This window comes from Lytechinus variegatus, chromosome 1, assembly GCF_018143015.1.
Source record: "Lytechinus variegatus isolate NC3 chromosome 1, Lvar_3.0, whole genome shotgun sequence".
NCBI classification, from domain to species: Eukaryota; Metazoa; Echinodermata; class Echinoidea; order Temnopleuroida; family Toxopneustidae; genus Lytechinus; species Lytechinus variegatus.
Window position 1 is genome coordinate 77,132,915 of NC_054740.1, and position 53,178 is coordinate 77,186,092.

At 37.0% G+C, this 53,178-nt stretch overlaps 1 protein-coding gene across 1 annotated transcript; it reads left to right on the top strand.

The window, feature by feature from the left end:
• Window positions 1-8,364: 8,364 nt before the first annotated feature.
• Window positions 8,365-50,274, top strand: LOC121423683 (ubiquitin-conjugating enzyme E2 E1-like). Its single transcript, XM_041619115.1, has 6 exons — window positions 8,365-8,504; window positions 9,097-9,333; window positions 12,201-12,251; window positions 39,192-39,324; window positions 41,962-42,109; window positions 43,937-50,274. The coding sequence occupies exons 2-6, from the start codon at window positions 9,125-9,127 to the stop codon at window positions 44,032-44,034; spliced, it is 639 nt and encodes a 212-aa protein (XP_041475049.1). The 5' UTR covers window positions 8,365-8,504; window positions 9,097-9,124; the 3' UTR covers window positions 44,035-50,274.
• Window positions 50,275-53,178: the final 2,904 nt, after the last annotated feature.

Sequence of the window (53,178 nt, forward strand, 5' to 3'; positions counted from 1 at the left end):
AAAGATGATTCAAATAAAAAGACACGCTTCATTAATTTTCGAATGATTTAATGGCTGATAATTGTGTTACTTCGACGGATTTAACATGATTATAGGGCATGACCTTGGAAACAAGGATTACTTGTGCTGAATAGTCCCCGGGATATGGTATGCTGTCATGTAGAAATTTGACCGATATCACCTCGTTTTGTAGCGAAAGGCTTTTCCTTTTCTTTTTTTTTTGCTTTTTAAATCATCATCACTTCTTTGTCATGTATGTTGTTTGTTTTTTGATGACCCAAAACATTCTCTTTTGGGAGTGAAACCCCTTTTTTTCTTGTCAAGTTTCTGTTAACAAACCAGCACGCTTATTTTTTTTAAATCGTCCAGGCCCCCTGGATTAGGCCCGTTATGGAATTCCAAAATTGTCCTCTCAGAGTTATTTACCTACCTTACTATAGTATGCCCATGAGAACTTGAAGAGTGGTTTATTGTAATGATCTTCCTTTGACGGTAAAACATGAACTTGGTGCTAGCACATTAGTGATAAGACCTGAGGTCTGCATGAAAAAATTCCAATTGTTTTGGGTTCACTCTTGACCCTTTCCCATGTGTCCTTGGGTGTAAGCGATTGATAAATCTGATAGGATCCAATTCTCAATTATTCTTAAAGGAGAATGAAACCTTTGGACCAAGATAGCTTGTGTGAAAACATAAAAATCAAAGAAACAGATCAACGAAAGTTTGAGAAAAATCGGACAAGTAATGAGAAAGTTATGAGCTTTTGAATATTGCAATGATCCTCACATTGGCAATGCGACAAACATGTGTGATGTCACTCTTGAACAACTCTCCCCATTACTTTAGTATATATTTCACTTAAATTGTCTCTTTTATTACATCTATCAGTAGAACATGTATTCTTTCTATAGGAGGGCATGTAATACAGATTTATAAAGAATACATCATGGATAAAGAGTTTGTATCACCATACAAAAAAACAAAAAGACACATTTTCAGGGTATTTCATAGTCCATCAAAGGGAAAGTTGTTCATCAGTGACATCACACATCCTTGTCGCGTTGCCAATGGGAGGATCTCCATAGCATTAGAGATTGCAATATTCAAATGCTCATAATTTTCTCATTATTTGTCCGATTTTTCTCAAACTTTCTTTGTTCTTATTCTTTGATTTTTCTGTTTCGACACAAGCCTACTTGTTCCAAAGGTTTCATTCCCCTTTAAGTTTTCCGATTTATGCCGCATTAATGTAGACATGGAACCCGGACATGGACCCATAGGCGGCGGGACGACCCCCCCCCCTATATTTTTTTTTGTTGGTAGCCCTTTTTTTTGCTTGTCAATTTTTTTTTATTGTCAATTTTTTTCCTGCGTCCCCCATAATTTGTGGTTGACAATTTTTTTTTTGCTTGTCAAAAAATTGTGTGGTGGTCCCCCTAAATTTTGGCTTCCTCCGCCAATGCATGGACCTACAGGTGGCTGTAGACAACTGAAAGGGAGCTCTTGCTCATTCATGAATTTTCACGTGGATTGCTATTAATCTTTTGATGATAGTTGATATTAAAACAAAGACAATAAAAACGGAGATTATAAATAATTAAACAAGCGTGGTTACCCATTCACAGTGAATACGACTTGCAAAAAAATATAAAGCTCCGCTCTGCTTTGTTATATACAGATGATCACTGTCAAATCTATTTAAATGAATTACTTGGTTGTTTTTATTGATAAGCAATTCTTTTGCTCTCTATTCAATAGTCATCCTCTCAAAGTGACTCAATCGATCTCTCCATTGTATTCCGAAGCGGAGTCCCTCTGAACTGATGAATGGATCGCTCGAAAGAATCCGGATCTCACACCATGCATCTGACCATGTCCAAAAGTGGTGGGGGGTGAAAATTTTTGGTTGGGGGGGGGGGCTGAAAATTGGAAATAGTTTATCACGGTATAAGTATTTTGATTTCCAGATTTAGATAAACAAAACCTGTCTAATAAGCATGTATAATTATCAATTACCCGGCAATTACCTCTTGTGTCTAACTTAATCTATAGATTAAGTTCCCATTTATCTAAGCATAAGAGTTAAACAACGGTTTAAAAGCATCGTTGAAAGCAAATACACTCACTACCTGCAAGGGCCCTGGGAACGATTTTTGGTTGGGGGGTGCCGAATTAAATTTGACAGGCAAAAAAGGGGGGGGTTCACTACAAAATGAAGGTCGTTTGGTGTCCAGAAATTTTACAAGCAATAGAAAAATGGTTACTCTACTCCAATTTGCTACACCTATCAAGATTTCCAGGGGTGCTGCCTTAACCTGCCTATGGAGAAAAATGCACGCAGCAACCCCTGTGAGAATCTTTGGGAGTGCGTCAGCATCCCCAGCACCCCCCCCCCCCCCATCTCATAGGCCCATTAATGTGCAGTAGTGAGAACTACTTTCAACCCACAAACCTGTCAAACCATGATCATTTATTATCATAACTGCATGTACTCTTCAGCATGCCTCAGTGATGCATGATCGCATTGCAAGAATCTGCAATCAACTGCAAATTTCTGCTGTAAAGCTACAACTGATAGATCAACTTCAAATATAGGAAATTATATTTGAACCTATTGTGTCAAATAGAGCAGGCCAGTAATCAATTGCAATTTTCAGCTAGTTGTGATACTTATGCCTCTGATCAATCACTGGCGAATCAAAAATTTTGAATGGGGAGGGGTGGCAAATGTTCGTGATCGAGATTCGACTCATTGGTTTATCTTGCTTGTCTCTTATATTAATTGATATAATTTCAGATTTTTATGAAATTTAATCTGTAGGCTTAGAGACAAGTTACATGTTTATAATATCATTATCTTTTATACCTTCCTTTCTAGATTATCGTTTGTACAAATGTTTACTTCTGTACATTGTTTAAGTTATGAGACTTACATGTATATTACATGTTATTGTATATAGGCCATTTGATTTGAGAGAAGACAATAAAAAACATGTTATAAAACAAAATCCATTCATCCCTAATAAAATTGTTGTGTACCTCCGGATAGCGCCTATACCAAGAACATGCAGTGGAGTAACTACGGGGGGGCATGGGGGGCACGTACCCCCCCCCATCGGCTGGCAAAAAAAAAACCGGGGAAACGGAGGGAGAAACGTTGTGGGAAATGAAGAAATTATTGTTCATTATAATGTTACATTGTACTTGTATTATCATTATGTTAATTCACATAAGAAACATTTTTTCATAACTTTATGAAACTTGCTCAGGGTCTCAGTATTTATTGTTCCTGATACTCGCATTGTCTGTTTAACGCGATATATAATCCTGTTGTACTAAAACCCGGGACTAAAACCTCACGTTTTCAAGTCGATATACACCAAATATCTTTCCTGGCACTTCGGGTTATTATTGTTTTATTTTATGTAGTGACATATGCTTTTTTATGACTACTTAAAGAGAATGTCCTATTTTAAAGTCTTCATATAAAACATTTCCTGTCCGTGTTTACGTTCACAAAAGTTGGTGAGATATGTCGGCTCTTCATGAATTCCTAAAATCAGTCCTTATATGTCCCTTTTCTGACCAGAATATGAAAAAAATCAGCTCCCGCTTCGCGCTCGCATGCATCATTTGGTTAGTGAAATACGTATGGACTTAGTGCATTCCTACAAACAATTAAGCATTAGAATGCCCTCGTCACATCTAAATTTCCTAAATTTTCAGCTCGCGCTTTGCGCTCGCAATATTTGATTAGTGAGATGCGTATATTAATTATGATTACAATGACTACAATTGCTTCCTGTGTTTAGATGTAATTCTAACAAAATCAGCAAGAACTTCTCAGTCGCATTAGATGACTATGGTTATATATGTATACTCTTAATGGATTCCATGTTTTGTTGTCAATATATACAAAAAATTCAGCTCGCGCTTCGCGCTCGCATTGTTTGTTTACCGTCACAGGTACGTATCTTGATTTCAAAAATTTGCTTATTATGTCTGAATATCTAAAATTTTCAGCTCGCGCTCGAATTATTTGATCAGTGAGATATTCGTATAATGGCACTGTCCTTAAACTGTTTCGATTAGGTCAGCATACCTGACAACTGGGTTGACAACTGATTGAGTAAATTAGTTATTTATTGCCGCAAAATATTTCATCATAATGGAGACACATCATTAACACATGTATGAGAAAATGAAAGAATTATGATTGCATGTAATAACATAAGAAAAGGAAAAGTGGGATGTGACATCATCAGTCCAACTAAGAAATATTCATGACGATGTTTACCTGTTTTCACAAAATATTGATAAACTTTAAAATTCAATAACTTCGTTATTTGTTATCCGATTTTGATGAAATTTTAGCATTGTCTTTTATGAATTTTAATCTATTCATTCAGATATAAATATTTCCAGCCCGGACCATCCCTTTAAAACCGAACTTTTTTTAGCACTGTTAATATAAAGAATCTTAGACACATTAATGCGAGCGTGAAGCGGAGATGAAATAGTATTTTCCAAGAAAATGTGGGATTTAGAGAGAAATTCTAGCATGTAAGGATAGATAGAGTAAATATTCCTTTGTCAATTGGTAAAATTAGTTTCAGTGTTGTTGTCATGGTTGAGTGCACAACAGCAATTGTTTGAAAAGTGTCAAAACCCATTTGCGCCAAGTCAGGTGATCACATGTACCTGCTGAAACAGAGACAAAAGCATTCACACAAACAATGTGCGTAAAGTTTATACGCGTATGTTTATTGATCAAGAAAAATAAACAAGAGAACCAGTAAATCAATAAATCATCTTCACTGAAAAGTTCCTTTTCATTGTCATTTTGGCCACAACTTAGACAAAGCTTCCCACCGCCAATCTTCCACATGTTGTCCATTTCTATTGATGCACTTCTGAGCTCGATGTAGCATTGCTGCCATGCATGGCCATGCGAAGTGTCAAAATCAGTCGACAAATAAAGAAGAATTATGTGATTGAAGTCAAAAGTGTACAGCACCACACCTGCAGATCTGGATGACTTGCAGCAGCGCATCATCAGAGCAACATGTGGAAGATTGAACTTGTTGAAGGCGGGAAGCTTTATCCAAGTAAACAAATTTACCAAGTGACAAAGAGATATATACTCTATCCATCCATTCTCTCTGAGTCTCACATTTTCTTGAAAAATACTTAATTTAAAAAGTGTAATATTTTTCTGACTCGCACTGTAAAACGTCATGAAGAAGATAACGATAGTAGGATACCACCATGGGGCCCGTTGCATAAAACTTTTTACCTGAGCAACTCGGGTTGTTTTTACTGGAGTTTTTGCCCTGTGTTAAAGTCAATTGCAGAAATCAGCAAACCTTAGTTTTCAGTGCAGAGTTTTCTCAGGTAAAAAGTGTTATGCAACCGTGATGATGCAAGCGCGAAGCGCGAGCTGATTTTTTTTTCGATTTAGACCTTAAACGGGACATTCTAAGCATCCTTTTGTTACCGAAAGTGTATAACAAAACAATTCGGCCCTTTGCCGAAAAGTCCCTAGCCGGTTTTTTTTTATCATTCTGAGATAAAGGTTTTAAAGTTTGTTCTTTTCTTGTATTGTAGGTCTGTTTGTATCTGATCCTTCGATTGTTCAACAGTCAATCTCGACATATAATTTCAATGAATATGGTTTACACCGGGGTTTTAAACTATACTAAATCGAATATTTTGATTAAAGTACAGAATATTTAGTTTTAGGTAAAGCAAAAACCTTTTGGCACATCATTAAAACGACGTGTTTTTCCGCCAAAAGGGTCGTAACCGAAGCATATTTCTGTCAAAGGGGCAGTAACCTAAGCGGCAGGAATAAAATATGTTACAGGCACGATGAATATTTATTGTTCCAAGTGGTCTGTTGTAATTCATTATGATTATATTATGATTTCGTTAAGACAAACCATTACTTCATTTCGCACTATCGGAAAAAACGGACCTTCCGAATTACAACCCCTGTTTCCTTTTCGGATCAAAGAAACTTAGGAAAAACGCCACAAATTGGCTTGGCCCTATCCTCTCCAACGTATTCGGCCATTCATTTTTGGACTGCAATATCATTTACGTGTTTCGGAATAACAAATAGTCCAGGAAAAACACGGTTTTGCCACAAACAAATTGCAATAGATTTTTTCACCGATATTCAGTCCCAAAAACATGCTGAAAGCATTGGCGGCGGAAGCCACAAATTTTAGGAGGGACAACCCAAAAAAATTTGACAAGCAAAAAAAAAAAAAAAAGGTTTTCAACCCCAAAATTTTAAGGGGGACGTACGAAAATAAATTGACAAGCAAAAAAAAAAAAAAAAAAAAAAAAGGTCATCAACAACAAATTTAGGGGGGGGGACACGTCCCCCCTGTCCCCCCCGCTTCCGCCGCCTATGGCTGAAAGTCCTCCAAAAATCAAAGTGATGGAAAGGCGTCCAATTTGCATAAATCCAAGATAGCTGCCATCGTGAGAATTTTCATGTTTGATCTTAGAAGGAAAAACTTAACTTGCATTCCAATTGACAAGTCGTTACACTGAAGAAATCTCTGAAATTTTAGAATTGTTATGATCAGGCCATCAGTGGCTCAAATTCTACCAATAATCATGTAAAATTTCAAGCCATTTTGGATATATGCAAACTATACATCTTTTCTGTATTAATTGACCTTAAAGCCCTCGGGATCAAAGCTCACAACTTTCAATAGGCCTACTTTTCTCTTGAAATTATAGAGGGACCGTACATGCAAAAATTAAACAACTATTTGCGTGACCTATTATTATCTAACGAAATAATGATGCAATACATCCGATTTTCTAATATTTCGCGGTCAATTATCTTTAAGTTTTCAATGATCATTTAGGTCATTGACCTCAAGAGGTCAGCATGCAGGGGTCAAATCTGACTTCCTTCCTCATTTCAAAACAAAGCTTATGGTAGGATACAGCGGTGGTCATACTGGTGAAAGTTTAATGCGATGATAATTAAGTGTTATATATTCAGACCAGTGTTTGTACTACTATTCATGAAAAACTCACGATGGCAGCCTTTATGCAAATTAAACGTCTTTCCATGCTCCATTAAGATTTTTTTCTGGAATGTTATTATGCGTTTTTAAGGGACTTCGTGGAAATGCATTGTGCTGAAATGAAATATAATGTTTACACTAAAGGCGTGTTTATAATAAACCAGTCATGCTAATATTCTAAGATTTTAAGGTCATTGACATTTGCCAGCTTTCAAGGGTGAAAGGTCAAAATTTATACACTCTAGAATATCAGGATACCTTGAAAGTCAATATTAACTAGTTGACCGTTGACTTTTAAGGTCTTTGAAAGTTATGGTCAGATAAGGGCGTTGTGGCGTGCGCCTGTAATCCAAGCTGTGGGGAAGTTACAAATTGATGCAGAGGTTCGAGGTTCGAGCCCTGGTCACGTCTTTCGGATGGTGACGTTAAAGGTCGGTCCCAGATGTAAATAATCATATCTGATTGATACACGTCTGACAAAACTCAAATACACACACACACACAGGTTTGTTCTTCTAGGCCTACCAATAATCATGAAAATTCTCACGATGGCAGTCATTTTGTATTTAAACGAAATAGACGTCTTTCCACCACTTGGATTTTAGTAGGCCTGTGTCATTTTGTGGTGGAATTGTGGTGGAAAAAAATGTATATTGCGATTACATGTAGTTTGAGGTTCCCTAGATCACTTATTTTTTTTCTGGACTAGACTTCCTCAGTTAGCTAATCGTTTTTTTTTTTATTCATTTAGGACACCCCCCCTCCCCACCGTGGAGAAAATCACAATCACTGCCCAATCGGAATACTATACCCGATCAATAATTGACTACCAGAAACCAATATCCCACCAATAACACATGACCTTTCATTTTAAACAAATTTGCAAGATAAGATTTCAATTCATAATATTGAATTAAAATGAAATATTTAAGTTAATTTTTTTTAACATGCTGAAAAAAAATCTCTCATACTGCAAGCTGTAACATGTATATCATTGACTTTGAAAATCTACCGGGGAAATCCTATCGGGTCTCAATATCACAGCTGAAGATAATTAATTATTGTCTGTAAAGATAACGGAGAAAATAATAGGCCTCGTCTGTTAGAGAAAATAATACCCTAGCCTTATCTTTTGGATAAAATGTCGTATAGGAATGGGGGCTAAAATTACGTTTCCCCCGGGAGGATTGGTTAGGTACTATATACACTGAAGAACCAAGATAATAAACTGACAATCATTCACACAAAATTAACGAATCATTATCCGGAGGGGTGTGTACGGAGGAAATAATGGCACATGGCTCGCCGGATATGCGCTGTGTGTGTATGCACAGCAGTGTTTTTTTCCTGCGTGGGATCGCGATTGCTCTTTCTCCACACGGAATTAGTGTTGCGGATATTTATTTGGAAATATTTTGCGGAATATATCGTCTTCAATCAATCTTTAATCAGGTATTTAATATCTTTTGCCACTGAGCAATTAATTTCCGAATTGATCGACACATTATCCTGTATTTTGTTTCGAAGAAACGCAATCTTTGTTCAGACATCGCGTGATTTTTGTGCAAGAGAGAGGAAGCAACCAAAATGAAACGTTTTTTTCTGATCTGTCTGTGTGTGAGCGAGAGACGAAGCGAAGGAATAGATCTCGATCTCCACTTTTCATTTTACAAATACAATCATGATTTGGGATTTAGATTGATACCAAATTCTTAAGATTATTATGTGATATATGTATTTGTATTGATTGTATACATGCTTGCGGACAGTTCTTTTGATTTTTTTTCTTTGATCGAACTTGTGAGTTTGTTTTAGAGTAGGAAGAATGTGAGCACTTTATTTTGAGTTGGAGCCTCCGATCTGCGGATCTGCCTCTGAAAAATTGGAGAGGGAGAAATCACGAATCCAAAAAGTTGTAAAAAAAAGTGATCATCGCCTTTATTTATCAATCGCCTTGGGGTCTGAGACAACCAAGAACGAGTTTTTTTACAGGGAACATTTAGATCTAGACTGTATTTAATAGTTTTATTCTGTCTTTTTACAGGATTGTTTGCAGGCTATTAAAAGGCAAAATGCCGAATAATCGAGCGACTGAGAGCCAGCCGTCAGGAACAACACCTTCAAATCCAGCTGCTCCAAGCTCATCGACTACGACGAGCAGTCGACCATCTTCGGCTGGCAGTGGTGGTCGACGAGGTGGACCTTCACAGGATAGAGGAAAACCGAACCATTCTTTGGGCAAACCAGGTTCCAAGGGCCCGCTTAGCTCAAGCGCTAAAAGGTTTGCCAATAATTTCTCCCCTCTTTAGTTGATACCGATTTAAAATTGTATTTACAGTCAGCATGCCGTGAACAATCGGAGGCGATTTTAGTGTGCGTACCGTGCCGTAGCACTATGCGATCAATAGCATTAATCAGAAAACAGCCATTGACATGATGTGTATGTAAAGTCCACTTCACCGCTCCACTTACTGGCGAGCTACCTAATTTGCATATAAGCTAAAAACTGTTATCTCTCGAAAATTAGACCCTGAATATCCAATATGTATATGTTTTTGTGTCCCATTCACTAATATAGATCGCAATTTTCCATTTATATCAGGATATATGTTACCATAAGCGAGAAAATCGCAATTTTCCGATCAGAAGCTTATAACTCGCACACGCTGTGTACAGCATGCACGGTGCACGGCACAGCAGATTGAGCCCTCCTTACTCGATGCCGTGAGTCGGGGTTTGCGATTTTTTTGTGTGGATTGAAATCTTGAAAGAGTGACTCACACAGGGCGAGAGTGATGAACTAATCACAAGACGTTTCTTTTGTTCCATAGTTATTTCTATTTCGTATTCAGTTTGAATTCTTTTATGCACTTTTGTATGGATAATATTTACAAAACAGAATTTGTATTAGCCTAAAGCCTTGCCCGGCCCCATGGCCATAGTGAATAGTCTTGTTGAAGATGTATGTCGTATATAGTGGAAGGCGACCCATCCTGACACATTGTAAATTGTTGACAGGAGCGATGGGGGCACCGAGGTGCCCGGTAATGGTCGTAGCCCCCAAATCGATAAAATGGTTCTAACTTTGAACAATTAGTAGGATCAGTGGTTCCCTTCCAGACAATGTTTGCCTCCATTTTCCTAGAATTGCCTGTTAATGAAATAATACAATTTTTTGATGTTATATCAGATTTTTGTTCTAGTTAACCCCATGGGAAGGGCTGGTAAACTTGATTTATGTGATTTTTTATGTGAAAAGGTAATTTTCCATGCACTTTTTCACATTTACATGTACATACCATACTTTCTTACAAATTTTAAGACCTGTGGCTGGCTTACGTGTAGCTGCACTTTCTTTTTGCCTTTGTTTTGATTTTTCTCATATACCGGTAATAAGCAAAGCCATTTAAGATCCATAATGCTTTCTGAGAAATCCTCATGTACATGTAGGATGATTAACAAACAAATATTCATCAGTGTGGAACATTACATTTGAAACCCTGGCCTAATAAGTCCTCTCAAGAAGAAGACCTAGGCCTATTTCCTCATTCTTTAAACCAGTGGTGAAAGAGCCAAAAAACTGAACATGGCGTATTGGGCAAAATTTATTCTAAAAAGTTGTGAGCAAGCAAACATTTAGATATTTGAATATTTAAAAATCAAATTTCGATGTTGAGAAAGTAATATACATGTAGGGCCTACATATTGTACATTTAGACCCTACATGTACATGTGAGATGTATGCACGGCTCTGCGCTTTTTTTTTTTCTTGGTGGCCCGATCAGTCCACCAAGATCATCAATTTCATTTTTGGGATGGCCTGCAAAACAAATTTGGCTGCCCTAAAGCAAAAGAAAACATAATTTATCAAAACTTTGGTATCCTAATCAGGCCACTACGTGTAAGTTTGGGCTTTGTTGGCCTGACTCTCATTTTTGGTTACCCCGGGCCACTGCTACGTAATGTCGAACCCTTATGTATGTCGCCTTTATCTCTTTCCTTTTCTCTGTTTTCTTTGTCATGATTTTTTTAGGGGGGGGGGGCAAGCATCCCATCTGTATTCCACTACATTTACATTAAAATACTTACATGTATACCAGTACCACTTTCATACTGACAGCCGAATTGGACTAACTCTGGAGTCCAGACTGAGTTACTTCACTTTGGAGGGCAATATGAAAATTCTAGGATTATTTCAATCCAGATTCAAAGCGGACTACTCAACCTTCTTCGAGAAGAGGGTTACAAACAGAGTTAGTCTGCAACGTCTATATCGCGCGCAACTTCATTCATTTCCGCATGTATGGCGTGAACTCGCTTGGAAACCACAGAAACAACTGCGGGTACACCCCCTGCGGAGCTTGCCAGTTTGAAAGGGGGTGTTATGTCGTTCCGCAGTACAAGTGTATCAACTCAATCCAGGTTATTCCGGAGTACCGTAACTCCACTTCGCCTTCAGTATGAAAACACCACATACTAAACATGCTATCTGTAGTGTCTTGACAAATAATTTTTATTGGGTACATGTAGTCTTACACTTCATGACAGATCACCTTGCACTTTTAGGCCAACAGGTATACATGTAGTAATTTTCTTCCTTGTGTTAGTTTAAACTTATTTCTCATGTGATATCTGCAAAATAGGCCTTGAATTTCTTTCTAGCTAACATTTCTACAGCACAAATGGAAAAGTAAAAAAAAAAGGCACAGGCAATCTCAAAAGCCAATGAGGCCAATCAAAGGGCATCCAGGGCTATGACCTTGAATTAATTCAGGCCTTAATTTTCATTTTTTTGTACATGTATTTTAAGTTGTCTAATGAATATCTCATTCATAACCATTTTGAATAGTACGCACCAGTACATGTATACAAGTGTAAAAAATCAAGAGGTTATTAATTGCCATGGGTAAAGCTTAAGGCCCTAGCTAGAAATTTGGTAAAATGGATGGGCTATTGGGCATACATGTAAGTTAATGGATAACACCATGTGAGATGAGACCCAGTGTTTCCCCAGCTAAAAAAATAACATTTCCTGAAATTCAGTGACATTGCCTGGAATCTTCAAGTTTTGTTTATTAGATAATAGAGGGATTCAAATACATGTATTATATAAGTTTGTTTTCTTTTGTCATTTTCTATTTCATGCAGGATCCAGAAGGAACTCGCAGAAATAACCCTCGATCCACCACCTAATTGCAGGTAAGTGTTCATTTTTCTGGGTTTTTGACATACATGTAGGCACCTCTTTATGACAGAAGTGAAATACAGTAGCAGTATTTACTATTTTTGTCTCTAGAAGCGTTGGTTCGGATCAATTTCTTTTGCAAATTTCAAATAAGTAACTGGACATTAGAAGCCCTTGTGTCATCTGCATGCCGACATAACATATTAAAGAGATCATGAAAAAAAAGACACACAATTCTATACCTACTTAAAAAAATGGCTAATTTCAGCATTTTCTGACAGTTTGCGCTATTTTAGAGCTCAATCATTGTGAAAGATGTTTAAATATGGCCATATTTTGTATACCGGTGATAATTTATGTGTGTTATTACTGGAATCTCAGGTAATGTATCCTTTAATATTACTCAAATTATGGATAAATTTCTGTTCACTGATACCTGTTATGCCTACAAAATGTACTACATTTAATGCATCATTAACAACTTCCCGAACCAAATTAGAATCTGGCTTTATCTTGTTACTCCAGGAACTGATGCCAAATAAGAAGGTTTTTATTGTTGAAACACCTATTTAAACCACTCTATCTTGTCCTTCGCTTATCACATGGGGTTAAATCAGGCTGGTACTATTGAAATGGGTGCATTCCTAATTTCCTATCAGATCTGCTTTAATAGTGGTATGGAATATCGCAAATTGTTAATATCCCGGGCACAAACTTCTACTTTGTTCGATTTTTGTTGTTTTCATTGCTGATATTACTCTGAAAGTTCTTGATTTTGGGGGGAATTTATTGGAGTATGAAAAATATGTAATTATAAAATAAAATCATAAAATAGCATTTTGTTGAAGTCATCGGTCTTTTAAAATGCTGTTCTTGAAGTCAACAGGTGGGATTACCCTTAGAACCAAATTTGACCTTACAAAAGTTTGAGTAATGGGTTTTGGCATACTTTTGATCCATTCTTGCCTGTGCGACAATGCCGTCAACTTCAATCTTAACCAAGGTTAATTTTTCCAATATTAAAGAATATTGAAAGTATTAGTTCCTATTTCATGAATCTCTATAATTGTCAGGTACATCAGCAATTAGATGATGAAATTTCAATTCTCTAGGCGAAGGTCAAAGGTCATTTCAGGTCAATAAATGTAGGATTGGATTATCAAATGAATACTGTGTGTGTTTGTGAAAAATTATTCATCTAAAGGCGTGGTCATGCTTCCAAATTCAGGTCAGAATTAGCGTTTTCATGTATGTGATTTATAGTTTAAACATTGTTGTGTCCATGCTTACATGTATTTTCATTCAAACAACGTTGTAGAACACTGATCGTAAACTTACAAAATGGTGTGTTAAAATAAGTTGTTTCTCCAGAATCACGGTTTCTGGGGAAGTATATAAATAAGACTACGATCATAAACAAGTTAAAATGACATCATTTGGTACATGCTTCTGGTGAAATGATTATCTGCACGCAAATACAGTCGCATGTTTCTAACAGAGTTGCCTGACTTGCCTCCCATCTACCATTCTCATTATACTTTCTACATGTAGAACTGGTTTACTGGAAACCTGTTCAGGAAACCGGTTTGGAAGATCGCTTTGCTAGCGTTCCTATGTGATCACCCCAAAGTGGTTTTCAAAACCACTTCACGTAAAGCGATCTTGTTGCTATGGGAACACTCTCAGTGGGGTTACATTTTTTTTTGCGCGAAATTTGAAACCACAGCGTAAGTACATGTATTCCACATACAGTGTGTGGAGTAGTGCGCTCAAAATGTGCGAAGATTGTTTATCAAAGAATGGTTGTGTCCTCACTTAAGCCAAAACCAGTTTAACGAGGCAAAGCGATCTTCAAAACTACATCGTGAGGTGGTTTTCTGAACCAGTTAAGATCGCTTCCAAGACCGCTTTGACCATTCTCATTACACGTTAAACTAGTTTTCAGTAAACAAGTTTATGATGGTAGTGAGAACGGTGTTTAACATAACATGAGTTCCTATCCGAGACCAATCTCGGGTTGCCCCGAGACTGGTTTCCAAAAAGTTGACCTAAATTTTTGACCCCCTATTACATCAGATTTGTAACAAGTCTCGGGGCACCCGAGACAGCTTTCTGTGCTTTTACACCGACTTTGCTGTCTGAGATATGTTTGGCAGGGCGCTAAGCGCATGCTGTATTTGTTGTTTTGATAATTGTTCCACGTGTAGCACATCAAGTGAACCTGTCTCGGGCAGGTTTGCGTTTACACCAAAGCCATCTCGGGGCACCCCGAGACCGGTCTCAGAGCACATCACATTGCTCAGTAGGGGTCTCGGGGGGGGGGCGTAGGCAGAAAATTTGGCGTGTGTAAAAAGAAAAAACAAATACTTAGTCGTACGGGGTCTGAGATAAGTTTGGCAGGGCACCAAGCGCGCGCTGTATTTGTTGATTTGATAATCGTTCCACGTGCAGCACATCAAGCAAACCTGTCTCGGGCAGGTTTGCATTTACACCAAATCCAAAGCCATCTTGGGGCACCCCGAGACCGGTCTCAGAGCACATCACATCGCTCAGAAGGGGTCTCGGGGGGGGGGGGGGTTTAGGCAGAAAATTTGGCGTGTATAAAAAGAAAAAACAAATACTTAGTCGTACGGGGTCTGAGATAAGTTTGGCAGGGCGCCAAGCGCGCGCTGTATTTGTTGATTTGATAATCGTTCCACGTGCAGCACATCAAGCAAACCTGTCTCGGGCAGGTTTGCATTTACACCAAATCCAAAGCCATCTTGGGGCACCCTGAGACCGGTCTCAGAGCACATCACATCGCTCAGAAGGGGTCTCGGGGGGGGGGGGTTTAGGCAGAAAATTTGGCGTGTGTAAAAAGAAAAAACAAATACTTAGTCGTACGGGGTCTGAGATAAGTTTGGCAGGGCACCAAGCGCGCGCTGTATTTGTTGATTTGATAATCGTTCCACGTGCAGCACATCAAGCAAACCTGTCTCGGGCAGGTTTGCATTTACACCAAATCCAAAGCCATCTTGGGGCACCCCGAGACCGGTCTCAGAGCACATCACATCGCTCAGAAGGGGTCTCGGGGGGGGGGGTTTAGGCAGAAAATTTGGCGTGTGTAAAAAAAAATAGTACGGGGTCAAGGATAGTACGGGGTTAGAAGATCCTACAATATATGAAAAGTGTATTGTTTTCAGAGTCAGCACTGCTGCTAAATTGAATTGCATGAAGGCAACCCACATCTTACGATCGGTCTGCGACCCGATTTCAGAGTACATGTAGGAAGTGTTGTAGAATTTGATGCTAATATTTAGACTTGGAATATCTTACTTTGTAATGTTCGAAATCATCATACAAATACCTACATGTATGTTCAAATCTGTGACTATGCCATCGTCCTTCTTAGAATAAAGCAAATTTGATTTATCTAGTCGTAATGACGTCATAGCAGTCGTACGATTGGCTGCGATTTGAAACTAATTTGGCCGTTACTCCAAAATAAATGTTCGCAATCTTTCAAAATGGTTATATTAGTATTCTTTCAATTAATTTTAACCTCAAATAAAACGATATGCTCCATTCACATTTTTAGAAAATGAGCAAAGTGTGATTGGTTCCAAAATGTGATCGCGAACAGTCATAAGGTGAGGTGTGCATTGGTATGCGTTGGCCTTAATGCAGGCAAGACTGTCAAAGGCATTCCACATGCTCTACACTGTAGCCACTAGTAGGGTCCATGTTCTAGTCATTGGCTAGGGGGTACTTCAGGCTGAAAATTTGAACAGATCAATAATGCCACATTTACAAGCTACACCCACTTGCGGGGCAGACCCGCCTCGTGGAAAAGTTTTGGCCTGCGGATAATCCAGCTTGCAAATCACACTCGGCTAGCCTTGCAAGACAAATACACAGATCAGTGGATAAAATTATGCAGACACCCATAATGGTCTGCGGGCCAGAATAGGCATGCCCACGAAATGAAGAACTGAAATTAAAGCTGGTAGGTTGTTATCTGTTTCATCTATTTTTCCTCGACACATTTTGGGAATATTACTAAAACAGTATGTCTTTACCGGTAATCATGTATGCAGCTCACATGAACGGACAATATTACGTCATGAAACGCATGCTTAAACTGGAAGTTGTTACACCTGGGCAGACTCGACTTTGTGTTTACACAGTGAAAAATTGCAACTTCTGATCTGGCTTGAAGGTGTGATCCTAGTATTTTAGCGGAGCAAAAAGGCGACTCGGCTCCGGCTCGTGATGCAAGGTAATCGCGTTTACACGCAGATAAAAAGGCGAGTCAGACTTACCTGGCTGGTTAGACCAGGGAGTCAAGGTAGGTGTACTGTAAACACGGTATGAATTTAGACAGTGAAAAGGGTATCAAAATTACCAATATCAAGAAGTGTACACATACATGCATTTCTTTATTTCAACATCCTAAATATGAGTAGGCCTTTACAATGTATGCCTCCATGTAATACATGTGTATACCATGTCATGAAAATGACAGATACTGTACATGTACCTGAAATTGGGTACTCTGAGATTGAAGGATAAAAGCAGACCCTACATGTATATGTAGTTACTTATTGAGGGTCTACAATGTATTTTGAATGTCCAACACCTGATTGTAGACTTATCGCAAATCATGTTACATAATTGATTGATGTGCATATTCATGAACATGTAATGGCTTCAAGGCAAATCTCCTGCTTGAATTACATGTACAATCAAAAATTTGTCTGTACATGCACAGTTGTTCTGTAGGCCTATAAAGCTCGAACATTAAAATAAAGAAAAACCTTTTAATTTTTACAGTGACAAGAAAAGACGATGTGACTTCAAGATTGTAGGGCCTACATGTACCTGTATACATGTATGTTGTGTTTGAATATTATACTGTATGAATCACTTCGGTACACTGTTTAAAAAAGTGTATTATTATTATTATTTATTACAAGCAGAATTTGAGAATACAATGTGAGTACAAGGTGCCTGTATTCATGGCATATGAGCTCCTTCTCATATTCTCAATGCTTGTTTTTGCATCTTCAATACCGTTGTGCAATATTTACTCTTGAAATGTCACTACAAACCTGATTCTGTGGCCTGTGTTTGAGGGTAAAGACATTCTACCAAAGTTTAACAATTCGAGACTGTATTATGAAAATTGTGTACCCAGGCAAATGAAAAGGGAGCTGACAAGATACAGTACATGTATGCATATATGTACATGTACAGTGTGCTGTATTGTCACTGAGTTGCCAAATGGTCTTTCACTGATTACAGCTTAAAATTAATTAATTGATTAGAACTTCAAAGCAACAAGTATTACCCCAAAACATGAATCAGAATAATGTAGTTCATTCATGAATGACAAATTTTGCCATTGCTGCATGTACATGTACATGTAGATATTTACAAGCATGAAGAAACCACTAGATAGATATCATCCATTGCACATGTGATGCACATGTCAGCTTGTTAAGGAGAAATCACACATGGGGTGTGTTCAGTGTCAGTTTCCAAATTTAAGCGCATCATGAATCATGATTGAAAACTTGATTACAAAACGCAGTATATATAAGTAATGAGAAACAAAGGGTGTGTTCAATACCCTCCATTCCCGGTTGTAAAAGTAAACATCTTTCAAATCATAATTTGGAGGATAATTGAAACGTTGAAAAAGATGCGCTTTTAAATTATACGATCAGCTCAGATTTTACGACCTCCAGCAGAGTGAATGCGACATTGAACACGATCAAGATTTTAAATGTCTTTAATTTGCTCTCGCAGTACCAGCAGGTGCCAAAATTGACCTTTCTTGTGATGGGACAAACTGTGCACTAAAGCTGCGAGCTACATGTAGTGAATGCGGGAAATTTCGACTTCTGTGATTGGCTAATGCATAGCCCCACTTTTCCTTAGCCCGGTTTCGTTTCACACTGCATCTCTTATCCCTGCAATAAGCTGGCTAACCCTGCTTTTTTTGCAGGGCCAGATAGTACTATACAAACCGTGCTGCTAGCCCACTTTGCTAAAACATAGCGTGAAATGAAGTGGGCTAAGCTTAACCCCGAGAAGTTGGTGGGGATCCCCCCTAGCCCCACCTATTTCCCGGGGTTAAGGAAAATAAGTGCAGTGTGAAAACACATATCTTTGAAAGTACGCATTCAAGAAAAATCTGAAAACTCTGCTATTAAATCAATAATCTTTCTGTTTCAAATCAGTGTGTAGAGCGCTGAGAAACAATTATCTTTTGTGAGAGCGCGATATAAATCAACATCATACTAGTCCTGCCAAAATCCACCTGACAGATTTCCCTTCAAAAATTGGCAATATACATGTACATATTCTGTACACATGTACACTGTAGCTTCTCTGAGGTGACAGAATCGGCATGAAGTCAGTGGTATGCTCCTACAGTAGGATAGATGTATTAGGATTTGGAGAAGTTGCCACATGAAACAATTGTTGCACGGTTTTTTTTTGGTCTTGCTGTACATGTGCAAATCCGTCGCACTCGGCCTTATTGCTTTTAGTGGACATAGCATCATTTCGAGTAGAGATATTAAATCAAAGATTGAATCATGCACCCAGTGCATGATCATCTTTCTGTTGACCGTGTTTCTATCCTGTTCGGGGGAATATTGACTCTAAAAGTTACTATCATGTTTTCAATTTTGTGGTAAGACTTTCATAAATGTTTATTCACAGATAATATTTTTTAGACAGACTCAGGAATTGCAAAGAGCAGAGTGGTTGCAGGGGGGGGGATACTTTTGAACTAGATATGAAAATTGTATTCTTTTTTGTATTCTATGGAACAATAATCATTTTTGGAAAATTAAACAACAGTGCTTTGAAACAGATTTCTTCTATTTTAATCAGCATCATTATTTGGTTATGTAACGGATTTGAGTGTAAGAAGGGGGGGGGGGCAAGGCAAATTTTAATGTAAACATTATGGTAGGATGCTGAATGTCACAAAGAGCCTATTTGATATTTGATGTTCCTCTTCTCTCTCCTGGAGTCTTATTATGCCTCATATTAATTGATTGTAGTGACTAATTAGTTACTTTAGATAATCAAACATGACCAACAGATGGCATGATGATGATAGGTTTAAATGGAGGTGGTTACTTTTGTTTTTGGCTGTTTAAAGACCAGTACTTATCTATAATGTTGCACATATATTGTTAGCTTGTTTTAAATGTCTTTAGTACATGTAGATATGTGTGCTGCTCCCTTGTTCCACCCCATTAGGAAAAATAGCTTATTACAATGATTAATTCATTTATTCAGGATGAAAATAGAGCTTGGAAGATCACAAGGCCATATCTTGCCAGCTCAATTTCACAATGTGGCAATGTTTGTACACACATCATACACAGATATTTAAGCCATGCCCCCAAAGTGACTGCACACTGTATAAATGTACCAGCAGTCTGTGTGTAATAGTTAGTGTGTGTCGCTGAACAGGGTATTGTTGACATACCTCACAGGCAGACTGTCATTAGAGTATTTCCAGAGGGAGTAAGTTCAATAAGCATAGCGGAACATAAACCCAGAAGCATCACCTGTTAGGTAGTAATTTGTATTGTTTAATTCTGCTAAGCACCTTTTTGTCTGCTTGCATGTTCGCAGAGAAGGACATCATGCTTTATTAGCACTGGTAATTTAATGATGGGATTTATCTATTAAACTTGTATATGCTTGGCAATAAAGACATATTTGTGTGCCTCTCTCGATATTGAAAGCCCCTGTTGCTGGTTGGATTGAAGTCTAAAATAGTGAAGTTATTTTTGCTACATTGTAGATGATAGAGGCTGTTTTATAGGATAAGGGTGGGAATCTGAAACAAGATCACTTCGGTTATTTAATTTTATCTTGATGTAGTGACATCATATTTAGAGAATTTAGATTCTAGCTTTTGTATTAAAGATATTAAAGACATAGGACAGTCTAGTAATGATTTTCAAAAATCATATACATAAAAAACACAGTAAATTGCAAATGTCATGTGTCTATTGCTAACTCGTCCACTTATCACATGGCCTACCTTCATTTGGTCTAATGCCATCCCATCCAATATTTTGACTAACATCCATTTGGTCCAATTATCACTTTGTCTAATCAATAGTTCGTCTATGACCATTTCGTGTCGTAACCAGTTGGTGTAATGTCCATCTTATTTTCATCTAACTCGTCCAATGAGACCAAGTGGTATATGGATTAAATAGCAATTGGACCAACTGGTTACAAGACAAAATGGTGAGTTAATGAAATGGCAGTTATACCATGTAGATATTGGACAAGTGATGTTAGATCAAGTGATAGACAAGTTGGTATAAATTGGACGGATTGGCATTTATAGACCAATTGAAAATGGACTGTACCCGGGGGGGCCACTTACATTGACGAGTGGATACCATGCGCGACCAAAAAACACGTAAAAAGGATGTCCTTTTCGCGATAGGGCACGTAACGTGATAAGGGTGTGAAAAACACAAAAATAATGAAAAAAGGGTATCAATTTCGCTAGAAAAATTATGTGTATAGGGTCGAATTTGCGGGGATGATAAAACAAAATTAAAATGTTTTATAAAGGATGTCCTTTTTGCCCCAACACTACGAGTTTAGAGTCCTATTTGCGCGAGGTGTAGAAGATGGGTTCGTACTAAACCAAATAAGGTAAAGCCGACGACCGAAGGACCCGTAACAATAAAACATTCCTGTACTTGTTTAGGGGTCCATTTCAGGGAATATTTGCCAAGAGTATCGTTTTGTTTCCAATACTTGTAAAGGGTGACGTTTCACACACCAATACTTGTTAAGGGGTGCATTTTCAGAATATGGAAATTACGTGTTTAGGGTGCTTTTCGAGACCCCATGGTCGCGCATGGTATCCACTCGTGAATGGAAGTGGCCCCCCCCGGGGACTGTATAAACTAGAAAAATATAAAGCTTAAATATGTTGTGGAGCTGATGCTTCTTTGTTTCAGCCCAGACTATACATGTATCAGCATTTTAAAACATGTTTACATCAATTACATGTAGTTAACAAATGGTTGCATCCTTGGTCATTTGTACATCAATTCAAAATGCTGATTGTAAACTTGCAAAAAGCCCCCTAGTTTTCGATGGTTGTTTCTCCAGAATCGTGGTTCTGTGGGAAGTTTAAAGAAGACCACAATCGTAAACACATTCAAATGATGTTACATGGTACATGCTTCTGGTGTGTGAATGAAAATCTGTATGCATGTACAGTCACATGGTTCTAATGGCCATCAAAGTACATGTGATTATTCTTGTTAATACTGCTCTTAATAGGGGATAATCGCTGACCATGAAGTCCAGCAATAGCTGATGTCCATTCATCATCACCATGGTTAATATTCTATAGCTACACTTGTATGTCAAGTATTGAAAAAAAAAAAATATTTGACAATACTGTGCAATATGGAGAACAGAGAATGTATAGAGTGTAGAGGTGCCGTGGCCGAATGGTCTAGGGTGCCTGGCTATAGGCCTACATGTACATTGAAAATCTTGGGTTCGATCCCCGGCCACGTTACCTACGCTCTTTTATCATGCATTCAAATAAATGGAAATGTTTTATTGGTAACTACATGTAGGTGTGCACTTGTTTCTTTTTGTTTTGTTTTTTCAAAGAAAAAAAAATAAAATGGACTGAGCTTTAATAACCCCTTACTATAGATGGGGCTTATGTGCCATTTAGGTCCATTTTCATGTGTGAGAAAAGATAATAGGAGTCTTGGTGGTAATTCACTAATAGTTAAGCTCAGGTTACACCGGAACAGAATCAGTGGAGAATCCATCAGAATACTCGTATGGTTTTGGGAGTATTCTGTTCTCCCGCCGCAAATGCAACTAAATTTGGGAGGGATTCGTGAACATTCCCGGAGGAATTCAGCTCATGTTCAAAACCAGCCAAATAACCTCTAAAATACATGTACTCCGAAAGTGACCACAACAAATTTCATTCGGGTTACATACATGTACTGCGTGTGTACTCAGATGACAGTCAGTTGGATTAGGGGAGGCATTGGAGTATTCTGGGCAGACTCTGACCTATCCGTATCAATCGGGGCCATATTCGTTCCGACTCCGGTCAACATTTTGGGTCATCATTCGGCTGTAATCAGAGCAATGGGGTCACATTGGGCTTGATTCTGGCACCTTTGGCTTGATTCTTACCAATATTTGGGTGTTATTTGGCTTTAATCAGGATGGCTAAAATCGTTTTGCCATTCTGTGCTGAATTGGGACCTTTTCTGGACCCATTTGCTCTATTCGGGGAGCTCCCTGAATCAGAGAAGGATAGGTCCCGAAATCACTGAATCCATCTGAGTCAGGCCATACACGAGCACATGTCAGAATTGACCTTTCTTGTTATGGATCAAACAAGAATGGGAAGTTTATAGACAATCAACGTAAAATCAGCTTTATATTTTCGACATTGAACGGTGCACCCCTGATAGTGTTTTTGTTCCATGTTGTGTTTTCAAATTTAGTCATGATCCATGTTTCTGTTTAAATTTGAAAATTAACATTGAACAGACCCTATATGGCTACATGTATGCTATACATGCAAATGTGTTTAACACTATTTGTCTGCAGTGATGTTTGCACAGTGGCATAAATACACATTCTGATGGGATATGCATTTAATTGATCATTGAATTTAATCTGTTTTAATTGTCAATAGGAAATAAATGAAGATGGGTTTTGTGGGAATGTTTTAAAAGCCAATGACTACATGTATATGATGAACATTGTGGGATCACTGCAAGCTTTAAGAAGCCCCACCCCCCCCCCAAAAAAAAAAAGAAAGATGTGAATAGTGTTTATTTTAGTACTTATTTTAGTCCAGGGAATAATTTTCCTGGTATTGCATCGCAATTTGCTCCACATTTTTGAAAGACTGCTATACTTAAAGTCTTTTGTATAGCATATTTACTGTACATTACTTAGTTTGGAGCTTTTCTCTTATGACCATAAATGCTTATCAAATTTGTAAAGCAAAAATATTCCCTGTAGTCACATACTCACTTGTTAAATATTGATTCCGGGTTTTTATTTGAATGAAAGAAAATATGAAACTGCTCGTGTACATGTACATACACGTCTGAAATACACATTTGAATATTGGTGAGATAAGAAATGCATAGAGTGTGCATTATCTGTTACGTAAAACCATGGAGGTACGTGTAGAAAGAAACTGTACTCCTACATGTTATGAAAGTTGGAGATAAATACATGTAGGAATAGGAAAGCTCGAGACAATTAGCCTTCTTTTCGTGCAGTGTGGTCAGGGTATGCACATAGTATACATGTACATGAACATTGATGGGTACCGTAGTGTGTGCAATAATCACCCATCATGCTATCAGCTGTACATGGAGCTGTTGACATCGTGATCTTGTTACAGATCTCTTGCAAAGCAATCTTTTCTGAGTGATCGAATAGTGAAATATGGTCTTTAAGTAGGCTTACTATCTTGTCAACATGATGTGCTCTCTAGAAGACCTAATTCTCATTATGAGAGATCACATGGTCTTTTATTGAAAGTGCAGTGTATTTTGTAACAACTGGTATTACTACATGAAAGTGTTGCTTCTCTTTTCGAAAAAAAAAGAATTAAATACATGTATTTCCTCTTGAAATGTTTTGAACTTTTAAATGAAGATGCATGTTTATTCATTAAACTCTCTACATTTCATAGTAAAACATGCAATGACATGACAGACACTAGTACATGTAGACGTAAATATGTACATTAAGGTCCCTTTACATGCAAATTCATGTGGATAATGAGATGGTTGTAAATGCCTACTGTATGTGATGGTAATATTGGAAAGAATTCTTCTGATTCAAACTTGGCATTTGTTACAATATCTTAAAAAAAAGAAAACAAAATCACTAGTTTTCTTCTTTTTTTTGGGGGGGGATAATGTACTTGTACATGTTGAAATCATTCTGTGGCTACTGTTTGGAACGGGTGTCAGGAGGGGTAGGGGTGGTAAATTTACTTAAAATATAATGTTTTCAGATATTCGACATTTGGTCTAGTATTAAAGGGATGCTCTGGGCTGAAAATATTTATATCTATAAAATACATGTTAATAGAGTAAAATTCACAGAGCAGAATGCTGACCATTTCATCAAATTCTGATGACAAATAGCGAAGTGAAGATTTGCATTATTCTGGTGAAACAGTTTTAGGCATGTCTGCATGAATATTCAATGAGCAAACTAATGTCATATCCCCACTTATTCTTTTGTATTTTGTTATATGAAATTCGGTTAATTCAATTTTGTTTCTTTAAGAACCAAAAATATTGGAATAACAACTGATAATTAAGGTACACTAGATTAATTGCTGCAACTTGTTTCATTACAAGGGAGACATGTCATTCACACATGTATGAAAAATTGAAACAATTATTTTTTCATGTAATAACATAGGAAAAGGGAAAGTGAGGATGTGGACCATCCGCCCATTTAATGAATATTCATGACAACGTGCATACATGTATAACTGTTTTCACAATATGTTGCTAAACTTTAAAATTCAATAACTTCGCTATTTGTCATCAGATTTTGATGAAATTTTACTCTATTTATTATGATTTCAGCCCGAAGCTTCCCTTTCAGTTTGTCTTAAAGATTTTTTACACATGCTGACATTGTAGACCCCTATTCTCTAAAATGAAACAGTAGCATATAACAAAAAAGCGTGGTTATTAATCACAACAATTATAGTCCAGTACACATTAGCATGAGATTGGGGCAGCCTTTGAGAAGGATTTCAACTCATTACATGCCACAAAAGGACCATCAGCCAACCTGAGTTTCCAAATCATTGCGCTATTTCTGATCCGGCAAATTATCCCGATCTGAACAATCTCAAGATTATTTGTAATGGAGATGCAATCATTGCAATAGTTCGCTAAGACTCTTTTTAGACAGGCTAAAATTTCCTTAACCCCGTACTATTGGTGGGGCTAAATGGCAATTTAGCCCCACCTATAGTACGGGGTTAAGCTTAGCCCACTTTCGTTTTACACAGCGTTTTTGCAAAGTGGGCTAACCCCACCTATAGTACGGGATTATTTGGCCCTGCAAAAAAGCAGGGTTATCCCACCAATTGCGGTGCTAAGAGCAATAGTACGGGGTTAAGATCGCATGTGTAAAACGAAAGTGGGCTAAGCGCTCCCATTCATGCCCCGCAACAGAGCCGGCCCTGTTGTCCAATCAGAAGTAAGTATAATGAATATTCATGAACAGCGATCACGGCGATGAAAAAAGAAGCGCGCGCCAGAAGTCAGCGATTTTGGATATGACCCGAATGACCCCTCAGTGCACTCATGAATATTCATGAGCTACCAATAGTCCGGGGTTAGCGAGTTTCGTGTGTAAAAAGCAAGCATTCCTTATCCGGGGTTAGCAAAACAATTTGGCATGTGTGAAAAGGAAAATAAATAGTACGGGGTTAAGGATAGTACGGGGTTAAGAAAATCCTGTGTAAAAAGCCTATATGTCAACTTAGGGTTATTTGCAAAATAGTACGCTATTTACGAATTATCTCGCTAATTCGCAGGTGCAGTCGCACTAGAGATTCGACTCAGGATTATTTATTAATGGCGTCAGCCATCAGACCATAATGCATCGATGCCTCGCTTGAGCAGGAATCGCTCTTCTTGCGATGGTGGAGATGGGGTTTCTTGAATTTCGAGATAAATCGTGAAGAGGGCTGATCGGGTAAAAACCTTGAGATTGAGCAAACTCTTGCTGGTGCAGCACCACCTATAGCCTCATATCAGGATCAATTGATCAAACAATGAAAGGGTGCTCACTTGTAAAAGGTACATGTACAATGTACAATCAAATTGCTGTATGTACAGTTTTGTCTACAGTAGGCGGTTTCAAACCGCCTCGATCACAAGAATCCCCGTTAAATTACGAGAACTTTTTAAGGCTAAAAAATACCCGTTAATTATTCCTGCATTCACACCGCCCCGAAACACATCCTTCGGGATAAGTTCCCGAAGTTACGAGCATGCGCAGTGTGGTCTGATAAGCAGGCAAGGCGGGAGATTCAAAATCTCTAGCCCAGCAGCCACCCACGCCGCCGCGCCCAACGACACGCTGGGATAAAAGTTCCCGTAATTTGCTTTCACATCGCCAAAATACCTGCGACCTTGGAAAAATCCCCACGAAAGTTCTCGTAATTTCGCCAAGTACCTACTATTTAGCGGGTATTTTCTTTCGGGGAGATTACGCGTAGTTTGCTTTCACATTACCAAAATACCTGGTATTTTCTGATCGGGGTAAATTTCCCGATCAGAGAATACCTGGAACTGGCGAACTTCGAGGCGGTCTGAAACCACCTAGTGTATACAATGTAGGGCCGTTGACCTGGTGATGTTTTACAAGGATGCACTACAGCCAGAGGTCTTATTTTTTATTATGAGTTGAATATGATTTACAGATATTTCTTTACTGGTAACCGACAAATGCAGTCTTCTGACATGTTTGCTATAGATGTAAACTGGGAATCAAGTTCACATTATGTATGACCAGCCTTCAAGTTGTCAAGAGCAACCTTTTTTAAAACCTAAGCTTTAATTTGAAAAAAGCTAGTAGCTGTTTTCTAGATTCATCTTTCATGTTAGTGGTTTTATTTTTCATTTTTATACTGGAAGAATACAATCCCTTCTCATCTTCCGTATAATAGTTAATGGGGATGCTCGAAGGGGTCTTGGAAGTTATTTTATTTGTCTTTCAAACCAGTTTGGAAAACCACCTCGTGATGTGGTTTTTAAGAACGCTTTGCCTTGTTAAACTGGTACATGTAGGTGAGGACACAGCTGTTTTGGGAAGCGATCTTTTCATGGAAGTGTGAGAGTATGAGGCTATTCTCACTACGTTCCTAAAACTAGTGTACTGGAAACTAGTTTAGTGAAAACTAGTTTAACGCTTAGTGAGAATGGTCAAAGCGATCTTCCAAACCAGTTTGGAAAACAACCTCACGATGTAGTTTTCAAGATTGCTTTGCCTCGCTAGAATGGTTTTAGCATACATGTAAGTGATGACATGATCGTTTTTCGGGAAGCGATCTTCACACATTTTGAGCTCGCTACTCCACAAGACAGGTGTAGAATGCCTGTTTCAAATTTCGCGTGAAACGTGTCACCCTACTGAGAGCGTTTCCATAGCAACAAGAGCACTGTATGTGAAGAGATTTTGAAAACCACTTTCGTGTGATCAAGTGAGAACGCTAGCAAAGCGATCTTCCAAACTGGTTTCCTGAATCGGTTTCCAGTAAACTAGTTTTAGAAAGCGTAATGAGAATGGCCTCCATATATGCATGTTGAGAGCGATACACATTACACACTGTGTATAAAGTTCCTATGCTGTGGTTTCAAATTTTGGGCAAAGCATGTGACGCCACTCTTGAGCATTTCCTTAGCCTCAAGACCCCTTTTATAGAACACATGAAGTGGTTCTGGACAACCAGTTCAGGAGATGGTGATGAGATCTGGTTTCCTAAACTGGTCTAAGGGAAACCAGTTCAAGAATGTAGATGATATCGGGTCAAAGATAGCAGAGAAATAATTTTGCCTACTACATGTAAATTTGCTCTAACATTCTGTACAATCCCATGTAAAAACTCTTAAACACTAAAGACTTATTGTGTAGCAGTCTTTTTGAAGAGCTGATTGCGATATGATACCAGGAAAATATTCCCTGGATAGATCTTGAAGAGAAGCCAAACAAGACAAATTCTTCATGTGCTAGGGTACTGCATTGCCATGGTAACCTCATATAAATGAGGGGAAATATTTTCATTTACACATACATTGCATGTACACCCACGCTATCAAAAATGCCCTTATTGATAACGTGGGTGTGAGAGCAGAAAGTGCTCCATTATTCAATTCAGTTCAATCTTTATTTTGCAAATAAGATAAAAATACCAAATATAAAATATGAGTTGATACAAAATAAATTGTGTGACTTTCCACGAAGGATATTAAAAAAAAAAAACTTGTAAGGCTGGATGGCCAAAACATAATTAAACACAATGTTATGCTTTTCACGCAACAGAAATTTTCCTTAAAGCTAAATGAACGAAGTCGCAGTAAAACACTGATTTCGTGAGAAAGTCTTTAAAAACAAGGTTAAGTAGGACTATCGTCATGGATCTAGATTTGGTACAGTTACATAAACTGAACTTGGTTAAATAAAAGTCTAAGCTAAAATACGATCACACTGAAGATCGCCAACACAGAAAGGCACACATGGGACAGTGTATTAATATTGCTGGAATAAAGACCCGATGGAAGTTACCGAATCCGTGCTTATTTTGCTTATTTCTCAGCAATTACACAATTTCTTCCAGAATCCTTTGGCACATATTTTTTATTCGTACAGACACTTGGGTGGTCATTATGTTAGATTCTGTAAAATGTCATTTTGAGATCGTTACCAAAACTGGAATTTATCTTTAAAGGACAAGTCCACCCAACCTAAAAGTTGACTTGAATATAAACAGAAAAATCCAACAAGTATAGCACTAAAAATTTCATCAAAATCGGTTGTAAAATAAGAAAGTTATTACATTTTTAAGTTTCACTTAATTTCACAAAACAGTTATATGCACATCCTGTTCGGTATGCAAATGATGGGACTGATGACATCACTCACTATTTCTTTTGTATTTCATGATATGAAATATGATTTATTCCAATTTTCTCCTCATTGTCCTTGAAACAAAGTTTCATTCCTCCCTGAACATGTGGAATTACCCTCACCTTAACATTTTATGGATCAGTCAAGTTGGTCCTTATTGTCAAATCTGTAAATATTGAAATATTTTATATTTCAAACAATAAAAAACAAGGAAATAGTGAGTGAGGGACATCATCGACTCTCTCATTTGCATGTCATTGAGTTGTGCATAAGTTGTGGAAAATAAGCGAAACTTTCAAATGTCAGAACTTATTTCACATCCGATTTTGATGAAATTTTCAACGATATGCTTGTTTGATTTATTCTCTATCGATTCAAATCAACATTTTTATAGGGTGGACTTGACTTTAACCCTGGCAAACAGGTGAGGATAAGGGGAGTGGGTTATAGCCCCCCCCCCCCATTTACAAGGGTTAAGCTTTAAAGCCCTCTTCGGTTTCACACTGTTTTACCAAATTTGGCTAGCGTGTTAAATATACTATGGTAGCTATCTGGCCCTATCTGGCCAGATCACAGCAATTGCGGTGCTAAGAATTGCAGTTTGAAACTAAATCCGGCTAAGGACTTCATGATTGCAGATCCAGATCTAGGATTTGCTGGTAATTAACCTTGATTTTAAAGGCTTTCTCATGAAATAATTGTGTGCTGCAATTACTTTATTTTACCTGTATAAATAACGTGCAGTTTGACAAAGTCATCAATATTCATGAGCTGTGCGATAGTCCAGTGTTGAGGCATTAACCCCTGCTATAAAGCAAATAGTATGGGGTTAAGAAAGACAGTCTAACCCCCCCCCCTCCCCCAAATAGTATGGGGTTACTGACAGTCTGGGGTCAAGGGTCATAGTATGGGTTTAATAAGGAAATGCAGTGTGAAAAAGCATACATGTGTGCAATTTGTACATGTACCAAATGATCCTGAAGAATATGTTTGTAGTATCATAATTGATCCCCGGTGGGTTAAAGGTAGGGCCCTATTTTTTTAGATCAGATGAATTTTGCTATGGAGATACTGTTCATTTTAGCACACATACCTCTTTTTATTGGCATGTATTGAGCTCTTTATACACCTCCATGTACATGAACATGTAGGCTAATGTATTTTGTCAAGTAATGTATTGTCTTTCTTTGATTTCATTCCAGTGGCTTGCTCAGGAGCGTGCATGATAGAAAAACATTGCCTTCAATTGTTCAAATGGATCCTGGAAAATGAGTAAACACATGTACAGTTGTCCATGTAGGCTACATGTTAAATGATTGGCATAAATGACTCTGCTGGATAGACAGCGGAATTCATACATGTACATGCATCGCAATAGGATAGTGACTTGTGTCTTTCAAAATTGATTTTATATTCCATGTTCTTTGTTGATTTGTTTGTTTTGAGATTCTGTTGTTTAATATATGTGTACATTTGATTTATTACAATCACAACTTTTATCTGTACATGTATGTGACTTTGTTGTTTTCAGAATAGGTTTCCTCTTTTCTGTGATTTCCCATTTCCAACCACTGTGCATGACATCTGTCTGTCCATTTTCTGCAACGGAAAATCACTGTCTCTCAGAAATGTACACCATGCTCGATTCCCCAGTTGATACAGATATTTATCGTTAGTTAAAACCTGTCACTAATCATACAGGCCTGATTAATTCAAAGGAAAGTGCATCAAAAGAAGAATATTTCAACCACGTTAGGGCCACATAGAAGAATACTGGCATTGATTATTCTCTCCTCATCATGTACCTTGTATGTTAGCGCAGCATTTCAAATTCATTTCAGGCTAAATCTATATGCACTCTAGGTTTAATCCTTACTATAAAGGTCATTTGATATGCCTGCTTTATAGCATATTTGGAATTGATATCAACATCAAGCCCATGTTGCATATTGTTCACACATGCAACATCAGAAAAATAAAGCATATCATTGCACCCCTTTTCATAAAAAAAAATATCAAGTTCTGATCAATATGCAAGTTATTTTATTGGTGGACTTTTCAATGAACATTATTAGATTTTGTTGGTGCTGGAGCCTGGAGGCCTTCATGTGAAATATAGACAACTACATTATCGTGCACATTAGAATAAGAACAAGAAAAAGACAAACATGTGCATGTACATGTATTTCTGCTCCAAGTATGTTTATTTCATTAATACCCCCACTCGCTATTTTCACTGAGGTGTAAGAATGTTTGTAATATCCCCTTTATATCCATAATCATTTCCTCACAGTTGAACTATCAGAGCGAAACGCTGTGGAGATCCTTCAACAATGCCTGCGCTTTCATGCTCAAACAATCTTGCACAAATATAGCATGGAGGGTGTTGAAGAAGGCAGGCTTTCTGTTGTGCCCAAGCTTTATTTATTGCCTTTATTTAGTGTCACCAGAGATCAATAATTCTCAGCCGAGGCAAGGGGAGTCGTGTAACAATCAATCGTTTAGGAGGCCAGATGAGCTCTTCTTGTAGAGAAGAGAAGGGAAAGAGATAGGGAGATGCTAAACTATATCTTAAATGCTACATGTATGATGAATACATCTCAAATAATTACATGCCCATATGTTAAAATAAACTGTAAGGGATTTTTTTATTACTGAGTGGCTTCAAAGGTCAAGTTCTCCTGAACCGAATATTGAGTTTGTAAAAATGATGAGAAAAAGTGTATTACACTATAAAATTTCAAGAGGGTTTTGATATTTCACTTTACAGTTTTTTTTTAAACAGGGCACTGTGCAATTCAAATGGCGTAACACTTGGTTTGATTAATTGATTTATCCAAAAATTTTAAATCATGGTTGTATGTGACTTTGTTTTTGGTGAGGAGTTATTCTTCCTTTCGATTGTACTGATCTTTAAACATTTTTGTCTTGCCTGCATAGCGAGACTAGAGGCACGGCTTTTCTGAAGGCGGCGTCAACATCAAATCTTAACCAAAGGTTGAGTTTTTGAAATGACAGCATAACTAAAAAGTATATGGACCTAGTTCATAAAACGTGGACATAAGGTTAATCAAGTATTACAAAACATCCTTCCTGACTTTCAGGTCACATAACCAAGGTCAGAGGTCATTTAGGGTCAATGAACTTAGACCATGTTGGGGGAATCAACACCAAAATCTTAGCGTAAGGCAGGGCTCCACACTAACCCTTTTTTTCTACTGGCCCAACCTGATCATGTTATACCAGTAGAGAGTCAGTTCTACCATTTTTTACTGGTCCGAACCTAAAATTTACTGGTCTAAAAAAACAAAGAAAAACATGAAAAGGCTTGAGTTTACCTTGCCGTCTTTTATTGCTTATTATCCCCCCAAAAAACAACCAACAATCAAACAGTACACACACACAACATGATTAATGAGAGCCATTTGCATTTCTCAATTTTGTAGAGCATTTTTAGTGAGAAACCAGAGCCATGATTTACAAAAGAGAAGAAAATATTTGTCTCAGTAAGATCTAATTTTTAGTGGTCATTTCGAACCAGTAAATCTGGCTATTTCTGAAAAGTTACTGGCCCAACAGCAATTTTTACTGGTCTGGGACCGTCAGACCAGTGCTAGTGTCGTGCGCTGCCTAAGGTTAAGTTTTTGAAATTTCAAAAATTAGAAAGTATATGAACCAAGTTCATGAAATTTGGACATAAGGATAATGAAGTATTACCTAATATCCTGCCTGAGTTTCAGGTCACATGACCAAGGTCAAAAGTCATTTGAGGTCAATGAACTTTAACCATGTTGGGGGTATTTGTTGAATTACCATCAAAGCTCTGGAAGTTTATGGACCTAGTTCATGAAGCTTGGGCATAAGAGTAATCAAGTATCACTGAACATCCTGCACAGGGTTTCAGGTCACATGACCAAAGTCAAAGGTCATTTAAGGTCAATGAACTTTGGCCATGTTGGTGGTAATTGTTGAATTGCCATCATAACATAGAAAGTTTATGAAAGTGGACATAGGGTATATTAAGTATAGTCTTAGGTCACATGATCAAGGTCAGATGTCATTTAGGCAGGCCTGCATTTAGGGTAATTTGGGTAAATGAACATTTTATATCATTATATGAATTTTTTTGGTGAATACTTCTTTTATAGTAGTTTTCAGAGCCAGCACTGCTGCTATATTGAATTGCATAATGCAGGCGAGACTGCCAGAGGCGCTCCACTTGTTCCTTATTGTTGAAACGGATGTTTCGAAATGCATCCTCAAGTACTATATGAATGTAATTATTGTTTTTATTATCATGTTTTAAAAAAATTACTATTGATTGTAAATTTCAGTTGTAGATTTACATTTCATAGATCAGTGGTGAATACATGTATATGCCGAATTACCTGTTAAATTAAAATGAATTTGTATTTTGCAATCAATTAGAATTTTCTTTCATCGAATTGCCTGTTTGTTGCATTGCGCCCTATTTATGATGGACTGTATAAGGGGTAATTGGTATTTCAAGAGAGTAACGTGTAGGCCTACATGTACATGTAATGCCTGATACATGTATTGGCCAATAACAGATTGATTACTTTTTCAATTCCCATGGATTGATTTAATAAGTCTGCACAGCAGTGAATTGTTAAATTCCATCCTCACGTCATCTTTAGCCCACTTCTAGCTTTGTCTGTGGTGATAATAGGTATGAGTAATGACACTGGATTATCTATTCATGAAGAGGCCGAGTGGTTGGTGGCAGATAGGAATGTACATAGTACATGCTCTTTCTGCCATTGCAAGGATATTATTCCGTTTTACGGTACAATGTACACAAAATATGATAGATCTATTTTTTAGTGGCTGTGTTCAAACCATGGTTACATTCAAGCAATATTTGTAATTTGTGAAGAGGCCTGAGTGGTAGATGGCAGATAGGGATCTACATGTACACGTATGACATTTCTATTTTTTTTGTTTCATGCATTCTAACCAAATCTTTTACAATGCAAATTCCAGTTCAGATATGTACATGTAGGCCTACATTATACACTTGAAGTTGACCTTGACTTCCTGTGTCAAGCTGCTCAGTAGTTATCTAATAACTGGGCACGAGTAAAAAGGGATATATATTGATTGAAAATTATTGTTAATGCATCCTGCAGTAACTATAGGGACCGCTTTTCTGATGGCGGCCTCTGCGGCGTCTTTAACATTAAAATCTTAACCAAGGTTAAGTTTTTTAAATGTCATAGTAATTTAAGAAGTATATGGACCCAGTTGATGAAACTTGGACATAAATCTAATGAAGTATTACTGAACATCCTGCTGGAGTTTCAGGTCACATGACTTTGGTCAAAGGTTATTTAGGGTCAATGAACTTGGACCATGGGAATCAACATCGAAATCTTACAAAGGTTAAGTTTTTGAAATGTCATAACTTTGAAGTTCATGAATCTCGTTCATGAAACCTGGACATAGGAGAAAGTATCACCAAACATTCTGTGTGGGTTTCAGGTCACATGACCAAGGTCAAAGGTCATATAAGGTTAATGAACTTTGCCCCTGTCTGAGTGTCAAGTTACATGACCAAAGTCAAAGTAAAAAATAGGTCAACAAAATTTGGCCATGTTGGGGTATTTGTGGAATTGCCATTATTCTGTAAAAGTTTATGGATCTAGTCAACGACACTTTGATATAAGAGCAATCAAGTATCAGCAAACACCCTGTGCAAGTTTCAGCTCACTTGACCAAGGTCATTTAGGGTCAACACACATGTTGGAGGATTTTGCTTAGTTGCCATCATATTCATAACTTTTAAAGTTTATACACTGTAGATCTTTTTAAATTTAATGAAACTTAATAGAAAAAGACTAATTATGTATCATTGAAAATCCTGCATGAGATTCAGGTCACATGATCAAGATCAAAGGTCATTTACATGTAGGGTCAATGAATATATGGTATTATCATATGAATTGTGTTTTTTTTTTAAGATAAATATTCAATAGTTGTTGTTTTTCAAAGTCAGCACTGCTGCTATAATGAATGGAGTAATACAGGCAAGACTGCCAGAGGTGCTCCACTTGTTTATAAATCTCATTTTGCTTACAATCACCATACATGTAAGTTTTCACCGTTGTCTGTCCCCTTATTGTATTTTTGTCTTGCAAACTATGAACTACAGTTATATCAGAATCAAGTGTATATGATACACTATTGACCAACAATTATATGAATTAATGAATGAGTACTGTAGCCAAAATATTGATCACATGGCATACAATTATATCTATGCATCTACTGAGTCCTTATTCTTATTTATACATGTTTGTGTACACAACAAAACGTTTTTTTTCCAACCAAAGAAAAATAAATGCTTTTTTACATCCTCACCAATGATGTGCAAAAAATTGTGGTTCGAACTACATGTACTTGCTATTAAAGTTTTTAACCAATTCTCATGAAATTTGGTACACACAATGGTCTTGAGGTACGTGTTAAGATGTGCAAGATATTTGCATGTGTTGGAAATTGTATTTCCATGGTAACGGGATATTATGGCAATGTTTTACCTCACAAAGGGCACATTTCATGTTGAAAAGACCATGCTTTTTTTCCTATGGAAAATCTTTAGGGGGCAAGAACCCCTTGCCCCTTTTCGTCCCGCTTCCCCCACAGAAAGGAAACCATGCCAACTACAATAACCTTACATTGACATTTTTTAAAAACTGGAAAAGAAACAGGGCACTTATCAGTTCTAAGTAAATGTGGGCATTTTCAAATGGGCATGGGGCACTTGATCAGAGGTGAAAATGGGCTCACTGCAGAACAACAGTGTTGTTGTATCCCCTTTGGCATTTTGTACAGGAAAAATCTAAACCGCTCAAATTGAAATTACAAGCATGTACATGTAGCTCTTTTGCGATATTTTATCTGATTCTTAGTTTTGTTTAAAAAGTTTTCAGATACCAATTTCAAGCAATTGTCTTGATCTTTCCAACCATGTATTTTTTCTAGCAATGAAAATGTTGTATTGCTGGGAACAAAGTGGAAATTTTAGTTAACTTTGAAGTCGATTTTCTCTTAGTGTGCACTGTCGTATGTGGGATACGACACTGACGATATTGATGCCTGCTAACTGGCTAATGAGTAATAAGTATATGGTAAAGCAGTTGTTACTGGAAAAGAATAGATAGACGGAAAGAAATAATTGTATGTTTGTATATTACCAACATCTTCTGATAAAAATTCTCACCCGGCAAGAACTTTAAATGGCAAGAACCAATAGGCCCCTATTTATTTGAGAATGAGATTTTCGCGTTTCACCTCACATTTTCATCATTTGAATACATGTCTTATCCCCTGTAATTGCCATATTCTCTCAAATTGGTATGCAGTATTTGAAGTATAATATAGCTTGTTTATTCATGATATTTTTATAATAACTGAAAACTATTCACATGCATTTCCACCTCACTTCATTGCAAGATTGAGATATCTCTGCACATAGGATATATTATGTACCATTGTATCTTCAGTTTCATTCCAAAATAATTGAACCTCTCTATTTAAAGCCATGAGTCACAATTATTTACAAGCGTTTGAGCCTTGTGTCCTTACTTGCGTATAGGCCCATAATATTTCATACATATTACATGTAGAGGTCTGAATACACATGACCTGTACTTGACCTGCAAAGAAGGAAAGGTCATAATTTGGTTGAGTAGAAAGGGAGTGTGGCAGATCCATCAAATTGAAATTTAGAAGCTCAGAAATTTAAAGAGATCGTACAAAGGTTTTTTTCTGAGGATTGAGAACAATTTTCTGATTATCAGCTCACCTTGAATTCTTCATTTAAATCAGTTATAGCTGAAACATGCAGAATCTGAAGTGGTGTATTTTTTTTTTTTGGGGGGGGTGGGGAGTGTTTTGCTTTTTTTTCTTTCAAATATATACTTTACCCCCCTTTCCCATTCTTGTCTTTAGTATCATTCTCATAGTACAATTTTGCATGTATGTATTGGCACTGACAACCAGATAAGGGCTTTCGGCATTAATTTGTCTTGAATATTTATGACATATTCCTGCTCTTGATTTCATTATGATCATACACAAGACTAGCTGCATTTCTTTAAAAAACACTTGGCTATTTCCTATGTGAATCAAGATTTCATGAAGCAATTTGTCAACATTTTAACTGATGAAAAATGCAACTGATGAAGCATACTACTGATGAAGAATGCTTAAAATCCTTAAATCCTTGCATTTGATTGGTTAGGAGCAAGCCTTTGGGGTAAAAATCAGTAAATCACTGACAAGACATTTCCATGAAACAATAGCGTCCTGGCTTGATCTGCCAAGTAGTGTATATATTTTTTATACACTTTGCATTTAACCCACTCAATTTTTGCCAATTCAGTAGAATATGAATACTAAAATCTGAAATATGCATTCCAGACAATCCAGACATGCATGGCTGGCTTTGTTAATAATATACAAAAATACAATATACATGTATGTTTATTAATTGTAGTTTGGTTTCTTGATGAATTTGAGAGCGGGTGAGCTCTTATTTACCTATTTTTAGAGTGGATTAGCTATGAACTGTCACAACAATAGGAATGCTGCTAACTGACTCAATTTATAAGTTTTTTTTTTTTTGGGGGGGGTGAGTGGGAGATGGACCTTTAAAAATATTGTTAGTGTGCCATCTGTGTTTAGAACTGAAGACACCATTTACAATGAAAGGGGCTGGGTGAACCTCTGGGTCAGTGCTGACTGTGGGTCAGATTTTAGATTTGCTTTAGGCTGTGGTGGTACAGGGACGTGCCGCTTTGATGATCCCCTTTTTCAGACCTAATTTTCAGTTATCTAGATAATCAGAATGACAAAATTTCAGTTCGGAAGCCGCTTAGCCCCGCTCGCAAGACCCCCATTACGAGACATCTCAGTTCCCCAACCCTGCCAAAATTGTCAAGCGCAAGCACCGCAAAGGAGAAATATGAACGGACGGCTTCGCAACTCCCTACTGTACATATAACTAGTAGCCGCTCCTTCATGTATGGCTAGGGCATGCACAGCGCTATGGTGCAGCGTATCTACAGTGCCGCGATTCCGTTCCGTAGACCTTGTTTGTCACACTGCCCAATATATATTTAGTTCCCAAGACCCTCTACATGTACTTTAACCTTTTATTCAGTTCCTCAGACCCCCATTTCAGAGTTTCATGAAGCACATATATAATAAGTTCCCAAGACCCTCTACTTTAACCTTTTAGTCAGTTCCTAAGACCCCCATTTCAGATTTTCATGAAGCACATACATGTTTATAATTAGTTCCCAAGTCCCTGTACTTAACCCTTTTATAGTCAGTTCCTAGTTGACCCCCATTTCAGAGTTTCATGAAGCACACCCCCATAAAAAAACAATTTGAGTGCCCCTCAAATTATGAATTTTTCATGAATTTCTAGTCTTAGAGACAAATCATGAAATAATAATAATGTAATATGTACAAAGCTGTATACAGAATAAATCTAGATTCAACATTGTTAGTTATTTTTAGATTGAGTGTACACTAGATATAGCACCCACTTGAGATTACAACAAACAATACTAATCTTTGCTTTTTGAAACTGGAGACTTTGGCTTATTGTTTCTGTTCATGTTACCTATACTGTATGTTATCTTGTGAATAGAAAACAGTCCTAGATGAAAATGAATTGTATGTCCAATATCGTCCAGAAGGAAGTACCTGTCATTAGGAGGTATTATTCATAATTTGAAGAACTTTTGCACTACATGGGGTTCTTGCCATCTGTAATAAACAGTAGTGTACATTGGGTGTAGGTGACATAGGAAGTGTTGCTTTCTTGCTCAGCTACATGTACATGTAGCTATGTTATAAGCATGTGCCTCATCTGCTACCCAGACTGCCCAATTTCATAACTTCAATGATCTTAGCACCCTGAAAGGGTCTGGCTCTGGTGTGAATGATGCAGGAAATATATTTTTTGTATTTTGATATCTGAAAAAGTTCTTTTGGATTTACAGGTATTTGGTGATAGAGTGGGTGAGTTAGAATTAAACTCCATATACCTAATAGTGTTATTTTACCTTTCCCTTGTTTCTCATTATTAGAAAATTATTTTGAATTCTTTATCCATTCAGTCGTTCCTTACTTCACTAGATCATTTAAATAAAATAATCAATCCCATGCTTTTTTTTTTTCTTCCCCTCTGTCTTATTTTGCAGTGCTGGACCTAAAGGAGACAACATATACGAATGGGTTTCCACCATACTTGGTCCAACAGGTTCTGTATATGAGGGCGGAGTTTTCTTCCTTGATATTCATTTCTCAACAGAATACCCCTTCAAACCACCAAAGGTAAAGTTTCATACATTCACCTTCAGGTTTTTATTGAACAGTTTTTTTTATAAAGGGCAAGGCCACCACAAGTGGAAAAGTTTTGAAAAGGCCCATGGTCTGCAAGACCAATGAGATGGGGATCAAGGTCAGCCAAGGGGACATCTCTGGTCATGACCTTTGATGGCCTGGGATTAATCAAAAGCATGTTACCCATCTCTAGGTGGTTTCAAACTGCCTCGATCATAAGAATCCCGTTAATTTACAAGAACTTTTTTAGGCTAAAAAATACTGATTAATTCCTGGATTCACATCACCCCGAAACATATTTTTCGGGATAAATTCCTGAAGTTAGGAGCATGTGCAGTATGGTCTGATAAGCAGGCAAGGCGTGAGATTCAAAACCACTAGCTCAGCAGCCACCCACGGTGCCCGTGCCCAACTACACGCCGGGCTAAAAGTTCCCGTAAATTGCTTTCACATTGCCAAAATGCCTGCAACCTTGGAAAAATCCCTGCGAAAGTTCTCGTAATTTTGCCAAGTACCTACTATTTAGTGGGTATTTTTTGGGGGGGATATTACGCGTAATTTGTTTTCACATTGACAATAATTACCTGGTATTTTCAGATCGGGTAAATTTCCCGATAAGAAAATACCTGGAACTGACGAACTTCGAGGCGGTCTGAAACCACCTAAAGTTATTGAATATGTAAAACGGAAATGTTGGAATGTGAAATTTCAAAGGGCACTCCTATCTGAAAAGGACATGATTTGAGCAGATAATGTAATATCAGACCAACAAAACACTGAAAATTTCATCAATATTTGACAAGGAATAATTACATTTTGAATTTTGCATTATTTTGCTGAAGCAGTTTGGTGCATGTCTTCATGAATATGCAATGGACAAGCTGATGATGTCATTTCCCCACATATTTTTTTTGTCATTATGTACTAATATTTTATTCAATTGATGTCCTCCAAAAATGAAATATTAGGATTGACTGCTGATTTAAAGTTTTATAGGATAATCATTGATGCAATTTATTTTGTTTTTGTTAGAATGGAGATATAACATATGAAGTGATTTCATGTCACAGCATCAAAAGGAAAGTGGGGACATGAAATTGGTTGCATATTTGTGACTGCATGCATACATGTATCATGGTTTTCACAAATATTCTGAAACTTTAGAATTTAAAAACTTTGGATTTTGATGAATTTTCAGAAATTTGGTATCTCAAAATAGCACAATAACAATAGTCATTAATATAGTTATGTGTAAATTAACAGCTTCGCTGTAAATTGCTCACTCCAAAGGAAATGACCAAATTCAACCTTGTTTTTAACACCATGCCCTGTCCTAAACCTACCCTATTGCAACCCTAACCTGATGTATATCTCGGACGAAATAAAGCCCGGAGGAATTGTTGCCGGAGCATGAGCAGATGTCGTATCACCCATGAAACAGCCCCTGGAATAGTCAGAGTTTAGTATCATCATGGCATTACATGTGTGCTTGATGATACATTGTATGTTGCACTTGCAAGACTTGCCAAACTGCATTGTTGGGTATCAACAAAGTAATTTTGTGGTTTTCAGATTGGTGGTTGGTAAAGGGTATCTCAAAATAGATTTGGTGATTGTATCAGCCAGCCAGGGCAAAGAAAAAACATCTGTGGGTGTAAAATACATATAATTCGATAGGTTTACCTGATATTAATATTTACTATAGATTGTGTCTGTTGTACATGGTTTTCCCCATGTATTGTCTTAGATTAATACAGTTATGCTTGATTAAAACATTAATTTAATCTTTGATATTACAGGTGACTGATGTGGGATGGAATGTTTTTAAAGCTCAAGTCCACCCCAGAAAAATGTTGATTTAAATAAATGGAGAAAAATCAAGCTAGCATAATGCTGAAAATTTAATCAAAATTGGATGTAAAATAAGAAAGTTATGGCTTTTTATAGTTTCGCGTATTATTCACAAAACAGTGATATGCAAAACTTAGTGACATGCAAATGAGAGAGTCGATGATGTCACTCACTCACTATTTATTTTGTTTTTTATTGTTTGAATTATACAATATTTCATTTTTTTACAGATCCGACTGTAAGGACCAACTTGGGTGAACCATATAGTATTAAACAATGCTAATTCCACATGTTCAGGAGGAATTAATCATTGTTTCACTTGACAAAATTTGGAGAAAATTAGAATATTTTATATTTCATATAATAAAATACAAAAGAAATAGTGAGTGGATGACATCATCAGTCTCCTCATTTGCATACTGACCAGGATGTACATAAAACTGTTTTGTGAAATTAAGCGAAAGTTTAAAATGTCATAACTTTATTATTTTACATCCGATTTTGATGAAATTTTCAGTGTTATGCTTGTTGGATTTTTCTCTTTTTATTCAAATCAACTTTGTGTTGGGGTGGACTTGTCCCTTAAATGCATCAGTGACCTAATATAACCAAATAAAACTTCACATACAAGTTCATTTACATGCAATCATGTTATGTTTTCATTGTTGTTGAACAGGAAGAATAAATTATTATTATTATTATCTTTTACCTTCAAAGTTCCAGAAGAAGAAAATATAACTTATCAACCTGTTCATCCAAATTTCATTTCTTTGGCAGGTGACATTTCGCACCCGTATCTATCACTGCAACATCAACAGCCAGGGCACAATCTGTTTAGACATCCTGAAAGATAACTGGTCTCCTGCCTTGACCATTGGCAAAGTTCTTCTATCCATCTCTTCCCTCCTCTCAGATTGCAACCCTGGTATGTACTTATTCCCTAATACTTGCTCTTACATGCACTTTGGGTTTATTCAATATTGTCACAAAAGGGAATTTAATTTATTGAAATAATTATGTGTAATGCCAAATGCTGTATATGACAATAATTCAATGAAGTGTTTGAAAAAATACATATAAAATATGTTTTATGGTTTTATCTAATATTTTTACCCAGCAAACATGAATGTTCCCCGCTATACCCAACATTGGATACATTTTTACTCCAAGAAATCATGCAATCACTTGCAAATCTAAAACCAGTGGCAAGACACATTGTTGATCTGTTGGTCTTAAATTGACTTAGAATTGATCAATGATCACTAGTTTCTTGTATCAGCTGTCTAGATCCATTTCTTGCTAATATTCTAGACAGGGAATGAACCTTCGACTGATCCACAAAACCACCTCTTGTAGTCTTGTATGTTTAAATTCTCCATCTGGATCACTCTACATTGTTCATCCCCAGAGTCCAGTGGACAGCAAAATAAATTTTGGAAAAATTCTTAGATATAATGAAAAGATGATAGATGGTATAAATAAATCACTTCACAAGGTTAAGCAGAGTAAATACGCAGTGATTATTTTACTCTGTTAATGAGTGCAAGCAAAACACTGCTGCTTCTAGTAATTTACTGTAACAAGGCAGAGAGAGAGTTGTTTTGTTCTACAACATATAGTCAGAAAGGGTTCTCAGTTTTTAGCCTGAAGTGTTCTTTTAGGGGTTGATCTCTGGATTAGCAGCCTGCAGGCTCTGACTGGGACTTGTGTATTAAAAGAGCCTTCAAAACATCAAGTTGCATTTTGCTATACATGCCACAGACACACTTTTGTTCAAGTGTCAATTGGGATTTGCTTCTTGCAGATATTAAGTCTCGGTCTTTGTTGTCCTTTGTCTGGCACTTTTGATCACGAGGTGGCGCTGTTTAGTATTGTCAATTGACTGGAATGAGTGTAAATGCAATTTAACCTAGATTACAACCTGCTCTAATACTGCTCTGAGTTTTGTACATTGTGTTTTTTCTATACATGTACTATACCCATGTTCATATTGAGTAATGGATTATATATTTGTCATGGTACATGTATGTTTACAAAGTATTTCTAGTTGTATTATCTGAGTTGAATTTTAGTTTAATTATGCCAGTATACTGCTGAAAACTCTTGAATTTGAAATGAGAATTTTGTTATCATCAGCAACAAATTTGAATCTTTTCTGTGTCACTATAAATTTAAAAACATCTACAGATTTAGGATATAATAATAACATTGATAATTTATAATATAATAGTAATGATGATAATGATAATAATATTTCCTTAGGGTAGCCACTTCAGTTCCAATAATTGGTCTCCCAGTGGGCCCTGCTTTTATTATTATTACCCCTGTTTTAGCTTGCTAAAGCATTCAAGGAATTTCTTCCTACCAGGTTCCCATTTAATCTGGGTTGAGAGTAGCACAATGTGGGTACATTACATGCTGAAGGAAAACATGCCATGGATAGCAATCTATCCCATGTCCCTCAGATATTTTTTTTATAATAGTGAAAAGGGTAATCAGAAGAATGGTGAAGAAGAAATTTATAACTACTGAAAACAAAGATGAAAAGTAAACTATTGTGTTAGGGTGCTGCACCTGCTTCATTGCTACCAGTAAACAGAACTTGAACCTTTCCTTATCCAGATTACCCCACCTTTCACTTTTTGTCAAGTGTTTTGAAGAAATCTTGATCCCATTCATGTTTTTTAAAAGCTTTTCAAAGTAGACAGGATTGATTTGATTATTGATTTTTAACTTTTCTTTGACTCCACAGAGGACCCCCTTGTCGGAAGTATAGCTACACAGTATCTGTCGAACCGTGGTGAACACGACAGGTTAGCCAAGCAATGGGTACAGAGGTTTGCAACATGACGTAGGAGAGGTCTGCTACATTGCGGGCTACTCTCTCACACATTGTACAGTTAAAGGAAAAAAGTTTCAATTTTTTTAATTGCGGGCTGTGGTCTGCCAGTGATGAAATCCCCATTGTTTTTTATGTATTTTCCATGCTATTCACCCTTTCCTTCCCCCACTCATGTGTCCCAATTTTTGTCGGCCCTGTCTCACACAGTTATACAATTGAACCATTTATCTCATCTATGGGAAACGATTGATCCTTCTTAATTTGGCAACTTTTTTTTCATACAGTTAGCTATTAGCATTTGCCCTCTTTCTATTTACATGTGATTACTTTCAATCCCAAGTAAAGAAAGCCAGCATTACCAATATTTGTCAACTCTAAGGTATATACTGTGACCCTTTGTGAACAAAAAAGGGGCACAGTGAGATGTACACGATATGTCCATATAAAGTTTACATCATCTCTAAGGGTGCTGTGCTGAGCCATGTAGCCTTGACATATTGCTGCTGTTCCATGGTTGGAATTGATTTTCATGAATCATTCTGTCAAAGATTGGGTTAAAGATCCTGTAACCAAAAAAAGAGAAAGATACAAATAAATACATCTTCTTTTTTACAGTACCAAGGTGTACATTGTGCAATGCCACCGCAAAGTATCAAGATCTTGATATTGATATTTTGATTGGTATGCTTCTTGTGAACCTTATGCACATGCCAATAAGTCAATCTTAAATCCATGCCCTAATAGAGATAGAAAAATAAGGTGAAACAAGATATTCAGATAAGAAATGTTGTAGGAATTTGTTTGATCAATCTATCAAAGAGATATGGTTTTCTACGCAACCAAGCTTCCATATAAACACAGATCTCTCTCTCCTTCCTTTTTTTTTGGTTCATAAAGTCACATAGATAGTGTCTTATTATTCTGTCTTCTGTTCAACATAACTTGTATTATGGATTAGTCATGCTATGACAATATTCAGCTTTGAGCTGATGTGAGAAACATCATAGTACAATGCCTATTTTTTAAATAAATAACAAAATATCATGGGATCAGCATTATGGATTGATAACGGTTCGAAGGGTTGCTAAACTGCGCAAGGCATATCAAGTCCATTTATCTACCTCTTTTTGATGTGAAGTTATTCCACTCCACATATCCCATTTATATTTTACCATTCATAGATAATTTGAATCCCTCGTTTGATGTACAAAAAAAAGTGAACTTTTGATATTTTTTTCTAAAAAGGAAGAGCGATTGTTGATTATTGGTATGATTTTTACCCTACACATTGCTGAAGGCCATTCGATGTACCACGGTTAGTTGTGATTTGACATTTAGTTGTAAAGGAGGATTCTAATTCTATAAAACAATCAACTGGACATAACAACCGTGTCTTGTTGCAATATAGAATGTGTTTTGGACCATTCAGTATTGAATAACGATAAAGCAAAGTGTCATTGAAGGATTTTTCTCCCTTTTCCTGGTATTATTTTTTGTTTGCCTTAATGTACTTCCCAGTCTCTTTAGCTTTGACCACTTCCTGGCTAATGTGATAATTCAAGCCAACAATTCCACTGGTAGACCACATAATGATGTACAGCGTATACTCTGTCAGTAATTATCATATCTTAGGATTTTTTTTCACATTTTAAAAATATTTCAAAGTGTTCTTGCATGTTTATTGTCATATTGAACGAAAGATTAATTGTTGATATACCGGGCCTTTTAAAAGACATAGTTTAAAATCAGTCGTTAATCTCCTTGTCTGTCTATTAAACTTTTCATATTAACTCGTCAGAATGTTCTACAATGTATGATTAAGCACTAATATCTACACTGGAACTATTTCATAAAACTGTTCATAGAGTAATATACATAACTTTATAAAAGAATGGAATGTGATGAATTATGAACCAAAATGCGAGCTTGAAAAAAAAAAATCTTGATTTTTTTTCAAGATGTATTTAACTACAACTGTATGTGCTGGTATTCAGGCAGCAAAACACATTTTGATTGCAATTAATGCAGTTGATACACACATTTGGCTTGTCATAAGTCGGTCATTTGTAGAGTGATTCATCCTTGGCAGCTTCATGAAATACCATTAGGTTCTAATTGATTTGACATGATACAATATCTTACTTGTATATTATATCCTTTTGTGCTGATGTCCTACATGTATTTTTAAGTGATTATGTGATTACAGAATGCGCAGCTCAAAAGAAGGTGAAACAGTCAATAGTGAAATTCTTGCCAAATGAATGTTTTATTCCTTCAAGCCAATCAATGCATATATTCTGAAAACACTTAGAGATCACACACTTCTCCACAGTATGAGGAATTAATATTTGCTTGGAGATAAATAGAGGAATATCTTTTGAGACCTTTTAAAATCTCTTGATACATTTAGTGCTTGTATGACTCAGCCATACTCCCAAAATGACTCCACAGTCCACACCAACTCAAATCCACTGCTCCATGAACAAAGAAGGCTAATACTAAACTGTCTCTTAATGTTATGAATCTAGGTCTCTGATTGGTCAAAGTTATAAAATCCGATATCGACTGTCTGGCAATATAGTTACCCTGTACACATAGAATCAGGAATTACCATGCTTGTCAACTTTCAGTCATAGACCCATTCTCATTAATTCCCTAAAACTAGTTTAACGTATAATTAGAAAGGTCGAAGCGGTCTTGGAAGTTATTTTTCAAACCAAACCACCTTGCGCTTTAGTTTTCAAGATCGCTTTGCCTCGTTAAACCGCTTATAGCGTAAGTGAGGACACAACCATTCTTTGGGAAGTGATCTTCACACATTTTAAGTGCGCTACGCTACACAGTACACACTGTGTTTAGAATGTCTACACTGCGGTTTTGAATTTTATGCAAAACATGTCACCCCACTGAGAGCGTTCCCATACCAACAAGGCCACTTTACATGAAGTGGTTTTGAAAACCGCTTTCGGCTGATCAAATGGGAACGCAAGCAAGGTGATCTTCCAAACTGGTTTCCTGGACCGGTTTTCAGTAAACTGGTTTTTAAAAGTATGATGAGAATGGTGTCATATTTTGCCTGCATTTCCCCAAACTTCTCCATATATGCATTTAGGACACTTTTCCAAACAGTTGTGCTATAGATTGACAGTATACTTGTAATGACTGCTTCTTAACAGCTTTCACACAGGACTTTATATTGTGTTGTACTGAAGGCTTAAACAATTAAAATCATGTATATCCGTCAATCCATGTACATGTACCCCTTTCATCAATTGCTAAAGGTGATATTAAAGAACAATATGTACCTTGGATGAGATGGGTTTTTTCTTGTCCTCAATGTTTTGTTTGAGTGTACACTGTTATTCTTCATTGTTTAGCAGTTTGGTCAGTATGTTAGTATGACCTTGCTCTTGGTAGATTCATTTAGGTGCTATAGATGGGAATTTTTATTGTCTAGACCTTGTAACTTTAGTAGAAATTTTGAGGCATTGAAAATTCATACAAATCTTTCAGATGTGGGAATTCTTTTAATTGCAACTCAGCAGCGAGTGCAAACTTTGTGTAACTTTGCCATCAAAGGAAGTTTGTCTTATGGTTGTTTCCTTTATTTCCTTTATTACTTATTTACTTATGTATGATGATTTTGTATGGATGATAACTTATCCTGAGTGACAAACCTGAGTGTTTTATACCTGTGAATTAACTGAATCATTTAACAAGGGTTACAATGTCTCACCAAAAAAGGGTTATTATTAAAGTTGATTGAGGAGCCCTGTAATCTCATGATGAAATTATTGAAACCACCTACTGTCTGCTTCTTCAGTGCAAATGATAGCGTATTTTAGCATCCATGTAGCATGACGCAGACGCTTTCTGCAATGTTCAGAGTTCTATTGAAAATGCCCATCAAATCACAATTGACAAATTAGAGGTCATTCTCGAAAGTTGTGGACCGGCACGGACCGGACAAAAATTGCAAATATGACTTTTGCCCAGAGTCCAGGATGAAACTGCTGTTTTTGATTCGCTAATTGTTGACAAAGACTGCTTTGATATGAAGGGCTTTTGACAATAGATTATCAGTGTTATAGAAAGCGTCTAGGAAGTGATTGCTAAAATGCCTTAGTCTCAAGTTCTGATCAAGATTGTTTAGGGTCCTGATGCATAAAAGTTAATATAATGGTAACTACATGTCATCAAATGAATGGTACATGTAACTTTCATGGTAACAATGCTCAACAGCCAATCAAAGTAAAGGATTCCATGTCAGTTTATCTACCATTAGAATGGCAAAGTGACCATTATATTTATGTGCAGTGGGGTCCAGATTAGAACTTATGATGAGATACATGTATTACTTTGAAAACTTGGCTGATGAAAATGGCCCTTCTGTGTCTCTTAAAATGCATGCCAATGAGTGTTAAAATCAAAATAATATGGACAAAACAACTGGACTGCAATAACCAATGCTAGTTGTTAACCCATTGCAGGGAATAGTTTTCCTGGTATCGCATCGCATTTTGTAAAGTCTGCTATGCAAAAATTCTTTTGTATAGCATATTTTTACATGTATAAGACTATATAGTTAAAGAGCTTTTCTCTTATGACCAAAAATGCTATTCAAATTTGTAAAGCAAAATTATTCCCTGGCCTCCTTGAGTTGGGAGATGAATTTATAAATTCTTTGGAAATTACAGAATTCAGTAGTCAAAAGGTTTAACAGATTCAATGTAGGAAGCGACTGTATTGTGTCCCTCCTTTTAGTGAAATCAGACAATTAGCACCAGCATTTTCTACTTTTGATCATTATTTTTTTTTGTTTTTCACAAAACAGCACATGGTTGACTGGATTGACTGTAACACTAAACATGTGAAAATGTTAATTTAGTTGACCGTTATTCCTCACCCGAAACAGTATTTTATACAGGCCTACTGATTCAAAAGCAGGCTTTGAAGTGGTCATAAATTATTTCAGCGTACAAAACTCTGTATGCATCATTGTTCTTGTGGATCTATCTGTGTAGGCACTCAGCACTTCAATGTTAGCTCATGATGAATATTTTTGGTCAGATTCTATAATGCTTGTGTGCTGGGGAATTCAAATGATAAAGACACCTTTGTAATGATGGAAAATATGCAAATATTTATGTGTATATACTGAATGTAGTTTATTAATCAAGTTTGATAATTACTGACAGATTAAAAAGGCATTTTAAAAGAAATCATATGGTACAGAAAGCTAGTGTTTTGAAATGTAGATGATAGCAATTTATGCCTTTGGATGTAGAGCGGAGTGTAGAAATTTTTATGTGTTTTCAGTAGTGTAAACAGGTGACAGCTCAGAAGTATATGTACATGTAATGCACAGCCACGTGAAAACAATATGTACTTCCCACTGTACTGAAACTATGTTGTGTATTACTCTGTATGCTCACATATTTTGGATAATTGAGTAAAAGACAATTGCTAGTGATGCAAGTAAAAAAAATAATTGCTAGTGATGTAAATCAATCTTTCAGTTGTATCTGTCAAATGATTTGATATTTATTGCTCAATATCATTTCCAATGAATTTGAATATTGTTCACTGTCACAACTTATTCCACGATCAAACATGTTATTGGTATGTTAAGTTGTTTTAATGGTAAATGTAAGTCGAAAGGTAAAGCAGTATGTGGAAAGACTGGATGTGATTTTGAGTGTGATGATATGAAATCAAGAGGTTGTTTGGTGAGCAGTACACAACACAACATAGATTGTTGTTTAAGATTCATGTATGTTGTATAGTTTTACTGGGAGGGGGGGGTGAAAGAGAGAGAGAGTATGAGTGTGTCTGTCTGTAAGGAAGAGTGGATGGGGTGTGTGTGAGTGTGTGTGGTTGTGTATGGTTTTGAGCGTACAGATATGTTATTGCACGTTTGTGGATGTGTATGTGGGTATGAGTGTCTTCTTTGAAAATCTATCACTAAGAATTTTATACCGCAGGGAAGACGTGAATCATCAGACAAATTTTAATTTGAGTAGTCTTGAAAAGAAGTTGTTGTCACCTTAAACAAGATGAGGAGAAATTGTAAGTGCTACAGGTATTTTGAATATTGGAGAAGAAAATGTTAGCACTTGAATATTTTTTTTTGTTTGGTTCAATGTTTCTACAGAATCATGTTCTCATTTCACTTTGTGAAATTGTAATATGTCATTTTATGTCACTCGTTAACCATGTAGAATAAATGCACATGGAACATAAAGATATTCAAAGTCTGAAACTTTTGTCATTTGATTTTTAAGGTCAACATGTTTAATGAAAGTGGATGGATGGTGCTTGGGCATGGAAATTCTCTGGCAACCTCCCCCCTCCTCTCCTTGTAAAATAGTACAGTTAAAACAGTAAATTCAGTTATGACATGGATAATAATCTGCCTGTACACCATTAACAGGTTGATGTTTAATACCAATGGCAACTGGAAGCAAGAAACCATGTAAGAAAAAAGTATTGACCCCCCCCCCCCTTTAACTCATAAATCAATTATATATCAATTTGGGCCATCTTACCTGCCACTTCCCCTATCTAAATGTCCAAGCATCATCCCAATTTGATAAAGTATTCCATTAAATTCACATGTGAGAAGTGAATGGACAGTGGTGGATCCAGAAATTTTAAGGCAATAGGGGCACAAATGGAAAATTTTACGAGCAGACGTGGGGCCATCACCGCCTATGGGTGTAATTCCAGTCACAATAGATTCTAGTAAGGCTAAACAAAAATGGAGAGATATAAAAGGGTGATCAACCAATGCTTTAGGGTAGTGTTTTCACTTGTGAATGGAAGTGCCCCCCCCCCTCCCCCGGATTCTATTATGATTTTTTTGTGAATGAATTAATGCTGCTATATAAAATTGCGTAATGCCAGTGTGCCCCCCCCACCTGTTTACGCTTCTCGTATCATACTGCTTCATGTTGCTTTGTTATGGAAATCCGTATATAAAAAGATACAAAGCATGTAGCTAGGCCTATGGTTTTGGAGACGCCAAACTGCGAGGCCGACCTTTTCAGCTGTCTTTTGACATTCACAAAAAATACCAAGAGGTGGCGCTATACAACCCCACAAGTGAGCAAATTTTCCCTCTGTATGTGGGAGGTAGTTATTATCCCTCAAATTTGACTTGTATCCCCGCTTGTAGCTGATTCTGATTTTAACTATCCTATGGTTTAATCATCTATGACATAGCTTTAGATAATTTTGGTTTGATCTTGTAATAGAATAAAATAATTCTTGCCCCTCCACCCCCCCTCCGAATCGTTGGTGGTGGGAGGTATTGATTCGTTTTTTTAATTATTATTCACGGGGAGGGGGTCAATAGAATATCATATCACCGTTTTACGCAATCAGTGAGATATGATTCTTGTTCATTCTTTTAAGAAATTCTTAATAATGTACACTTTAATGTATGTGCATCATACACTCTTAAAATAAAGTTAGTCAGCTGCGTGCAACTGATATGTCTGAGATATTTTCTAATCAGGAATAACTCTGTTGTAGTAAAATATGACGAGAATAACAGTTGCACCCAGCTGACCCTATATTAACTGGTCATTTTATTTCTGATTTGTTTTAGGGTGTATAACCAAGAAATGATTGCAACCAATTCGCGAAAATGCGTGATAGCCGGACGGGGCAACAATGCCTTCTCGAGACCATCCACCCTTGCATCTATGTTTGTCTAGATGAAAATCCGTTATTTTCATAAAATTTAATGAGGCAGTGTTGATAGTTAGAAAGGCGTATATAATAGGGTGGGGAGATTTCATTTTAAAAAGGGCATCACCAGTGGCGTAGTCAGGAATTTTATTGGGGTGTAGAAAGGGGAAGCAATCCTGCAGAGAATGGTATAGCCCCCTTTTCGGTGAGGCAGAAATTCTTAGTGTTTGGCATATAGGGAGAACAGTATCCTAGGAAGCATTCTTCCTTGTGCCCACCCTCCATAGTGGCTAGTGGTTTGCTTTGCTCGCCGATTATCAATAGGGGACACGGTGCCCTTGTTCTTCCATTCCACAATAGGGGTAATGTTTTTCATAATAGGGGCATGATGCCGCTTTGGGATAAGCAAGGAAGCGAAAATGAAGGGCTCCTGTCCCCTCCTGTATTCACCGCCGTCTTTTGATATCCAATTATTTGTCAGTAAGAGGGAAACATAATCACCCCATTGTCATGACTGTGAGAATGAGCTGCAAGGGGAAGTTATAATACCGAGTGATTGTTTAGTTGACCGACCGTCATCAGTAAATGGTGCGGAATAATAATCAGATCAGGTGTACATGTAATTGAGCAGTTCATCTGGAGTCAAATTTAAAAGAAGATCTACGAAAGTAACATCCAGATAGGCCTATATGATAAGAATGTCAGTTTACCCCCCCCCCCACCCCCGTTCTTGCAAGCTTCACAGTTGATCTATGGCAGTTCGGAGTTCCATTCTGCGCAATTTTGCGCATGATAAGAAGAAGTTAGTTGGAACTCTAATGGCATGTTGGTTTTATATTCAATGGGGTAAACAACTCTGATGTCTTGATTATTTGTTTTATTCCATTTTAATGCAGTGTTTACATTAGATCTACTGGAAAGCAACAATACGTTCAATAACAACCGGTATTTAACATTTGGTCAACCGTCAAGTAGTAATTGTATAGCAACATGCGAATTCATTCAAAGTAGAATGCAACAAATACCTTCATTAAACAGGCCTGGCAAGCAGGGGTGATGGTGGGGATGCTGAAGCACCCACGAGATTTTCCTAGGGGGTGGGTTGGTAGTCAGACCAGTCCTCCATATTAGGCAGCACCCCCTGGAATTCATCACCTTTTGTTATTGAAACTTTTTGTTTCTTTTCTTTTCGCTTCGCTTCGTTCTATTTTATTCATTTTTTTTTGCTTTTCAAATTTCTCGGGGTACCCAAGTGATCTTTACCTTGTAGTGAAACTTTTTTTTTCTTTGGTCGTCAAATTTACATCAGCACCCCCTGTAAGTAAAAAAAAAAGTTCTCAGGGCCCTGGATGAAGTGTTCATTGATGTGCTATTCTATAGTCACCTAGCTGCAGGTCAATGCAATTTGTGCATCCTTCTATGTCAGGCTAGCTTATAATATCTTGCTTTGAAATATG

Excerpts from the sequence above, each read along its gene's own strand:
- LOC121423683 (XM_041619115.1), top strand. The coding sequence starts at position 9,125 with ATGCCGAATAATCGAGCGACTGAGAGCCAGCCGTCAGGAACAACACCT. Across the intron at positions 9,334-12,200 it reads CTTAGCTCAAGCGCTAAAAG|GATCCAGAAGGAACTCGCAG; the intron begins GTTTGCCAATAA and ends TATTTCATGCAG. Across the intron at positions 42,110-43,936 it reads CCTCTCAGATTGCAACCCTG|AGGACCCCCTTGTCGGAAGT; the intron begins GTATGTACTTAT and ends TTGACTCCACAG.